This window comes from Cannabis sativa, chromosome 3, assembly GCF_029168945.1.
Source record: "Cannabis sativa cultivar Pink pepper isolate KNU-18-1 chromosome 3, ASM2916894v1, whole genome shotgun sequence".
Taxonomy (NCBI): Eukaryota; Viridiplantae; Streptophyta; class Magnoliopsida; order Rosales; family Cannabaceae; genus Cannabis; species Cannabis sativa.
The window spans coordinates 66,631,235-66,703,323 of NC_083603.1; the positions used below are offsets into that span (position 1 = coordinate 66,631,235).

The 72,089-nt window shown below is 36.3% G+C and overlaps 2 protein-coding genes across 6 annotated transcripts; both read right to left on the reverse strand.

The window, feature by feature from the left end:
• Positions 1–21,616: 21,616 nt before the first annotated feature.
• Positions 21,617–30,997, reverse strand: LOC115720306 (uncharacterized). Of its 5 annotated transcripts, none has more exons than XM_061112222.1 (14): positions 30,894–30,997; positions 30,696–30,765; positions 30,171–30,252; positions 29,044–29,116; positions 24,709–25,006; positions 24,194–24,634; positions 23,560–24,105; positions 23,215–23,460; positions 22,785–23,140; positions 22,521–22,700; positions 22,329–22,433; positions 22,153–22,228; positions 21,960–22,061; positions 21,617–21,860 (listed from the first exon to the last, which is right to left on the reverse strand). In XM_061112222.1, the coding sequence occupies exons 5-14, from the start codon at positions 25,000–25,002 to the stop codon at positions 21,774–21,776; spliced, it is 2,433 nt and encodes an 810-aa protein (XP_060968205.1). In that variant the 5' UTR covers positions 25,003–25,006; positions 29,044–29,116; positions 30,171–30,252; positions 30,696–30,765; positions 30,894–30,997; the 3' UTR covers positions 21,617–21,773. The 5 variants fall into 5 exon arrangements, with proteins under 5 accessions (XP_060968205.1, XP_060968203.1, XP_060968207.1 ...); XM_061112220.1 differs by having other exon boundaries at positions 30,167–30,252; XM_061112224.1 differs by lacking the exon at positions 30,171–30,252.
• Positions 25,144–28,533, reverse strand: LOC133036249 (uncharacterized). The gene is made up of 2 exons (XM_061112772.1): positions 25,979–28,533; positions 25,144–25,888 (listed from the first exon to the last, which is right to left on the reverse strand). Exons 1-2 carry the CDS (start codon positions 28,531–28,533, stop codon positions 25,144–25,146), a joined length of 3,300 nt encoding a protein of 1,099 aa, XP_060968755.1.
• Positions 30,998–72,089: the final 41,092 nt, after the last annotated feature.

Consider the following 72,089-nt stretch of genomic DNA (forward strand, 5'->3'; position numbering starts at 1 on the left):
AAATGTTTAAGTGTTTATTTGATGGCTGAAATAAAATGGGATAAGTGGCATTATGTGTATTTCCTTCATTCTTTTACAAACACTTAGAAAAAAATTAGAAAAACTCTCTCTTTCTTTCCTCTCATTTTCGGCCAAGCTTGGGAGCAGCTAGGGCTGGATTTTCTTGGTGAATTCAAGTTATTTTAGCAAGATCTAAGTAATCCTAGACAAGGTAAACCTTTCTCTAGCTTCTTTTCATGTTCTTTGAAATTTTGGATGAGTTTTAATGTGATGCATGCTTGATTATTTGTTATTGTTGCTGCTGAAATCTTGTTGTTGTTTCTGAATTGTAAGCATGTTAAATTGAGGTGATTTAAGCTGTTAGAAATGCATGTTTAGTACCTTGTTTAAAGCCATGATTTTTCTAAGCAAAATATGTGATTTTTGAAGAAATATAGTGAATCTGTTTCTGTGATGTTGCTGTTGTTTTTAATAGTTTTCAGAGGTGATTTTATGCTAGTTTAAGTAGAATTAAGCTAGTGGAATGCATGATTAGGTGGTTTTGCTCAAGTTTGAGTTTAGAACTCAAAGCTTGAGCTCCAATGGCATTTTTCGTGTTTGAGGTTTCTGGGTTGTTTTGATACCTTGGATATGTTCTAGGGAAGGTTTAGAACAGGTCTGGAAAGTTTGAATCAATTTGGGGTTGAATTGGTCGAGTTATGAAAATTTGATGTTGCTGCCTGCGAGGAACCGAAATTCCGGTTGTGCATCCGGATTCCGGATGGGGGTCCTGAATTTCCCAGAACCGGAATTCCGGTTGGGCAACCGGTCTACCGGTTGGGGAATTTTCAGAACCCGTGTTTTTCCTCGTTTTTATGTTTTAAGGGGTATTGCCATGCTTTTTATCGATAGGGAAACTTTTAGTTCCTAGTTTTAGTCCCCGGGAAGTGATTTAGCGTATCACTTATAGTGTTGTGATTTTTATGGTTTAGGAGCACATGTCCGTAATCCGCCGCTCAGCTAAAAGTTCCAGTCAGGTTGACCGGCACACCTGAATTCGGAATCCAGGTAAGATTAGTATAACAGTATGCATATGTAGATTACATGTTTATCGTGCATGTAGGAAGCCTATTAGATTACATTAGTTGTATGTTGGCTTCGAACCATCCAACCCTGTCACGTCGGTACAGGCTGGAATATGACCAGCAGCTGGAGTATGACCGGTTTGACCGATCAGGCTGACACTTGGTTGGTGGTTCCGTGCTATTGACGTATCCCGTCGGTACAGGCTGGAGTATGACCAAGAATGGAGTATGACCAAGAATGGAGTGTGACCGGTTCGACCGATCAGGAGGATATAGTAACACGTCGGTACGAGTGAGTATGACCAAGAAATGAGTATGACCGGTTGACCGATCAGGTTGTTACGTGTGAATAGTACCGTCCCTATGAACGTTCAGAACTCAGTACCATGTTGGACATGGCAGTAGTGGCTCAGTACCATGTTGGACATGGCAGTAGCGGGACTCAGTATCGTGTTGGACACGGCAGTTAGAATTATGTATGAGTATTATTATGCTTTTCTTACTGAGTCTGTCGACTCACAGTTCTACGTTATGTGTAGGTAAAGGCAAGGCTAAAGCTGATGGACCGTGAGCGAGCTTGTGAAGATTGTACATGTCGGGGCGGTTAGGCCTGGAGCGTACGATCATCGGGACAACGAGGCTGATTTTTGTAACTGGTCGTTAGACGACCTTTATTTTATGTATCAGTTATTCAGTTAAATCTTTTTATAAATGATTTTATAAATCGGGATCCCGAGTCTTTTGTAATATTATTTTACAAGTTTAATCAAAAAGCAAAATTTTAATTAATCACGTTTTTCCATAAACCTCGTTGATTAGCAACGAGCTGCACAGTATGTTTAAAAATCACGTAATACGCCTATGTTAGTTAGGGTGTTACAATTTGGTATCAGAGCCGCCAGGTTGTCTTCCGAAGATCGTCACGACATGTACAATCATCATCAGCAGTTAGCTCGTTTCACGGTTCAGTAAGCCTTTATTGCTTTAGTAGTTTATTTTATTCGGTTATGAAAAAGAAAAGCCTGTTAGGAAGCATGTTAGTAGCCTGATAGTAGAGTAGGCGCATGTTTCGTTTTTAATTTCCAAATTAAGCGGCATTAGTAAGCTCTCCTTGAATATGACCTGATATGCCAACTCTTGGTTTCGCAGGCGGTTCTAACTAGATGGACGCCAGGCGGACCACCAGGAGTCAGGGCAATTCAGTGGGGTCAAATCAAGGTCAGGGAGCTCAGTTTCCCCCACGTGTTAGGGGCCGAGGTAGAGGTCCCCGAGGCAGGGCTCGTGGTCGGGGTGATGAGAACCCGCCACAGGCTGCCCTGTGCTCCCCGGCCCGATCGGGGAGCCCGGGGACCGGGAGTTACGGTTTGCGGAGATGCAAGCCGGATCGAAGAGCAAGACCTCGAGATTCGTAGGTTGAGACGAGCAGGTGCTCCCGCAGTTCCGGTGCCGTAGTTCCGGTGGCACCGCCCCCCGCCGCCTGTGCCGAGATAGTAGTGGCGGCCCATAGATTGGAACCTCTGTATGAACGGTTCCGGAAGCAAGCACCTCCGGTTTTCCTGGGAGGTCCGGACGTGATGAAAGCCGAGCAATGGCTAACGGTGATTACCAAGATACTGAATTTCATTGTAATATCCCAGAAAATAAATAATATTTAAATGGACATATTTTATTAAATATGTAATTACTTGGAAAATGAAGTAGGATTATGATCTTACTTAGATGAATTTTTGAGAAATTATTTAATGAAATACGTTATTTTGGGCCCGGTAATTGTGGAAATTTAGCTATGTGGTTAGCAATGTCACGACATTAAATGAAAGAATTATTTTGAGAATATCCCGGATTAAGTTAGAATTTTATTAGAATGTCGGATTGGGGAATTAGTAAAATTACCAAAATGCCCCTAGGTTATAATTTAAGTTTAGGTTATTTTGAGGGATAGTTTAGTCATTTTATTTTTGGCAATCCCTTTTCTTTATTTATTTATTTTGTGGCTGCAAAGAAAAAAAAAAAAAAAAAAAAAAAACAAAGCAACAAAACCCTTATTTAAATAAGTTGCCTTCCAAGGCAAGAAATCACTTTTCTTTTCAAAAAAAAAACACAACTCCAAGTTTTCTCTTCTTCTCCTTCTGCCGATCACTGTAGGAGCTGGAACCAGGGAAAAATTCACTTCTTTCCCATCAAATTCTTGAGCTAATCCTAACCCTAGGAGCTAGCTAAGTGGAGGTAAGGTTTCTACTCTTTTCTTGGTTGATTTTCATGAGTTTAGATTAGGTTTTGGTGAGGGTTTTCATTTAATTCAGAGCTGGGGTATAAACTGAAGATAGGTTAGGTTCTTAGGGTGATTTGGAACTTGTGTGAATAAAGATTGAGGGAGATTAAGGGCTGTGCAACAAAGAGGTGTAAAAAGTGATGTTTTTAATGAAAATTGACAAGTGAGATGTTGATTTTGAGTTACATGATGAATTGTGATTGAATGATATGTTGAATGCATTGTATTTAGTATGTTGAACTATTCTGGAAGTGCAAATTAGGTATGATTTGGTTTTGGTTCGAGCTGGAGGAGAAAAACCAGAATTGTTCCGGCAAAGAACCTGGTCGGCCAGGTTGGTTCTCGTATCGTAACCGGCCGACCGGTTACGACAGGAACAATTCTCGGGTTTTTCTCTGATCCGTGTTTAGCTCGGGGTTGAACCTAGTACCTGCCTTTGAATAATTTTGAGTTATTTGAATTATTATATTGATGGTGAAGGCTAAGTCTAATCGGTTTAGAACTAGGGTTTTAATCCGGAATATTATGTTAAGGTATTTATTTGTGTTTCTCAATTGTCGTGACATAGGACCGGGATTGCCTAGCTTGTTTTTCCACCCAGGTCGGCCATATTCTTGACTTCTGAATTAAGGTAAGAAAAGTGGTAAGCACCGTATGTGGTTAAAAATCAATGAATGAATGGAGGTGATTTTGATTATTAACATGATGTTGATTAAAGCTTATTAAGCCTAGGTTATTACCTAGGGTTAGAAACGGTTATTACCGTTATGAGTAATTACTCTTGAGACCGCGGTTAGGTCTCTTACTTATCGTTTGCGTTATCGGGCAACGATAGTGACATATTCAGCTCGTATGTAACGAGTGGTAAAAGTGGTACTTTATTAAGTACCAGGAATGTATGATGTTTAAGGAAATGCTTATTATTATCGAATAGTGAGTAAACATAATGGCATGAGAATAAGTTGTTAATCATTTTCTTTCAATTATTGTTTTGGTCACTTTCTTGCTGAGTCTCTGTGACTCACTGGTGCTTTATGGTGCAGGTAAAGGAAAAGCTAAAGTCGAACAACCATGAGTTATGGTCACAGCAGCAATGTACATACCAGCCGCAGGCAGCCCAGTTTACAGGATGCTCTATTTTGATTGTATTTTGGAAAAATATAAAGTTTATGTTGTAAAATACTTTGAAACCAGTTTGTAAATATTTTGGAAACAGGGGAACCCCATAAATCATGTTACTTATCTTTTGTTAAATAGTTCAAAGGTTGAGTTTTAACTATCAAAATTTTTAATTACCCACACTTTTAGTACAATTACATCTTATATAATTATTGGTATTTTAAATAAAGTACACACACGTGGCGTCCCTGTTGGACAGGGCGTTACAACATGGTATCAGAGCGCCAAGGTTTTTAGATCCTGAAGACTGGTTTGATATGTACATTGGCTGCAAGGACCTGATCGACTCATGGTTTAGTAAGTTTTAAGTTAAAAGATAGTTTGCTAATTTTCTGATTACCTGATTACCTGAATTATGTCGATATCAGAATGTTGTGGGAAGGATTATAATATATGGAAATACTTATCAGTATTGTTATTACTTGGAATGTGATCGCAGGTGTATAGTTATGCACCCAAGGCGGACTGGTAGGGGTGCCCGCGAGCTAGTCGGGCTCGTGGCTGCGGTGAGGGAGTGAACCCTTTACCGCCACCTAATTGGGAACGGTTATATGCTTTGCTATGCAAGAAACTATTCGGCGGCGGGGTGAACAAATCGTAGAATTAAGAGAGCAGCGAGCTCACCGCTCTAAATTGAATCCCGATCCTCCGGCACCTTTAGTAGTGCCACGGATGCGGGAAATCGTTTGGAACCATTATATGAACGGTTCGCAGCGAACCCGCCAGTGTTTGAGGGTGGTGCTGATCCACTCAAAGCAGAGCAATGGATGAGTATGATAACATCCATTTTCGATTTTATGCGCGTTGAAGATAATGACCGGGTCAGGTGTGCTACCTATATGCTACGAGATGATGCCCATATTTGGTGGGAGATTGTATCTCAGGGCCATGATCTGAATAATATGACCTGGGAAACTTTTCGGGCCTTATTTTTTGAAAAGTATTATAATGAGTCTATTAAGGCAGCAAAGGCAGAAGAGTTTATACGGTTAACTCAGGGTAGTATGACTGTGACAGAGTATGCTACTAAGTTCGATCGACTGGCAAAGTTTGCCTCAGATGAGGTGGCTACTGAAGCTGCTAGAAAAGCCAAGTTTATTCGGGGTCGGATGAACACATCGCCCGGATGTGATTGTTGCTTCTAAACAACCGGGGTTGCCCGAACTTATGCTCGGATAGTTGAGTTGGCTTTAGTTTCGAGGGTGCGAGAGGCTCGGTATACGAAAGAAAAATATTGCCGAAGAGATTCATGGAAACAATCAGCGAGTGCCGGTTCGGGTAGGGTACCGATCTTGGTGACCGCAGAAAAGACCTAGTGAAACATCGCCAGCGGTGCCCAAACAAAAGATTCCAGGGTAACCAAGGTTTCCGTCGTAGTGGGAATGAAAACTGGCGGACTTTTCCTGAATGTCCAAGGTGTAAAAGGCATCACCTGGGCGAGTGTCAGGCTAGGGCCTGTTTCCACTGTGGAATGGTGGGTCATATGAAGAGAAATTGTCCACAATTGCTACGGTTAGAGCAAAAGAAGGATGATACACCCGCTCCTGCTCGAGTATTTGCCCTGACTCAAGCTGAGGCTGATGCTGGTCCATCTACTGTGACAGTCGGCCTTCGTTGCGGTACTTTATTGATCGTATTAATTGATTCGGTGCGACGCATTCTTATATTTCAAGTAGAATAATTGAGCGGTGAATAAACCTAGTGATGTGCTTTCTAGAGGTTTTGGAACCTTGTTGCCTACCGGGGAGTTGGTTATCTCCGGCAGTGGGTTCGATCCCTTCCGGTGTTTGTGGAAGGAAGAGAGTTATCGCTTGATCCGATAGAATTAAATGCGGGAGGATTTTGATGTTATTTTGGGGATGGATTGGCTTGCTAAATACAACGCCACCATTGATTGTAAAAGAAAGATGGTAACGTTTCAGCATGAGGGCGAGGACCCTTTTTTATTTGTGGGTAAGATGCAAGGATCTCGGATTCCCTTAATTTCAGCCCTTAAGGCAAGGGATTTGTTGTGTGAAGGGTGCATTGGTTTCTGGCAAGTGTTGTGGATATTTCCGGTGGAACCACTAGCGGACCGGAGCATGTCCCGATAGTTCGAGAATTTCGGATGTGTTCCCGTAAGAGTTACTGTGGTTGCCACCAAAACGTGAAATTGATTTTGAGATTGATTTAATACCGTGAGCCGAGCTCGTATCGAAAGCTCCCTACAGGATGGCACTGCAGAGCCGAAAGAGTTAAAAGTTCAATTACAGGGGATGATGGATTTAAAATTTACTAGACCTAGTACTTCACCTTGGGGTGCACCAGTTTTGTTTGTGAAAAAGAAAGATGGAACATTACGAATGTGTATAGATTATCGGGAGTTAAACAAATTAACAGTGAAGAACAAGTACCCTCTGCCAAGAATAGATGATTTATTTGATCAGTTGCAGGGTAAAACTGTCTTTTCTAAGATTGATCTTCGATCTGGTTATCACCAACTGAGGATTCGAGAGGAGGATATTCCCAAGACAGCTTTTCGGACCCGGTATGGTCATTATGAATTCTTGGTAATGTCCTTCGGATTAACAAATGCCCCTACATTTATGGATTTGATGAACCGAGTGTTCAAAGATTTTCTGGATGATTTTGTTATTGTCTTTATCGATGATATTCTAATTTATTCAGACTCGGAAGAGACTCACGAAAGACATCTTCGGATGGTATTACAACGTCTCAGGGAGCATAAGTTGTATGCCAAATTTAAAAAATGTGAATTTTGGTTACCTCAGGTGAGTTTCTTGGGGCATGTGGTGAGTAAAAATGGTATTTTAGTGGATCCAAGAAGATTGAAGCATGCGTGACCGGCCTCGACCTAAGTCAAGAATCGAAGTTAGAAGTTTCTGGGGTTAGCGAGGGTATTACCGAAGATTTGTTGAGGGCTTTGCAAAGATTTCTACGCCTTTAACCGAGTTGACCCGAAAGAATTGTAAGTTTGTTTGACCGACAAGTGTGAAGGTAGTTTCCAGGAATTGAAGCACAGGTTGATTACCGCTCCTGTGCTAACCTTACCAAAAGGTGACGAAAAGTTTGTGATTTATTGTGATGCGTCCAAACAAGGGTTAGGTTGTGTTCTTATGCAATCAGGGAAAGTGATTGCTTATGCATCCAGGCAATTGAAGGAGTATGAGCAACGATATCCTACCCATGATATTGAATTAGCAGCGGTTGTCTTTGCACTAAAAGTTTGGCGTCACTATCCGTACGGTGAGAAGTGTGAAATTTATACGGCATCACAAAAGCCTCAAGTACTTTTTCACTCAGAAGGATTTAAATATGAGACAACGACGATGGTTAGAACTGGTCAAGGATTATGACTGCGAGATTCTCTACCACCCTGGTAAAGCAAATGTGGTAGCGGATGCTCTAAGTCGGAAAGGACCAGGGCAAGTTTGTGAACTAAAGGAAATCTCAGCCAAGTTGGCTGAGGATATGACGAGAGCGGGAATTGAATTTGTAATTGGAAAACTTGCTAATATCACCATACAATCTAATCTATTGGAAAGAATTAGAGTAGCCCAACAAGGTGACCTTGAGCTACAGGGACATAAGGAGAGGTTAGAGGCTGGATTGGCAAGAGATTTTTCATGCTTATCTGATGGGTTGTTGCGATACAAAAACGAGATACGTAATGCGGTTGACAAAGAAATCGTACAAGAGATTCTTGATGAATCTCATACTACACCGTACTCCTTACACCCGAGAACAACCAAGATGTATCATGATGTGAAAGCTTTATACTGGTGGCCGGGTATGAAGAGGGATATTGTTGAATATGTGTCAAAATGCTTAACCTGTCAACAAATTAAAGCAGAACACCAAAGGCCGGCAGGTTTGCTTCAACCTCTAAAGATTCCTGAATGGAAATGGGAAGACATCACCATGGATTTTGTGGTGGGATTACCCAGAACAGTAGGGTATTATGATTCTATTTGGGTGATAGTGGATCGATATACGAAGTCTGCTCACTTTCTCCCGGTGAGGACAACGTATACAGTGGATCAATATGCTGATTTGTATATTAAGGAGATAGTTCGACTTCATGGTGCCCCAAAGTCGATAGTTTCAGATCGAGATCCAAAATTTACATCCAAATTCTGGGAAAGTTTACAGCAAGCAATGGGTACTAAGTTGAAATTCAGTACAGCTTTTCATCCTCAAACCGATGGTCAATCTGAAAGGACTATCCAGATACTTGAGGATATGTTGAGGGCATGTATAATGGACTTTGAGGGTTCTTGGAACAAGTACCTACCTCTGATTGAATTTTCTTATAACAATAGTTATCAGAGTACCATTGGCATGGCTCCGTATGAGATGCTTTATGGAAGGAAATGTCGATCACCTATTCACTGGGATGAGGCTGGTGAACGTAGGTATCTTGGACCTGAAGCTGTCCAAAGAACGAGCGAGGCTATTGAGAAGATTCGAGCTCGTATGCTTGCTTCCCAAAGTAGACAGAAAAGCTATGCGGATCCAAAGCGTAGAGATGTTGAATTCCAAGTTGGGGATTTTGTTTTTCTTCGGGTGTCCCCAATGAAGGGAATTCGAAGGTTCGGGAAGAAGGGAAAGTTGAGTCCCAGATTTATTGGTCCATTTGAGATTCTTGAGAAAGTAGGTCAGGTAGCTTATCGGTTAGCTCTACCTCCTGCCTTATCTGGGGTTCATAATGTGTTTCATGTCTCGATGCTTCGGAAATATGTATCTGATACAACTCATATATTAAGTTATGAAAACATTGAGCTTCAAACCGACCTGTCATATGAAGAACAACCACTACAGATCTTAGACAGGAAAGAAAAGGTGTTGCGAAACAAGACTATTCCACTAGTCAAAGTGTTGTGGCGGAATAGCAAAATTGAAGAAGCGACTTGGGAATTAGAGTCGCAGATGCGGGAGTTGTATCCCGAGCTTTTCAGGTAAATTTCGAGGACGAAATTCCTATAAGTGGGGGATAGTTGTAATATCCCAGAAAATAAATAATATTTAAATGGACATATTTTATTAAATATGTAATTACTTGGAAAATGAAGTAGGATTATGATCTTACTTAGATGAATTTTTGAGAAATTATTTAATGAAATACGTTATTTTGGGCCCGGTAATTGTGGAAATTTAGCTATGTGGTTAGCAATGTCACGACATTAAATGAAAGAATTATTTTGAGAATATCCCGGATTAAGTTAGAATTTTATTAGAATGTCGGATTGGGGAATTAGTAAAATTACCAAAATGCCCCTAGGTTATAATTTAAGTTTAGGTTATTTTGAGGGATAGTTTAGTCATTTTATTTTTGGCAATCCCTTTTCTTTATTTATTTATTTTGTGGCTGCAAAGAAAAAAAAAAAAAAAAAAAACAAAGCAACAAAACCCTTATTTAAATAAGTTGCCTTCCAAGGCAAGAAATCACTTTTCTTTTCAAAAAAAAAAACACAACTCCAAGTTTTCTCTTCTTCTCCTTCTGCCGATCACTGTAGGAGCTGGAACCAGGGAAAAATTCACTTCTTTCCCATCAAATTCTTGAGCTAATCCTAACCCTAGGAGCTAGCTAAGTGGAGGTAAGGTTTCTACTCTTTTATTGGTTGATTTTCATGAGTTTAGATTAGGTTTTGGTGAGGGTTTTCATTTAATTCGTAGCCGGGGTATAAACTGAAGATAGGTTAGGTTCTTAGGGTGATTTGGAACTTGTGTGAATAAAGATTGAGGGAGATTAAGGGCTGTGCAACAAAGAGGTGTAAAAAGTGATGTTTTTAATGAAAATTGACAAGTGAGATGTTGATTTTGAGTTACATGATGAATTGTGATTGAATGATATGTTGAATGCATTGTATTTAGTATGTTGAACTGTTCTGGAAGTGCAAATTAGGTATGATTTGGTTTTGGTTCGAGCTGGAGGAGAAAAACCAGAATTGTTACAGTTCGGCAAAGAACCGGTCGGCCAGGTTGGTTCTGTCAGACGAACCGGTCGGCCGGTTACGACGGGGAACAATTCTCGGGTTTTTCTCTGATCCGTGTTTAGCTCGGGGTTGAACCTAGTACCTGCCTTTGAATAATTTTGAGTTATTTGAATTATTATATTGATGGTGAAGGCTAAGTCTAATCGGTTTAGAACTAGGGTTTTAATCCGGAATATTATGTTAAGGTATTTATTTGTGTTTCTCAATTGTCGTGACATAGGACCGGGATTGCCTAGCTTGTTTTTCCACCCAGGTCGGCCATATTCTTGACTTCTGAATTAAGGTAAGAAAAGTGGTAAGCACCGTATGTGGTTAAAAATCAATGAATGAATGGAGGTGATTTTGATTATTAACATGATGTTGATTAAAGCTTATTAAGCCTAGGTTATTACCTAGGGTTAGAAACGGTTATTACCGTTATGAGTAATTACTCTTGAGACCGCGGTTAGGTCTCTTACTTATCGTTTGCGTTATCGGGCAACGATAGTGACATATTCAGCTCGTATGTAACGAGTGGTAAAAGTGGTACTTTATTAAGTACCAGGAATGTATGATGTTTAAGGAAATGCTTATTATTATCGAATAGTGAGTAAACATAATGGCATGAGAATAAGTTGTTAATCATTTTCTTTCAATTATTGTTTTGGTCACTTTCTTGCTGAGTCTCTGTGACTCACTGGTGCTTTATGGTGCAGGTAAAGGAAAAGCTAAAGTCGAACAACCATGAGTTATGGTCACAGCAGCAATGTACATACCACTAGCGTGCAGTTTACAGGATGCTCTATTTTGATTGTATTTTGGAAAAATATAAAGTTTATGTTGTAAAATACTTTGAAACCAGTTTGTAAATATTTTGGAAACAGGGGAACCCCATAAATCATGTTACTTATCTTTTGTTAAATAGTTCAAAGGTTGAGTTTTAACTATCAAAATTTTTAATTACCCACACTTTTAGTACAATTACATCTTATATAATTATTGGTATTTTAAATAAAGTACACACACGTGGCGTCCCTGTTGGACAGGGCGTTACATTCATGGTTGTCAGCGGTAACAACAGAGTGGTGTGCGCCACATTCCAGTTCCAAGAGGACGCTTTGGTATGGTGGGACATGGTGTCTCAGATCCATGACGTCACCACCATGACCTGGGAAAGGTTCCAGGAACTCTTTAATGCGAAATACTACAATGAGGCGGTCAGAAGCGCCAAGAGGAAAGAGTTCGCTCACCTGACCCAGCGGGAGAACATGAGCGTCACTGAGTATACTACTCAGTTTGATCGGTTGGCGAGGTTAGCCTCGGGAATTGTGCCAACCGACTTCAGCAAGAAGGAGAAGTATCTTGACGGGTTGAATGCCAAGATCAGGCATGATCTGATGATTACCACAGACGACAGCACCACCTATGCTCAGATGGTGGAGAAGGCACTGCGAGCTGAGGGCGCAGTTGGGTGTATGTCAGAATCAGCCAGTACTCCGGTGAGTGGCGGGGCTCCTACCCCTCCTGCATCAGGCTATAGCAGGGGGAGTAGTGGTTCGGCCATTGATCAGAGGAAGAGAGCACCCACTGCTTCCGGTGGCTCGAGTCAGAACAAAAGGTTCCGGGGGAACCAGAACAGAGGGAGTCGTCCTGGTGGTACTGAGACCCGATTCTCCTATCCCGAGTGCCCTAGCTGCAAGAGGCACCATCGGGGTGATTGCAAAGGTCAGGGATGCTTTCACTGTGGCATGCCCGGACACTTCAAGAGGGACTGTCCCCAGCTCCGAACAGAGGCACCGCGAGCTCCAGCGATACCCACTCCAGCCAGGGTGTTTGCTATCACGCAGGCTGATGCAGATGCCAGCCCATCAGTTGTCACAGGTCAGCTTTCTATTAACAACTCGCTATATTCAGTGCTGTTTGATTCTGGGGCTACACATTCTTATGTGGCGGCCAGAGTCTTTAGTAAATTGGGTAGACCCTATGATAGATATGAATCAGGGTTTGGAACCCTGTTACCTGGCGGAGAATTGGTTATCTCCAATAGGTGGATTAGGTCTATGCCAATCAAGATAGATGGTAGAGAGTTAAGTGCTGATTTGATAGAGATGAGTTTAGTCGAATTCGATATTATTTTAGGAATGGATTTCCTATCTAAATATTCGGCGAGCATTGACTGTAAAAGGAAGATGGTGGTCTTCCAACCGGAAAGTGAAGAACCGTTTGTATTTGTTGGGTCAGTTCAGGGATCTCGGATCCCGGTGATCTCGGCTATGTCAGCGAGAGAATTGTTGCACGGCGGTTGCTTAGGGTTTCTGGCCGTGGTGGTGGACACCACTCGGCTAGATACCATTCGGCCAGAGGACATCAGAGTGGTTCGGGAATTTTTGGATGTTTTTCCCGAAGAACTTCCAGGGTTACCACCTCAGCGGGAGATTGATTTCGTGATTGACTTGGCACCAGGGGTGGAACCGATTTCCAAAGCCCTGTACAGAATGGCTCCAGCTGAACTTAAGGAATTAAAGATTCAGCTTCAAGGGTTGCTTGACATAGGGTTCATTCGGCCCAGTGTGTCACCCTGGGGAGCCCCGGTTTTATTCGTCAAGAAGAAGGATGGATCTATGAGGATGTGCATCGACTACAGGGAGTTGAACAAGCTGACGGTGAAGAATAAATATCCATTACCTAGGATCGATGATTTGTTCGATCAGCTTCAGGGGAAGACGGTCTTTTCTAAGATTGATCTCCGTTCGGGTTATCATCAGTTGAGAATCCGAGAGGAGGACATTCCAAAGACGGCTTTCCGCACTAGGTATGGACATTACGAATTTCTGGTTATGTCATTCGGACTAACCAATGCTCCTGCAGCATTCATGGACCTGATGAATAGAGTATTCAAGGATTTCCTCGATACCTGTGTGATTGTGTTTATCGACGACATCCTTGTGTACTCTCAGTCAGAAGAGGAGCATGAGTTACATCTTCAGATGGTACTACAACGGCTTCGAGAACATAAGCTTTATGCCAAGTTCAAGAAATGTGAGTTCTGGCTATCTCAGGTGTCCTTCCTAGGGCACATTGTGAGTAAAGATGGGATCAAGGTGGATCCCGGGAAGATTGAATCCGTCAGGGATTGGCCGAGACTGAAGACAGTGACAGAGATCAGAAGCTTCTTGGGTTTAGCTGGGTACTACCGTAGGTTCGTCGAAGGGTTCTCTAAAATTTCAATGCCCCTAACCGAGCTTACAAAGAAGAATCAGCGGTTTATCTGGTCAGATAAATGCGAAGCTAGTTTTCAGGAGCTGAAACAGAGGTTGATTACCGCTCCAGTGCTAGCTTTGCCTTCGGACAAGGAGAAGTTCGTAGTATATTGCGACGCATCCAAACAGGGTTTGGGGTGTGTATTGATGCAAGCCGATCGGGTCATCGCTTATGCCTCCCGTCAGTTAAAGGATTATGAACAGCGATACCCAATTCATGATCTAGAATTGGCCGCAGTGGTTTTTGCACTGAAGATTTGGTGACATTACCTTTACGGGGAGAAATGTGAGATCTATACCGACCATAAAAGTCTCAAGTATTTCTTTACTCAGAAAGATTTGAACATGAGACAAAGGCGTTGGTTGGAATTAGTGAAGGATTACGATTGTGAGATCCTCTATCATCCCGGAAAAGCCAATGTAGTGGCCGATGCCCTGAGCAGAAAGGGTCCCGGGCAAGTAGCTAGTATGATTCAAATCTCGCCTCAGCTAGCGGAGGATATGGTTAGATCCAGCATTGAGTTTGTGGTAGGTCAGCTTCACAACTTAACGCTGCAATCTGATCTGTTGGAAAGAATAAAAGTCGCTCAGATGACAGATCCGGAGTTAGTGAAAATCCGAGATGAGGTGTTGGCTGGTCAAGCCAAGGACTTTTCAGTGTCAGATAGTGGGATGCTTTTGTATAAAGCCAGGGTTTGTGTTCCGAACAGTGTGGAACTTAGAAATGAGATCTTTGAGGAGGCTCATTCTACCCCGTATTCTCTGCATCCCGGCAGCACAAAGATGTACCAAGATTTGAAACCGTATTTCTGGTGGAGCGGTATGAAGAAGAATTTGGTAGAATTCGTATCGAGATGCCTCACTTGTCAGCAGATTAAGGCTGAACATCAGAGACCAGCAGGGTTGTTGCAGCCTCTAACCCTACCAGAATGGAAATGGGAAGATATTACGATGGATTTTGTGGTCGGGTTACCTAGGACCACGGGTTTATTTGATTCCATCTGGGTAGTGGTGGATCGATTTACGAAATCTGCTCATTTTCTGCCGGTTAAACATTTTCAGTGGATCGGTTGGCAGAACTGTATGTCAGAGAGATAGTGAGACTTCACGGAGTACCGAAGTCTATAGTTTCGGACAGGGATCCGAAGTTTACCTCCAAATTTTGGCAAAGTTTGCAACGGGCAATGGGTACAAAGCTGAAATTCAGTACAGCATTCCATCCTCAGACAGATGGTCAGTCCGAAAGGACAATTCAGATATTGGAGGATATGTTGAGAGCCTGTGTTATGGACTTTGAAGGCTCATGGAATAAGTATCTACCGTTGATAGAATTTTCTTACAACAACAGTTATCAGAGTACGATAGGGATGGCTCCCTATGAACTGTTATACGGTAGAAAATGTAGATCCCCTATCCACTGGGATGAGACAGGGGAGAGGAAATACCTAGGTCCTGAGTCAGTACAGCGGACCAATGAGGCGATAGAAAAGATAAAAGCTAGAATGCTTGCCTCACAGAGCAGACAGAAGAGTTACGCAGATCCGAAACACAGAGATGTCGAGTTCCAAGTAGGGGAACATGTGTTTTTACGGGTATCTCCGATGAAGGGGATTAAACGTTTCGGGAAAAGAGGCAAGTTATGCCCTAGATTTACAGGACCTTTCGAGATTCTCGAAAAGATAGGTCAAGTGGCATATCGGTTAGCATTGCCTCCAGCCTTATCAGCAGTTCACAACGTATTCCATGTCTCAATGTTGAGAAAATACGTTTCAGACCCCTCTCATATACTCAGTTATGAGAGTCTTCAGCTACGACGAGACATGACTTATGAGGAACAGCCAGTGCAGATCCTGGATAGAAAGGATAAAGTCCTTCGGAATAAGACCATAGCATTGGTCAAAGTTCTCGGAGAAACAAGAAGGTGGAGGAAGCCACCTGGGAGCTTGAGTCAGATATGAGAGCTCAATATCCAGAGTTATTCAGGTTAGATTTCGGGGACGAAATCCTTTTAAGGGGGGGATAGTTGTAAAGCCCGCTTAGTTAATTTGGAAATTAGCAGCTGTTTATGATTAATTATGAAATTATTTATAGCTATTTAAATTATTTATTATACTGTTATTTATGGAATTCAGAAATGCATGGTTATGTTATTCAGTAGTTTTCATATTTTGCATTTCCGGTGCCCGGTATTTTGGAACTCGGCGTTTGGCTCAGTAGAAATCACAACTTAGTATGTTAGTAGTTTGGGGACGGGTTTTAGACATTGGGAATGTCGGGAATGGCCGGGAATTTAGAATTTCCCAAAAATACCCCTTTTGTATGATTTATGTGATTTTAGTGTGGAGGGGCAAAATGGTCTTTTTGCCCCAATGACTTTTGTCTTTTAGTGACTTGATTAAATTGAAAAATAAATGTTTAAGTGTTTATTTGATGGCTGAAATAAAATGGGATAAGTGGCATTATGTGCATTTCCTTCATTCTTTTACAAACACTTAGAAAAAAATTAGAAAAACTCTCTCTTTCTTTCCTCTCATTTTCGGCCAAGCTTGGGAGCAGCTAGGGCTGGATTTTCTTGGTGAATTCAAGTTATTTTAGCAAGATCTAAGTAATCCTAGACAAGGTAAACCTTGCTCTAGCTTCTTTTCATGTTCTTTGAAATTTTGGATGAGTTTTAATGTGATGCATGCTTGATTATTTGTTATTGTTCTTTCTTTGAAATCTTGTTGTTGTTTCTGAATTGTAAGCATGTTAAATTGAGGTGATTTAAGCTGTTAGAAATGCATGTTTAGTACCTTGTTTAAAGCCATGATTTTTCTAAGCAAAATATGTGATTTTTGAAGAAATATAGTGAATCTGTTTCTGTGATGTTGCTGTTAATAGTTTTCAGAGGTGATTTTATGCTAGTTTAAGTAGAATTAAGCTAGTAGAATGCATGATTAGGTGGTTTTGCTCAAGTTTGAGTTTAGAACTCAAAGCTTGAGCTCCAATGGCATTTTTCGTGTTTGAGGTTTCTGGGTTGTTTTGATGCCTTGGATATGTTCTAGGGAAGGTTTAGAACAGGTCTGGAAAGTTTGAATCAATTTAGGGTTGAATTGGTCGAGTTATGAAAATTTGATGTTGCTGCCTGCGAGGAACCGGAATTCCGGTTGTGCATCCGGAATTCCGGATGGGGGTCCTGAATTTCCCAGAACCGGAATTCCGGTTGGGCAACCGGTCTACCGGTTGGGGAATTTTCAGAACCCGTGTTTTTCCTCATTTTTATGTTTTAAGGGGTATTGCCATGCTTTTTATCGATAGGGAAACTTTTAGTTCCTAGTTTTAGTCCCCGGGAAGTGATTTAGCGTATCACTTATAGTGTTGTGATTTTTATGGTTTAGGAGCCTGTAATCCGCCGCTCAGCTAAAAGTTCCAGTCAGGTTGACCGGCACACCTGAATTCGGAATCCAGGTAAGATTAGTATAACAGTATGCATATGTAGATTACATGTTTAGCGTGCATGTAGGAAGCCTATTAGATTACATTAGTTGTATGTTGGCTTCGAACCATCCAACCCTGTCACGTCGGTACAGGCTGGAGTATGACCAGCAGCCGGAGTATGACCGGTTTGACCGATCAGGCTGACACTTGGTTGGTGGTTCCGTGCTATTGACGTATCCCGTCGGTACAGGCTGGAGTATGACCAAGAATGAGTATGACCGGTTCGACCGATCAGTGGATATAGTAACACGTCGGTACAGCCGGAGTATGACCAAGAATGGAGTATGACCGGTTCGACCGATCGAGTTGTTACGTGTCAATAGTACCGTCCCTATGAACGTTCGTAACTCGGTACCATGTTGGACATGGCAAGTGGCTCGGCACCATGTTGGACATGGCAGTAGCGGGACTCAGTATCGTGTTGGACACGGCAGTTAGAATTATGTATGAGTATTATTATGCTTTTCTTACTGAGTCTGTCGACTCACAGTTCTACGTTATGTGTAGGTAAAGGCAAGGCTAAAGCTGATGGACCGTGAGCGAGCTTGTGAAGATTGTAAATGTCGGGGCGGTTAGGCCTGGAGCGTACGATCATCGGGACAGCGAGGCTGATTTTTTTAACTGGTCGTTAGACGACCTTTATTTTATGTATCAGTTATTCAGTTAAATCTTTTTGTAAATGATTTTATAAATCGGGATCCCGAGTCTTTTGTAATATTATTTTACAAGTTTAATCAAAAAGCAAAATTTTAATTAATCACGTTTTTCCATAAACCTCGTTGATTAGCAACGAGCTGCACAGTATGTTTAAAAATCACGTAATACGCCTATGTTAGTTAGGGTGTTACATATATGATAATCTACAACAGAGTTTACTTGCATTTGGAGAAGTGCTATGTTCTTTCCAGAGCATTGGTTAAAGTAAAGCTCAGGTTGGATGCATGGAGTATGCATCGGAAGGGACCGATATTGAACTTTGACTTAGATTTATTAAACTTACCGTAAAATCTATTCAAGTCAATATCGCCTAGTTGATCCTAGATCAAATGTTCTTAATCCTGTTATGATTAGGCTCAATCTCGAGAGGCTATTCGTGTTCTTTGATTTGTTAGTTAAGCCTACTTTTAGGTCAGGGTGATACGTACATTTTGGGAACACGGTAGTGCAATTGAGTGGGAGCGCTAGCATAAACATGGAATCTATAGCTTCTATCTGGCGAATAGTAAGCAAAGGATGATCTCCTTCGAGCTTGACCAAACGAAAAATAAATGGTGGAGATCTCATTTCACATAAGCTGAAATATCATTTATACGGGGTCAAGTGTTTTAAGGAATAAATACATTATAGGGTGTAACGGTAATTTAATCCCTTTACAGTGTAGATCATTCATATAGAGGATCATTGATCACATTAGGATTATAACAATGGATAACTAATGATGTGTCTATATGGTGGAACATATAGAGCATTCTATATACTGAGAGTGCAATTCTAAGTTCTATGTGTGGATTCAACGAAGAATTAATAAGTTAGTGAATTTTAGTGCTAAATTCTTGATCTACTTATTGGAAGCTCGGTTATATAGACCCATGGTCCCCCCACTAGTTGAGATAATATTGCTTGTAAGACTCATGTAATTGATTTTGATTAATCAATTAATATTCACAAATTAGACTATGTCTATTTGTGAAATTTTCACTAAGTAAGGGCGAAATTATAAAGAAAGAGTTTATAGGGGCATATTTGTTAATTATGATACTTTGTATGGTTCAATTAATAAATATGATAAATGACAATATTATTTAATAATTATTTATAGTTATTAAATAGTTAGAATTGGCATTTAAATTGTTGAATTAGAAAATTGGCGTTTTTGAGAAAATCAGATGCAGAAAAGATAAAACTGCAAAATTGCAAAAAAGTGAGGCCCAAATCCACTTGTATAGGGCCAGCCACTTTTGTAGGAAATTTAAACTGATTTTTTCATTATTTTAATGCCAAATAATTCAAACCTAACCCTAGTGGAATGCTATAAATAGATAGTGAAGGCTTCAGGAAATTTACACTTAAATTTCTACACTTCTTCTGATTCAGAAAAACTGAGCCTCTCTCTCTCCCTATCTTTAGCTACCACTTCTTCTTTCTCTTCCTTTGAATTTCGAACTACCTTAGTGTATGAGTAGTGCCCACACACATCAAGTGATACCTCAATCATAGTGAGGAAGATCGTGAAGAAAGATCATCAGCAAAGGAGATTCATCATCAAAGATTCAGAGAAAGAGATCCAGGTTCAGATATTGATAATGCTCTGCTACAGAAAGGAATCAAGGGCTAGATATCTGAACGGAAGGAGTCATTATATTCCGATTCACCCAATGTAAGATTTCTTAAACTTTATATGTGTTTAATTTATCGTTTTAGAAAGTTCTTATTTAGGATGTTAATAAACACACTTGTGAGTAGATCTAAGATCCTGGTAAAATAATTTCCAACATATGCATTGCATCCTGTCCGTACAGCTCGCAATTTTTTCGTTTTTCTTCGTTTTTTCATGCTTTTTCATGGATTTAACTTTCAATTTTTTGTGTAGTTCTGTATTTATACATTTACTATTCCTAATTCAATTCTAATTATCATAATTAATTTATTGAATATTTTTTAAATTTAATTCATGATATTAGTGTAATTTGAATTTAAAAATAGTAAATATCTATCTTTTTTGCTTAATTAACTATCTTATTTTTAAATTTGATTATATCTTATCTTATTTTTAAATTTAAGGTCAGATATTAAATTTTTTAAATTAAATCTTTTTTTTTTAAATAATTTGACCTTATTTAAATTTAAAATAAGATAACTATAATCATGTAATTTTAAATAGATGTAAGATATTTTGCTAACTTTTAAATTTTGTTATTTTATTTATTTAAATTATATTTAAAATCTGAAAAAGATATTCATTTATCTTTTTTAATTTTTTATTTATAAAATAACATTAAATTTTTAAAAGTAGTTAGCAAATTTTTGAAATGATATTTAGGTTGGTTGAAACCTAATTTTTCAAAATTGTAGGTTTAATTTTAAATATTTTATATATTTTAATTTCGAAATTTTTTTTAAATCTTAAATTTTCGAAAATATTTTTTTGTTTATTTAATTAATTATTTTTCAAAATTATTTATTTAAAATTAAATAAATCCTACATCCAACTATTCAGCTAACCTTGTTGCAGGAGTATGTGTTTTAGCTTGTTTGTAAGTTTTTCAAAACCTATTATTGCTTGATTGCAAATAGCCATGGTTAACTTGTTGATAGATCCAATGATCTGATTTTAACTCATGACTCCCTTGGTCAAGTAAATAATTTGTAACAGGTATATTTACAATCTTCTTTCATCTGTGTATGACCTAGCAACATGATAGGACCCCTCCAAAGTGTGCCTGTGTGAGCCTATGTGTTTAATTTCATTATAGATGCATATAGGTTGTTGTTGCTAAATAAAATGTCATAGTTCTTGATAGATATTATTTAGCCCATTTAGTTTTTGGGCCTATTCAATTAATAACAATTGTTCATTTTAAGGTTAAATTCCTCTCTTTTGGGCCTTGTGTGAGAGTTGGGAGCCATAGAAGTGGGTACGACATACAGAACCCAGCACCCCCTCACATGAGCCACCCCAATTGTGAAGGCCCATTTGCCTGATTTGAATAACTGTACTAGGTTAATTAAATTAGTTTAACCTAATAAAATTGATTAGCAACATAATTAATTTCATTTATTTTGAAATTAATTTTAGAAAACCATAGTTTAAAGAATTTTATATTCTAAGCTAAACTATATGAATTTTCTTGTATTTAATTAAATATAGAATTATAACCATCTAGATTCTTTCTAAAGCTTAATTTAAATTTTTCATTAAATATTCCTATTTAAGTTAATATTTAGTTATCTACAACTAACCAACTTAAATCTGAATAACTTTTGGATTTAAAATTTCAAAATTAAGTTGACACTACAAAAAAATAGGTCTATGTCGGCGGGTCCAGCCCCCCGTTATTGATCTATCTCGGCGGGTCTGGCCCGCCGTAAATTTCAATGCCGAGATTGGTGGGGAATCTATCTCGGCGGTCCCAGCCCTTCGTTATTGGGGTCATTCTCGGCGGGCAAAGCCCGCCGTTATTGGGGTCATTCTCGGCAGTCTATGCCCGTCGAGATAGGTATATTTTTATTCTAATTTACTATTTTTTGACACCTATCTCGACGGGCCTGGCCCCCCGTTATTGGTCAATATTGGCTGTTTAAAGAGCCCGCCGAGATCGTGTACTGGTGGGAAAAAAAATAATTCACCTTTCCATTACATTAATTGCATACAAAAATTTACAATTCAAAAAGAATATGCAAAATAATCTTTCAATACTTTAAATAGATGTATGTAATTCATCTTTTAATATAATAAAGTATTACATAATAATATATATTGTAATTAGTTTAAAAGTTTGACAATGAGTATAATTAGTCATATATACTTAATAAAGTTTAAACTAAATCATGGCATATACTCAGTTAAGTAGGAGACCCATTCTTCACGCACTTCGTTGATCTCATCCGTTGAGTATGTTTTCTGACCATAACACTACAATATAAAAGTGCGTCAAATTTTATATATATACTAGTTTCTTTATGATTCAAAATTTAAATTATATTATAAAGATACGATAGCTCAAACACTTACATGCTTCTCTAGATAATCTCTTGGATCGTTCGACATAGTTAAGTCTCTCATTAGTCGCATGATGTAAAAACCACAGACTTTATCGTCAGGTTGTTTAGGACCCTGAAAATATTTATATATATATGTCATAATTCTTCAATAGAAAAATAATTCAAATATTAAAAGTTTTAAAATTCAATTTAAGTACTCATACCTGAACTGTATACCAAGTTACGCCTTGGACTTTTCTTCTTAAATTATTATTTCGGGTATTATATAAGTCAAATGCACTTCATAAAAATAAAATAAATTTTCAATTAGGTAATATATTTCATAATTTATTATAAATTTTATAAGATTTATATGAATTTTTTTTTGAATTAATCTAACCTTTTGACTACACTCACGGCATCTTCTTTTGGATGATTACCAACTGGATCGAAAAAATATGCATCTTGGCTATGAGCATATATGATTATCACCATCCAATGTCGTCTGTAATCAATATTATTAAGTCATCCTTTATTATTTAAAAATATGACATTATAAATAATAATAAAAAAAAAAAGATGAATCACATACCCCAAGTTATAAGGTGTCAATAGAAACATCCCCTTTTCTACTGAATTTAAGCGTTCCGCAAGTAATCTTGCTCGTTCAACAATATTGTTTGTTTTACCAATGCTCGGTGCAAATTGAGAAGCCTCCATAAATGATACATATTGAGCAATTCTCATTTTTAAAAGAGTTTCATATAGACCTCTACACAATACAATAATACATTTATCAATAATAATAAAAAATAATAACAATTTATCCAAATTTATATTTATATATATAAATTACCTCATATACAATGAGATGACAGCTGCACTGATTTTTTCAAGATGTAAAACTTGTGAAACATCATCCTTGTCAATATATATGTTATGTTCAATTGATCCAAATATATTTTGAGGAGCTGTAATCGTGCACATAAAAGATCCCTTACTCTTCAAAAAGTTTTTTGTGTACAAAACCAAACTTGGTGGTATGTGATCCGGAATTGTACTTTTTTTCGTTGTCAAACTTGATGTTTTGACACTAGATGATGAGAATGGACGTGACTCTTTTTGTTGTGGCTGAGTTGTAGGTTGTATGTGTTGACTTGGATTATTCTTTCTTGTAACTTTCAACTTCTTTGGTCTTGGTTCTATTAAGGCCTGCAAATGACCAATTATGTTAACAAGTAAGAAAAGTAGAGGTAAAAGATAGCATAATTAAGAAAAATATGTACCTCAAATCCTCTTAGTACTAAGTGTGAAGGCCATGGTACAAATGTATTAATCGCATCTTTTACTTTTACAACCTCATCTGAGATCGCTTTTGGTAAATCTGCATCTCCCACAATAACTTCAGTTATGCGAACTCGAAGATTATCCGTAATGTCATCGCAATGAATTTTATCATCTCCAGTATGGACTATATAACCTTTTGCAACTGTTTCCAATGACGACTCTATTATCAATCTACAAGGTTCATCCTGATCAATAAAGTAATTTTTATTTTAGTTAGCCTATTATCGAGTAAAAAAAACTTATAAATGTCAAGTGTAGTAGTACTCGGAAATAATAAAATCAACCTTTGAATTAGTAGATTGATGAATCTCAAGTCCATTTCCAAGTTGAGCCTCAACTCTAGTTCCAGATTGAGCCTCAACTCCATTTCCAAGTTGAGCCTCAACTCTAGTTCCAGATTGAGCCTCAACTCCATTTCCTGATTGAGCCTCAACTCTATTTCCAGATTGACCCTCAACTCCATTTCCAGATTGACCCTCAACTCCATTTCCAGATTGAACCTCAGGCTGAGTTGCATTATTCGGTTGAGATTGTGATTGGTGGCTCATCATCATCTTCATCTGGCTCTCTATGGTGCTAAAACGCTCATTCATGATCTTTAATTGTCGTAAGAGTTCTTGTTTTTCTTGTTGCTGAAATTGGAGTTGTTGTTTTTGTAATTGTGCGAAAGTGGTCCGTGGAGGCTTTATGAACACCTCCCGTTGACACACGGACAACCCTTTACCACGAACACGACCACGGTGTTCTGGTTTACCCAAAGCTTGAGTGAGGACATCATTTGAGCCAATCTCCACCACCTCACCTTTGCCCTTCTTCTCCAAAAGTTCATCCTACACAAATATACATGATTATTAGTTTATATATATAAAACATTACTAGATTGTTAGTTATAAAAGATTGAAGTTAGTGAATACTTACAATCCTTTCAGCCACTTCTTTAGTTGACTCATCTAAGAATTGTCCTTTATTATTCATTCGTGATTTCTTCCAAATTAAAGCTCGATCAATTTGTTCTGATGTACCATGTTCTTTTTGTAAGTTTGCCTCTATTTGCGCTAATGACGTTCTTGCAGATCGATGGTTGTATTCGAGCTTAGCACGTCGCTCTTGTGCCCCCTTTCGTATGGCCTTAAACTCAGGATTGTCTCGAGAAGCAACAAAAGTTTTCCACTGTTCCTTTGTGATATTTGACTTTTTTGGCGGGTCTGTTAATGTTGTTGGATTATCCTTTGCAAACTCAGGGTCCTCTAAATAAGAAAATATGATCTTTGTCAATTGTGACTTTCTATCCCTCCATTTCTTTGAAATAGATTCCATAATGTAGCGTTTATCATAATTTGGATCAACTTCAAATGTGGCCTACAAAAAAATAAAACAAATTTTAACAATTCATATATTTAAATTAAATGAATCAACTTGGAAGTATGATTTACCTCAACATCATCCCATAGATGAACTAACAATGTATATGGAACACTAGGCCAATCAACGATATCTATAGGTACTTGTGTGCGTGCAAGATAACCAAGATAAGTTTGAAGCATAGCACAATGCTTTCCAATTGGTTGGCCATAATCATTCCATTCAAGAGGAACTTTTAATCCCTTACTTTTCCACTTCCAAATTTCTTTACAAATTGATTGACCTCTAAATCTTTTTTCTTTAGTTGTGTTATCTTCTGAAGGTGTCTCGTTCTCTACAAGTGTGTTATCATCGTCATCTTCCATGTCTCTGCATAAGGTAATCCAATACATAAGTGTTATATATAGTTATATATGCATTTTTAATTCATCTACCATAACAAAACAAAACTATAATTAAATTAAAAGAAAATCGAATATAAATCAAACATATATTACATTAATTAGTTATGTAGTTTCAATCCATATGCCATCCATATCATTTCGATAATAAGATCCTATTGTTGCTTCTCTTGAATCGAAGCCATCAAGATCAATTAATGATTTGTCAGTTAATTGAAGTTCCTCAACATCTTCAACCTCTACAATTAAATCATTATTTGTTCTCATGTTTCTAGGTTCAGCAGAGACTACAACAGACCAACTAGCGTCTATGGGGTCATTTATGTAAAACACTTGTTTTGCTTGAGATGCTAAAATGAAAGGATCTTCTTTATGGCCTATTTTCTTCAAATTCACAAGTTTAAAACCCATTTTGTCTTCTTTGAATCCGTTGTTGCTGTCAACCCAATCACACTTAAAAACTGCCACTCGAAATCTAGTGTAATCAAGCTCCCAAATTTCATTGATTGTTCCATAAAAAGACATATCTCCGTAAATGGGTCTTTTGTCTTTAGAACTAGAAACCATCATTGTTTGTGCAACAATAGACACTCCACTATTCTGATTAACTCGAACATCATCTCGAGTCTTAGTGTTAAAACGACGCCCATTAACCACATAGCCCTCATACTTTATTGGCATATTTTTCGGCCCTCTAGCGATCCATTTTAATTCTTCTGAAACTGTTCCGCATGATAGCTCTCCTTCTACTTTCTGTTTTAACCAATGCCCAAAAGTTTTATGATGTTCATCTTGTATCCACTTATCCCGTCTTGATGTGTTTACACTTCTCAAGTGTTCAAGATGTTCACTGTCGATCAAATGTTAAAATAATTATTATCTTCAGTTATTTAACGATAAAAGATATTCAAAATTTAAGTACTAGTAATATAGTACTCACTTGATATAAGGTTGCACCACTGATGTGTTCTCCAACACATTTATGTGAGCCAAACTTATTTCTTCGTTGGTTGTAAATGTAGCAATTCCAGCACCAACTCCTTCACTAGATACATTGTTTATATCAAATAGTGATTTTGGGATACCAATTGGCTCAACATTACCAACATATTCAGAGCAAAACTCTATAGCTTCTTCTGCAATGTAGCATTCAACAATACAACCTTCAGGTTTACTTCGATTTCGAACATATCCCTTTAATATCTTCATGTATCTTTCAAATCCATACATCCACCTCATATACACAGGCCCACCTAACTCAACTTCCCTAACTAAATGAACAGTTAAGTGAACCATTACATCAAAAAATGATGGAGGAAAAAATTGTTCAAGCAAACACAGTGTTAACTCAATTTCTTTCTGCAATGGCTTTAGAGACGATACATCAATAGTTTTTGAACAAATTGCATTAAAAAACATACAAAGCCTGATGATTGCAGATTTAACATGAGTTTGAGAAATTCCTCGAATAGCAATAGGGAGCAATTGTTGCATTAAAGCATGACAATCATGCGATTTAAGCCCAATAAGTCTTAAATCTTTCATTGAAACCAAGTTGCGAATATTTGATGAATAACCATATGGGACTTTCACATTGGCCAACGACTCACAAACTTGATGTTTTTCTTCCTTTGTAAGGTTGTAACAAGCTGCTGGTAATAACTTTCTCTTTTCTCCCACTTTAACACGAGGAGCTAAATCTGTTCTAATTCCCATTTCTAACAGATCTAGTCGTGATGAAAAACTATCTTTTGTCTTTCCTGGAATATTAAGTAAGGTTCCAATTATACTTTCACAAATATTTTTCTCAATGTGCATGACATTAAGATTGTGTCGCAATAAGAGATGTTTCCAGTACTCCAACTCAAAAAAAATAGATCTCTTCTTCCAACAAGCATCTTCAATCTTGTTCTTAGCTTTTGAAACTCTTTTGACTTTTACAACTTTCTTCTTTTTGCCTTTGCCTTTGCCTTTCCCTTTATTTCCTTTTCCTTTTTGTTTCACTTTTTCTTTATCTTTTGTATTTGGGGGAATCTTCCCAAATCGATTCACCAACTGACTAACTTTGTCAAAAACTTCTATACCAGTCATGGGAGTGGGAGCAATTCTATCTTCAATTGTACCATCAAATTCCTTTGAGTACCTACGAAATGGATGAGTAGGTTGTAGAAATCGTCTATGGCCCATGTACACAACTTTTTTACAGTGTGTTAATCTAACACCATATGTCTGTTCTGAGCAAATAGGACATGCTTTATATCCCTTGACACAATGCCCAGACAGATTACCATATGCTGGAAAATCATTGATTGTCCACAATAAAACTCCTCGCAAAGTAAAAGTTTCATCTTTTCTTACATCATAGCATTCAATTCCTTCCCATAATTGTTTTAAATCATCCACCAGTGGTGCCAAATACACGTCAATATCATTTCCAGGTTGCTTAGGCCCAGAAATTAATAATGACAACATGACAAATTTACGTTTCATGCATAACCAAGGAGGAAGATTATAAATAACAAGATTGACTGGCCAACAACTGTAGTTGCTACTCATGGAACTATGAGGATTGATACCATCCGCAGAAAGGCCTAGTCGAAGATTTCTAGGGTCTGAAGCTATTTTGGGATACATGTCATCAATATTTTTCCAAGATGGAGAATCAGCCGGATGACGCATTTTTCCATCCTTAATTCTCTTATCGTCATGCCATACCAAACTTTTTGCATGTTCAGTATTGCGAAATAAACGCTTAAACCTAGGAATTGGTGGTATATACCACAATAATTTGGCAGGAATCCCCTCCTTCTCCTTGCCATTATCATTCAACTTCCATCTAGAGCACTTACAAACAGGGCAATGCTTAGCCAACACAAACTCATTCCTAAATAATATGCAATCATTAGGACATGCATGTATCTTTTCATACTCCATGCCTAATGACCGCAAAATCTTCTTTGCCTCATAAGTACTACTTGGGATATTATTTCCTTCAGGAAAAATATCGCTTAAGTAAGAAAGTAATTGTGAAAATCCATTATCACTCAATCCATTCCTAGCCTTTATATTATACATCTTAACCAAAAATGACATTTTGCTAACCTTGGACCCAGTATAAATGGATTTTTCTGATTCTTCAATTATTCTTACGAATTCATCCGGGCGATCTGCAAACTCTTCTTCTAGATCGTTAACCATATCAATGTGAAAATTCCTATCTGATACATCCTCTTTGCGAGCTCTTTTTGGAAATGATGGTTGAGACACACTCTCACCATGCCATATCCATTTTTGGTAAGTTTGGTCGATACCATTTATGTATAAGTGTCCTCTTACATCTACAACCTTCAATTTTTTTAAATTTCCACACTTCATACATGGGCAAGATATCATAGTAGGATCCTTTTCATTTTGCATGGCGAAATTCATGAAATAGTTAACTCCATCTTCATACTCTTTTGACAATCTATTCTTTTTCATCCAATCTCTATCCATATTAATCTATAATTACCTAAAATAATTTAATGCTATTACAAGTTAAAAATTATATCAAAGCAATTTTTAAGCAAGTTTAATTATTTTGATACTTATAAATCTTCAATGTTATTAAAAATTGGGCAGAGTTTTCTTTGTTTCTATAACATTTTCTAATTTTATAAGTATCTATATCAACAAATAACAAACTCGATAAACAACACAGAATAAACATAATTAAAAATTGGACAGAGTTTCCTCTGTTTCTATAACATTTTCTACTTTCATAAGTAACTATTATATCTACAAATAACAAATATCACACAATAAGTTTCTTCCTTATATCTCCGCAGCACACAAATTTCCCAGAACCTACTTCACTACAACACATAAGTTTCAACCTTCCATTATCATCGCAACACACTTAATCTCAAAACCTACTTCACTATGGATGAATATTTAAGATATTCAAACTCTTCTAAGATGAACAATATTATGGCGTTAAGCAAAGAAATGAGTGATTGTACATACCTCTTTTAATGAACCACCAAACTTCACTTCACTTCAATTTATAAAATGAATCCTTACTAATTAAATCCACAACCTACAATATTAAAATTTTACAATATTATATCCAATATGTCCAAAATAATAATAATACCACATACATATTATAAATGATATGTAATTTTTTGATACTAAGAAATAACCAAATCAAAATAAAAGTCCAAACAAACAGTAGAAAAGAAAATCTAAAAAGTGAAACATAAAGTCTAAGAAAAAAAAACTAATAGGATATTGGCTATATGGCCAAAGACTTCCATCCATGAGTGAATAGCTTGGACTACATCATGGGTTGTTGCAGAGTATAGCAGCAGCTGCACTTGTTGCTACAATTTATAGCATATGGCTCAATAGAAATACTTGTTTTTTCAATTGTTGCTATTACTCAATAATAGGATTGATAAAATGATTAAAGCAAATATTAAAGTCTAGCAAGTAAGTAGTCTTCAAAGAGAGTAAGTGTTATGTTAGATTTCATTAACAATTTGTAGAGTGTAGCTTATTGTTGCTCAGTTTGAGCAATTGTTTGATAGTGGTTAGTGATTAATAAAAAGTTTCTTTTTCTTTTCTGGTAAAAGAATGAAAAAAAAAAAAGGAGCTTAGGAACAAACAAACATGTAGGATCAATTCAGTATACCAGGAAGAAGACAAATAGGGAGTTAAATGAAATGGAGAAACCACGTCTAACATCCTCCCACCATTACAATATCTTTATACTTATTTCAAAATATAACATGAAAAATTCTATGAGAATTGCTTATTGTGGTTCTTACCTTAAGTGAATCTGTATCCTTGAATGTGGTATAGAACAAAGAGTTTTTCAAGTTTGTGACTCTCCAGTAAACTATTTCTATACTATGTTCTTAAACTAAAGCTTTAAAACATTCATTATGAAATTACATGAAAATAGCAAACTAGCACCTTGGCCTATGTTCAGTATTTAGAATTAAAATCATAAACAGAACATACCATAGAAAATTGTTATAAAACACTCAGAACAAACGACAACAATGGAAGGACATTTTTTGCAGACACTAAAAGAAAAAGAAAAAACTCTAATACTGCAGAACAGTTATTCTATCAAACTTACCTACATCTTCCCATAGGATCTGGTACTTAGAGCAGTGCACTCAACATCTCGTTCCAGATGATAGGATCCCCAAAAAGCACCAGTGGCTGCATTCAAATGAAAATTAGTTCATTGAAATGGAGAAGGATAACAATCAATTTTTTAGAAGATGATTAATCAAATTGATCAATTTTCTTTTTCGTTCTATTTCCTTTTTTTCTCGCAAAGTCTTAATCTATTTCCTCTTCCATTCTATTTCCTTTAATCTAAGAGCAGTGTACTACTAGAGTTGTTTATATACTCAAGAACCCAAATTGTGAACTAGAGAAAAAGACCGAGAAAATAAGAAGAAATTTGGATTTACTAATCAAAATGGACAAAGAGAATAATAAGAAATTTTGATTTACAGAAATCAAAGCAAGCCCTAAAATGGAGATCTCCCTAAGTGTAGTTCACAAAAAATGTGCTCTGGCCTCTGTGAGTTTGGGCCAATAAAAAAAACCATTTTCGGCCAAAAAAAAAAGTAAAGAAAAAAAAAATCAAAACTCACCAAAATGAAGCTTCAATCAATTCTCAAGCTTTCTTTATGTTGTATGAAGCTTACCCAAACATATTTCAATCTAAAATATTCAAATACAAACTAACAATTCAATATTTTACTAACTTTTTAGACTAAAATAAATTAACCACTATTAGGATATAAATATCAAAAAAATAAAATAAATCAATAGTATATATTTAAGCTTACATTTTTTTTGAAATGGTTGTGATGAAATAGAAGAAGAGAACATTGATGTTTTCTTGAAATTTTGGATTAGAGGAAAATGGTGGGAAAGAAAATAGGGTTTTTTTTTTTGGAAGATGTAATGAAGAAGAAGAAAAGAGATGTTAAAGGACATTTGGCGGGCTGGGCTTTTTTTTTCACAAATCTTGACGGGCCAATATAGGCCCGCCGTTATTGGTACAGTAGCGGTTACCAATAACGGCGGGCCTATATTGGCCCGTCGAGATTGGTCAAATTTTATGTTAAATAATTATTTTTTTTAAAAAAATTAGGTCTATCTCGACACGCACACGCGAGCCCGCCGAGATTGCTCAAATTTAAAGTTTTAAAAAATAGCAATAACGACGGGCCTATATAGGCCTGCCGTTATTGCTATGCTCAGAATTTTTTTTAAAAAAATCAGGCCTATCTCGACACGCACACGCGAGCCCGCCGAGATAGGGCTGCCGAGAAAAGCCTTGTTTTTTTGTAGTGTGAGGAATTTTAGGCATTGGTTATTATGATTCTTTAGATATTTTTTAAGTTAATATCTTTTCGAATATTAACTTAAAATAGAATACTTTAGATATTTTTTAAGTTAATATCTTTTCGAATATTAACTTAAAATGGAATATTTTCAAATTAACTGGTTACAACTTAATTTTAATTTAATTAAATCTGATTTGAAAGATATTTAAGTTGATTTTTTTTTAGATTCTTCTAAAACAACTTAAACAAGATATTTTCAAATTTGTTCCATTTTATTCGAATTTATTTTTCGAATTTAAATAATAATTGAAATTTAATTAAAGTTTATTTTTTTATTTAAACCAACTTTAATTTGTTATTTTTCATTATTATATGGAACATATTCCCTTTTTTTTGAATTTATTTTTCGAAATTAAATAATAATTGAAAATTAATTGAAGTTGATTTTTTATTTAAACCAACTTTAATTTGTAATTTTTCATTATTATAATATGGAATAGATGATTAAATAAAATACATTTTTTTTTTTAAAAAAATAATGAGCTTTAATCAAAAGATATTCGATCTCCATTGTTGGTCTTACAAAAGTTAAATTTTTTCAATATAACCTTGAGACGCTAGACTTCGTCTATGGATGGTTATTCATTGAAAACTTTTAACACCGTAAGATTTCATTTGATAAGTGTTTTATGAGTTTTCGTCTCTATTAGACTCTCCCCTACGGTGACTACTTAGAGATAAACTCATAAAACATGAAACAATGGTGGAAGCTCATAAAATGAGAATAACCTTGACTCTCTCCTATCGGCACAACGTTGGATTCTCATTTTGATCGAATAAAAGGTTGCTAAAATGTTTAATTTTAGATGAGCTGACTACTCTATTCAACTAATGTCATCTTTGACTCTCGCCTACCGGGACACTGTATTTCATTATGTTGGAAACCTTGGAAAATAAACTATGTTAGATTTAGTATTTTTATAACATATGTGATTATTTGTTATTTTCTGAACTTGTGTATGAATTTGAACCAAAACCTTACTTCTGTTTTATTGATGTGTTGTAGTGCCAATAACCCTCTTCCCATTCCACTCCTAGTTAATATCTTAGCAATTGAACTTGAAGTTATAAACTCCTTGTCAGAGTAATACTTCACATATGCTCATGATGGACTTTAAATTCCAGAAAGCAGGTAAGCTGGGAATTGTTCACTCTGAAGAGCAAAGAGTTCATAACTCCATAAATCCTACTACTTCAAGCTTAGTTGAGAAGATAAGAGAAAGTGATTCCATTTCCTCAAGTTATACTTCACAACAAATTGTACAATCAAGAACAACAAATCACAAACGAATAAGCAGTAATGCTTTAGTCTTCGAACCATGTGTGTTAGAGAATGATAAATCCATTTGGATTCTTGATTCTGGGTCTACAAACCATGTAAGTTGTTCATTGCAATTGCTTGAGAATTGGAATTATTTGAAATCCGGAGAGTTGAAACTTAAAGTTGGTAATGGCAAAATCGTTTCGGTTAGAGCTAGAGGAAAAGCCAAACTCAAGTTTCAAAACAGAATTTTGGAATTAGAAAATGTCTTATACATTCCAAATTTCAGCAGAAACTTGGTTTCTGTTTCATGCTTATAATTGCAACAATACAAATTAGATTTTTCGAGTTCTGGTTCTACTATTTCTCGAAATGACATTCATATTTGTGTTGCATCCATGGAACAGGGGCTTTATGTTCTTAGACCAAAAACACCATTTGCCCTACATAACGAACTTTTCAAAGTAGCTAAACCTAAAAACCACAAAAAGCAAAAGATCGTTGATGATAATGAAACATATCTATGGCATTTACGTTTAGGTCATATAGGCTTTGGTAGACTCAATAGGCTAACCAAAGACGTTCCATTGAAAAATGTCGTCTTAGGTGAACTTCCAGTATGCGAGTCCTGCCTAGAAGGAAAAATGACTAAACGTTCTTTCTCTGCAAAGGGAGAGCGTGCCAAACAACCCCTAGGGTTAGTGCATTCCGATGTCTGCGGACCTTTGAATGTAAAAGCCCGAGGTGGCTATGAGTACTTTGTCACTTTCATTGACGATTACTCTAGATATGGACATATTTACCTTATGCATAAGAAATCTGAAACATTTGCAAAGTTTCAAGAATTTCACGCATTGGCTCAAAACCAATTAGGTAAAACATTAAAGATCTTGCGAACTGATAGGGGTGGAGAATATATGGATATGCAGTTCAAAGATCATTTAATTGAACTTGGAATTGAATCCCAATTAACTGCCCCTAGCACTCCACAGCAAAATGGAGTTGCAGAAAGACGGAATCGCACGCTTTTGGAAATGGTTAGGTCCATGCTTAGTTTTTCAACTCTACCTACGTCCTTCTGGCGATATGAAATTCAGATGGCAACCGACATTTTAAATGTTGTTCCATCTAAATAAATCCATAAGACACCTTTGGAACTATGGATTGGTCGTACACCTAGTTTACGCCATTACAGGGGGTGCCCTGCTCATGTCTAAAAAAAGAAAGACGGCAAACTTTAGTCACGAACTGAAGTTTGCATGTTTGTCAAAAATTGTAAAGAGACTAGGGGTGGACTATTTTATAGCGCAAGGATGATAAAGTGTTTGTTTCAACAAACGCCACTTTCCTTGAAGATGACTATATTAAGAATTTCAAATCACAAAGTAAAGTAGTGTTGGAGGAAATGCTTTCAAATATAAGTCCTTCCAATGTTCCGTCCTCTTCCACTCGTGAAGAGGACAATCCCACTGCCTCAGTCGAACCAACTGAGAAATCTACTACTAAAGTTTCTGTTCAGAAGATCACCGCACCTCGTCGTAGTGGGAGGGTTTCAACAAAACCAGCTCGTTATGGCTTGGATGGTGAAATCAATATGGTCGTTGGTGACGGTATTGAAGACGATCCATTAACCTATAAACATGCAATGGCTAGTCCGCAACGGAAACGATGGTCGGCCAGCATGGATTCCATGAAAAAGAACAAAGTCTGGGAATATGTAGACGCACCTGACGACTATCATCCGATAGGATGCAAGTGGGTTTACAAGAAGAAAAGAGGAGCTGGAGGCGAAGTCGAAACTTTTAAAGCTAGACTTGTAGCCAAGGGTTACACCCAAAGAGAAGGCGTGGACTATGAGGAAACTTTTAGTCCTGTTGCCATGCTCAAATCCATCTGAATTCTTCTCTCCATAGCTGCTGCTTTCGATTACGAAATCTGGCAAATGGATGTCAAGACTGCCTTCCTTAATGGGGTACTTGAAGAAACCATCTATATGGAGAAACCAGAAGGCTATGTTTTCCAGGGCAGGAAAAGAAAGTTTGCAAATTAAATAGGTCTATCTATGGACTTAAGCAAGATTCTCGCTCATGGAACAAAAGGTTTGATGAAATCATCAAGACCTACGACTTTCTTCAGAATGAAGATGAACCTTGTGTTTACCAACTCAAGGAAGACCAAGTAGTAGTATTCCTGGTTCTTTATGTTGATGACATTTTGATTATTGGAAACAACGTCAAGAAAATGACTCACATCAAGGAATGGCTCAACACTCAATTCGATATGAAAGATTTGGGTGAAGCAGCCTATGTTCTTGGTATTCAGATTATCAAAAACTGGAAGAACAGATCTCTTGCTCTCTCTCAAACAACCTACATTGACAAAGTTTTAGAGAGATTCTCCATGAACAACACCAATGGGGCAAACATGCCTTCTAGATATGGTATTCGTCTATCTAAGGAACAGTCTCCGACTGATCCTCAAGAGATAGAGAACATGGCGAAAATTCCCTATGCTTCTGCAGTTGGAAGTCTAATGTATGCAATGTTATGCACTAGACCTGACATCTGCTATGCAGTGGGAATCGTGAGCAGGTATCAGTCAAATTCAGGACAACAACATTGGAATGCAGTTAAGTATATTCTAAAATACTTAAAGAGTACAAGGAATCTTGTGTTAGTCTAATAGGGTGGTGCTTTAAATCCCATAGGCTACACTTATTCAGATTTCCAGGCAAGTCTTGAAGACAGGAAATCTACATATGGGATGGTGTTTACTCTTGGGGGTGGAGCAGTGGTTTGGAGAAGTGCAAAACAAACCGCGATATCGGACTCGACTATGGAAGCTGAATACAAGCTGCAGCCGAAGCTGCTAAAGAACTTGTCTGGCTAAGAAAGTTCTTCACCAGTATAGGTGTCGTTCCTAGAATGGAAAAGCCTCTGGTCCTACTTTGTGATAATAATGGAGCGATTTCTAATAGTAAGGAACCTTGAAGACACAAGAGAAGCAAACATATGGAAAGGAAGTATCACATTATCAGAGAATACGTGGCAAGAGGGGATGTACTATTTGAGGAAGTTGACACAGAGGACAACCTAGCTGATCCATTTACCAAAGTCTTGGTCGTGACAACTTTTGAAAAGCACCATCAGAATTTAGGATTAATTGATATGTACTGATTAGTTTTATATTAGGGCAAGTGGGATTTTGTTGGGTTTTATGCCCTAAATAAAACTCCATTTCAATGTAATCTATTTTATTCATCATCAATAAAGAAACAGAAGTATTTTTCATTCATTTGTGTATGTTTTGGTTCACTCAATCAATTGCTTGTCTATTTGATTTATAAATTCATCTTAAACCCTTTTCACATACTCGATCCTGTTTATTGTGTTGTCATCACTTTGGAAAGTAAACATGACTATGTGAATAAAGTTTCCTAGCTTTATCAGACACAGGGTTTTACTGATATGATAATCTACAACAAGAGTTTACTTGCATTTGGAGAAATGCTATGTTCTTTCCAGAACATTGGTTAAAGTAAAGCTCAGGTTGGATGCATGGAGTATGCATCGAAAGGGACCGATATTGAACTTTGACTTAGATTTATTAAACTTACCGTAAAATCTATTCAAGTCAATATTGGCTAGTTGATCCTAGATCAAATGTTCTTAATCCTGTTATATTAGGCTCAATCTTAAGAGGCTATTCATGTTCTTTGATTTGTTAGTTAAGCCTACTTTTAGGTCAGGGTGATACGTACATTTTGGGAGCACGGTAGTGCAATTGAGTGGGAGCGCTAACATAAACATGGAATCTATAGCTTCTATCTGGCGAATAGTAAGCAAAGGATGATCTCCTTCGAGCTTGACCAAACGAACATAAATGGTGGAGTACTCATTTCACATAAGCTGAAATATCATTTATACGGGGTCAAGTGTTTTAAGGATAAAATACATTGTAGGGTGCAACGGTAATCTAATCCCTTTACAGTGTAGATCATTCATATAGAGGATCATTGATCAAATTAGGATTATAACAATGGATAACTAATGATGTGTCTATATGGTGGAACATATAGAGCATTCTATATACTGAGAGTGCAATTCTAAGTTCTATGCGTGGATTCAACGAAGAATTAATAAGTTAGTGAATTTTAGTAATAAATTCTTAATCTACTTATTGGAAGCTCAGTTATATAGACCCATGGTCCCCGCACTAGTTGAGATAATATTGCTTGTAAGACTCATGTAATTGCTTTTGATTAATCAATTATAATTCTCAAATTAGACTATGTCTATTTGTGAATTTTTCACTAAGTAAGGGCGAAATTGTAAAGAAAGAGTTTTAGGGGCATATTTGGTAATTATGATACTTTGTATGGTTCAATTAATAAATATGATAAATGACAATATTATTTAATAATTATTTATAGTTATTAAATAGTTAGAATTGGCATTTAAATGGTTGAATTAGAAAATTGGCGTTTTTGAGAAAATCAGATGCAGAAAAGATAAAACTGCAAAATTGCAAAAAGTGAGGCCCAAATCCAATAAGCCATGGCCAGCCACTTTTTTAGCTATTATCCTCTGATATTTTCATTATTTTAATGCCAAATAATTCAAACCTAACCCTAGTGGAATGCTATAAATAGGTAGTGAAGGGTTCAGGAAAATTACACTTTTCATTCAGAAAAACATGAGCCTCTCTCTCTACCTTTCGCCGCCACTCTCTCTCTCTCTCTCTCTCTTCTTCCTTAGTATTTCAAAACCCCTTAGTGATTAGAGTAGTGCCCACACACAGCAAGCAATACCTCAATCATAGTGAGGAAGATCGTGAAGAAAGATTTTCAGGAAAAGGAGTTTTAGCATCAAAGATTCAGAGAAAGAGATCCAGGTTCAGATCTTGATAATACTCTGCGACAGAAAGGATACAAGGGTTAGAGATCTGAACGGAAGGAGTCATTTAATTCCGCTGCACCCAATGTAAGGTTTCCTAAACTTTATATGTGTTTATTTCATCATTTTAGAAAGTTCAGATTTAGGGTGTTAATCAACATACTTGTGAGTAGATCTAAGATCCTGGTAAAATAATTTCCAACAAGCAAAGCATCTTATTTGGAAATAAGATGGGCTCACGAGTGGAAGCTATAGGACTGTATGATTTAGTTTTAAGTAGTGGTTTTATTTTAAAGTTAGAAAATACTTTCTATGTACCAAGTTTCTCTAGAAACTTTATTTCAGTTTCAAGACTTATACCCTTTGGTTTTTCCTTTACATTTTCAGACAAATATTTTAATTTATATAATAAATCTGAATGTTTTGGAAATGGTATTTTGTCTAATGGTCTTTACTGTATTAATTTACAAAATAATACCACTAATAATGTTATGCATGTTCACGCTGGCACTAAAAGATGTGTTATGAAAGAGGATTCCTGTACATTATGGCATCAGAGATTCGGACATATCTCCATTGATAGAATTTAAAGGTTTGTAAAAGATGGGGTACTCAATACCTTAGATTTTACTGACTTTGATACTTGTGTGGATTGCATTAAGGGAAAGAAAACCTCCAAGTCTGTCAAAACTGATGTCCATAGGAGTTCTGAAATATTAGAAATCATACATACTGATATATGTAGTCCAGACATGGACTCACATGGTCAAAAATACTTCATCTCATTCATAGATGATTACTCACGCTACATGTATTTCTACTTACTTCAAAATAAAAGTGAAGCATTAGATGTCTTTAAGATATTTAAAGCTGAAGTAGAGAAACAATGCATCAAGAAAATTAAGATAGTGAGATCAGATAGAGGAGGTGAGTATTATGGTAGATACAGAGAAGATGGACAAGCACCTGGTCCATTTACAAAGTTTCTTGAAGAAAATGGGATTGTTGCCTATTACACCTTGCTCAGTACACCCGAGCAAAATGGTGTTGCAGAAAGGAGAAACTTAACATTAATGGACATGGTGCGGAGTATACTTAGTAGCAACTCTAACCTTCCTAAATCCTTGTGGGCTGAAGCTTTAAATACATCCGTGTACATATTAAACCGAGTTCTAACAAAGGTAGTCTCAAAAACTCCTTTTGAATTAAGGAAAGGTTGGAAACCAAGTTTAAATCATGTACGCATTTGGGATGTCCATCTGAAGTCAAAATATATAATCCACAAGAGAAGAAATTGGACCCAAGGACCATAAGCGGATTCTTTATAGGGTACGCTGAAAAGTCTAAAGGTTACAAGTTTTATTGTCGATCTCATAGCACAAGAATTGTGGAATCAAGGAATGAAAAATTTCTTGAAAATGCCTTGATCAGTGGGAGTGATCAATCAAAGGACTTAGATCCTGAGAAAGATCCTTCAGAAGCTTCCACTTCAAAATCAAGATTGATAATGGTCAACACTCCTGTAATTCAAACGAATGTTGAACAACCATTACCAATCATTGAAGATCCACAAGTTGGTAATGATAATCTAGTAGATCAAGATGTTCAAGAGTTGCCTACAACTATTGATGAACCTGCTGAACCAGCTGCTCCTCCCCAAGAGCATGTTGGTGAAGTCTTAAGAGGATCTACTAGACGTGTCAAACCAAAGATTTATAAAGGCTATGTTGTGTATTTATTAGAATTTGATATTAGAGTTGGAAATGATCCAGAAACATTTTTGCAAGCTATGAACAGTAGAGAATCAAAATTGTGGTACAATGCCATGGATGATGAAATGAATTCTATGAAGTGCAACAAAGTCTGGGAACTTGTAAAATTTCCTAATGGGGCGAGAGCCATTGGATGTAAATGGGTCTATAAAACTAATAAAGACTCATTAGGTAACACTGAGAGATACAAAGCGAGACTTGTTGCTAAAGGATTCACTCAAGAAGAAGGAATTGACTATATGAAGACTTTTTCTCCTGTATCAAAGAAAGATTCCCTCAGAGTCATCTTGGGATTAGTTACTCATTTTGATTTAGAGCTGGAGCAGATGGATGTAAAAACTGCTTTTTTCTGAATGGTGATCTGGAGGAGGAGGTATACATGAAACAATCAGAAGGATTCTCCTCTAGTGAAGGTTAGGATTTGGTATGCAAGCTCAAGAAGTCCATCTATGGATTAAAAAAAGCATCCCGCCAATGGTATTTAAAATTTCATGATGTCATCTCTTCCTTTGGATTTGTAGAGAATGTCATGGATCAATGCATATACCTGAAGGAAAGTGGGAGTAAGATCTGATTTCTTGTTTTATATGTGGACAATATTCTTTTCCCATCCAATGATAAAGGGTTGCTACGTGAAGTGAAATAATTTCTTTCAAAGAACTTTGAGATGAAAGACATGGGTGAAGCATCCTATGTCATAGACATTAAGATTCATAGAGATAGATACCGAGGTATCTTAGGTTTATCTCAAGAAGCCTACATCAACAGAGTTTTAGAAAGATTTCATATGAAAGATTGTTCACCGAGCGTTGCTCCAATTGTGAAGGGTGATAAATTGAATTTGAAACAGTGTCCAAAGAATGATTTTGAAAGAGAATAAATGAAGAACATTCCTTATGCTTCTGTTGTCGGAAGCTTAATGTATGCTCAGGTGTGCACAAGACCTGGCATTGCTTATTCTGTTGGAGTGTTAGGAAAATTTCAGAGTAACTCAAGGATAGACCATTAGAAAGATGCAAAAAAGGTAATGGGGTATCTTCAGGGTACTAAGGATTACAAACTAATGTTCAAACAAACCGACAATCTAGAAGTAGTTGGCAACTCAGACCCAGATTTTGCTGGTTGTACTGATTCACGTAAATCAACATCTGGTTACATGTTTATGTTTTCTGGTGGAGCTGTGTCCTGGAGGAGTAACAAACAAACTTTGACTGCTACTTCTACAATGGAGGCTGAGTTCGTTTCTTGTTTTGAGGCTACATCACATGGTGTATGACTAAAGAGTTTCATTTCAGGCCTTAGAGTTATTGATTCCATAGCAAGGCCGTTAAAGATGTTCTGTGACAATTCAGCTGCTATTTTCATGGCTAAGAACAACAAAAGTAGAAGTCAAAGCAAGCACATTGACATTAAGTACTTAGCTATTAGATTACGTGTTAAAGAAAATAAACTGGTCATTTAACACATTAGCACTGGATTGATGATTGCCGATCCTATGACAAAAGACTTTCCACCTCATAAATTCAAGGATCATGTAGAGAATATGGGACTTGGTTCCATTATGTAATTTGTACAAATAAAGTTATCATTAATGAAACTCTTCTTTTGTTATTTTCTCATATTTATGCGCATCTTAATTTTACATTTAAGAAAATTTTAGAGGACCTGAATAAGCATAAAGTTTAGGGTTTGTTCGCTTAAGTACATTGCCACATAAAGTACATTGTTATATAGTAAATATATTGTAACACATGGAAGGTAATACTCGACTCATAATGAGGACATATCACTATGATTCGTATGTTTATTATATAATGAGGAACATTGAGTTTGAATATTTTAGTCTAAATACTGACCAAGTGGGAGAATATTAGAATATTTCTATTTATGAAATAAAATAAATAATGGATTTTGTGATAAATAAATATGTTATATTCATTGAATTTGGACAATTATGTAATATTCTATATATAGTTAGATTTCGATATTCATTACCCGATTTGATTTCCTAAATTAATTGTCAAAATATTCTAACAATTAATGTAGCGCAGATACTGATGGAGTATCTCACCTATAAATATAGGATCTCGGTCCCCGAGCTCCTTACTCATTTTGTTTATACAGTAAATTCCATCTAAAGAGAGTTGAGAGAGTGAGAAAGCCCGAACTCCAATACCGAAGCTATCGCAGGGATTGAAGCTCAAAGATCAATGGCTGAAGGTATTTGATCTTTCATTGCATATACATTACGATATGTTAATAGTTTATTTCCCATTACATATCGTTCATATATGTTGTACTTTCATATTATATATTATAGTCTAACATATGTAACATGGTTTTGCTTTGTTTCGTTATTGGTTCTTTTTTGTTCTTCTTTGTATTTTGATGGCTCCCCATCAAATTGTTGTTAGTGGTTGGGAATAACAGGTTCTCTGCAATTGAATGGGTTGTTAGTAGTTCAATGGCGAACCTTACACAATAGTTGAGTGCTCAAGTTACGAGATTAAATGAACCTGCTGCAATAGTTTCTATTGTTGTCTCTTCTAACTGATAGATGAAACTAAATATAGGTGCTCTTAAGGTTAACTATGATGCTACAATCTTTTTAATCTGATTTTATTTTTAGTTTTTTTGTCAAACGATATGGGAATCAGGCAACTGATTATTTAGCTCGTTTTTTTTTAATTCTAATCTTGGTTGTGTCTCGAATGGGAGAGGTCCAATTAGATTGCAAGTTGTTATTTTAGATGATTATTATTAAAAAAAAAATCATGCTTTATTAAAAAAAATTATATATTATAATTTCTTTAAATTTTAGAAAGAAAAAAATTCAAAAATAAAAAAAAAATTATTATTTTTGTGGTTTAAAAATTTCAAAAACAAAAGGCTGCATTCTATAATTATTGTTTAAATTTAAAGTATTTTTTTTGTTTTATTAATTGGACAGGTAAATTTATTTTTAAAAAATATGTTTATTCAAGTTTCTTTTTATTTTTTAAAATGAGAATCAAAATTTCAAAAATAAAAATAATTCATGTTTGACTCATAATTGTATCAACTAAATGAGAACTTTAAATCTATTAAAAGAAAGTGAATGAGAGCTCTAAATGGTGTAGAAATACTATAAAGGATGTTTAGTATGAGGAGTTTAAAATAATTTAATTTATTGGAATATTTTAGCGATGAATATAATTGTCTGTAAACATAAAACTGTATTTATTATGAATGAGAATAGTTAGTTAGTGTTATACTTAATTTTTAGAGCAATAAATTATTAGCTCGAGTTATATAACATGTATCGTATATTTGTCTATTAAATAATAACTAAGAGTCGATGTGTACGTTTAGGTAGTCAACTCGTACTTCGTGCACCAACTTGAGGCCAGTGATTGGGACTTCATATTCAACCTCATTGTTAGAGACCTTGAAGTCAAATTTGATTGCCCTATGCAGTTGTTGCCCCTAGGTTTAATGAGGGCAATGCCTGCAATGAATAGTTGATTAGTGCAATTTCCATCAACATGTAATTTTCATGTCGATTCTTCAGGTTTCTGTTGCTGCTCTTGCTCTTGCTTCTTCTTTGGCTCTTGCTTTTCTCCCAAATCTTGAGAGATTTCAAGAGATATGCTTGTACATTCAGCCATGAAGTCTCCAAGAGCTTGGCCTTTTATGGCCACTCTCGGTTGATATGTGATCTCAATTGGTCGAGCTCAATGGCCCACTAGAGTAGTCAACTAGATTCTTTAGGTTTTTACAAAACCTGTCGTAATGGTTGGTTAGTGTACACCCTTATCGGGTGAGCTTGGAAGTACAACCTTAGCTTTCTTGATTGTAAGAGTAAGTTGTATGTCAGCTTCTCCATGAGTGGGTATCGACTTTCACCATCAATTAGTCTTTTGCTGATGTAGTATACTGGATATTGTATACCATTTTCTTCTCTTATCAAGACTGCACTCACAACATGTTCTGTGATAGTCAGGTACACATCCAGCTCTTCATTGTCCAAAGGTTTTGATAGGACAGGAAATTAAGCCAATTGTTTCTTCAGCTCTTGGAATGCTTTTCACACTCCCTTGTCCACTCAAATTTTTGTTGCCTCTGAGTATGTTGTAGAAGGGAATGCATTTTTTCGTGGATTTGGACACAAATCTGCTTAGTATAGTAGTACGTCTCGTCAAGCTTTGTACTTCTTTGATTGTTGTGGGTGACTTCATGTCCAAAAGGCTTAGGTTTGCTTCTATTCTACTGGCATTGACTATGAAGCTAAGGAATTTACTTGAGCCTACTCTAAATGAACATTTGAGGGGGTTAAGTTTCATGTTGTACTCTTGGAGGATCTTGAAGCATTCATCTAGACCCTCCACATGTCCCCCAACCTTTTTAGACTTGACTAGCATGTCATCCACGTACACCTCCATATTGTGGTCAATGAGATCTTTGAACATTTTGTTTACAAGTCTCTGATAGGTGGCCCTTATATTTTTCAGCCCAAAGGGCATGACCTTGTGGCAGTATAGGCCTAGGTTTGTCATGAAACTTGTGTGTTCTTGATCTAGTGGGTGCATCTTGATTTAGTTGTAACCTAAATAAGCATATATGAAGCTTAGAATTTCATGTCCAGCTGTAGCATCTACTAGCTGGTCGATCCTTGGAATCAAAAGCAGTCCTTTGGAAATGCTTTATTCAGGTAGGTGAAATCTATGCACACCCTCCACTTGCTGTTAGGTTTGGATACCAATACAGGGTTGGATACCCAAAGCGAATTGAATGCTTTAGTGATGATGTCATTGGCACTCAACCTTTTGACTTCATCTTTCAGCGCTTGGGCATGCTCTTTATCCAGCAACCTCCTTTTCTATTACACAGGTTGAAAGTTTGGATCAATATTTAGTGCATGGGTTATCTCGTAGGAATTTATTTCGACCATGTCTCCATGTACCAAGTAAAGAGGTCAAGGTTTACCCTTAGAAATTTTATCAATACAAATTTTATTTCCACTGCTAAACCTTTCCCAATCTTCAGCTTTTTGGCTAGAAGAGTGGGATCTGTTGGGTTTTATGCCCTAAATAAAACTTATTTCAATATAATCAGATTTACTTATTAATATAGATCAGAAATAACATTTAATGTTGCATGGTTCACATGATTTATTTCATGATTATATGTACATAATGTATGAATTCATCTGAAACCCTTTTCACATACTTGATCCTGTTTATTGTGTTGTCAACATATTGGAAAGTAAACATGACTATGTGAATAAAGTTTCCTAGATTTATCAGACACGGGGTTTTACTGATATGATAATCTACAAAAGAGTTTACTTGCATTTGGAGAAATGCTATGTTCTTTCCAGAGCATTGGTTAAAGTAAAGCTCAGGTTGGATGCATGGAGCATGCATCGGAAGGGACCGATATTGGACTTTGACTTAGATTTATTAAACTTACCGTAATATCTATTCAAGTCAATATCGCCTAGTTGATCCTAGATCAAATGATCTCAATCCTATTATGATTAGGCTCAATCTCAAGAGGCTATTCGTGTTCTTTGATTTGTTAGTTAAGCCTACTTTTGGGTCAGGGTGATACGTACATTTTGGGAACACGGTAGTGCAATTGAGTGGGAGCGCTAACATAAACATGGAATCTATAGCTTCTATCTGGCGAATAGTAAGTAAAGGATGATCTCCTTCGAGCTTGACCAAACGAAAATAAATGGTGGAGTACTCATTTCACATAAGCTGAAATTTCATTTATACGAGGTTAAGTGTTTTAAGGATAAAATACATTAGGGTGTAACGGTAATCTAATCCCTTTACAGTGTAGATCATTCATATAGAGGATCATTGATCAAATTAGGATTATAACAATGGATAACTAATGATGTGTCTATATGGTGGAACATATAGAGCATTCTATATACTGAGAGTGCAATTCTAAGTTCTATGCGTGGATTCAACGAAGAATTAATAAGTCAGTGAATTTAGGTTATAAATTCTTGATCTGCATATTGGAAGCTCGGTTATATAGACCCATGGTCCCCCTACTAGTTGAGATAATATTTCTTGTAAGACTCATATAATTGGTTTTGATTAATCAATTATAATTCTCAAATTAGACTATGTCTATTTGTGAATTTTTCACTAAGTAAGGGCGAAATTGTAAAGAAAGAGTTTTAGGGGCATATTTGTTAATTATGATACTTTGTATGGTTCAATTAATAAATATGATAAATGACAATATTATTTAATAATTATTTATAGTTATTAAATAGTTAGAATTGGCATTTAAATGGTTGAATTAGGAAATTGGCATTTTTGAGAAAATCAGATACAAAAGGTGTTAAAATTGCAAAATAAACGATATCTAACCCTTGTATCCTTATAGTTATTTATATTATTTTACCAGGATCTTAGATCTACTCACAAGTATGTTGATTAACACCCTAAATATGAACTTTCTAAAACGATAAAATAAACACATATAAAGTTAAGAAAACCTTACATTGGTGCAGCGGAATTAATGTCTCCTTCCACTCAGATATCTAACCCTTGTATCCTTTCTGTCCGAGAGTATTATCAAGATCTGAGCCCGAATGTCCTTCTCTTTGAGTTTGATCCTTCACAGTCTTCCAATCTATGATTGAGTTATTGCTTGCTGTGTGTGGACACTAACTCTTTCACTAGGGTCGAAATTTAGGAAGAGAAAGGAGAAGAGAGGGGTTCGGCCAAGGTATAGAAAAAGGGAAGGCTCAGTTTTTCTAAAGAGAGAAATTTCTGTCAAATAACTAATGAAAGTGTGTGTTATTTTGACTGAGCCATCACTTTCTATTTATAGGCAACTACTAGGTTTAGGTTAGGAATTATTTGGCATTTAAAATAATGAAAATATCAATTTGAATTTCCACAATAAGTGGCCGGCCATGGTGTGATAATGGGCCCCACTTGATTTGGCAGTTTTAACAAATTTTATTTCTATTTTCTCAAAAACGCCAATTTTCCAATTCTAACCTTTTAAATGCCAAAACTAATTATTTAATAACTAAAATAGATTATTAAATAATATTGTCATTTAATTTAATTATTAACTAGACATATAAAGTCCATTAATAAATAAATAAACCTAGAATCTCTTTTCTTTACAATTTCACCCCTGCTTAGTGAAAATTCACAAATTAGACATAGTCTAACTTTAGAATTATAATTGACCAATCACAAATCAATTATTGAGTCTTACAAGCAGAATGTTCTCAACTAGAATGGGGACCATGGATCTATATGCTGAGCTTCCAATAAGTGAACCGAATTTACCAAGTAAATTCCTACTTATTAATTCATCGTTGAATCCACTCTTAGAACTTAGAATTGCACTCTCAGACTTATATAGAGCATATTATATGTTCCACAATATCAATATGCTATCTCATTTAACCATTGTTATAATCTTATTGTGATTTAAAGATCCTCTATATAGATGATCTACATCGAGATGGGATAATTTTTCCGTTCTTACCCCTCAATGTATTTTGCCCCTTAAAACACTTAGCTACCTGTAAATGGTGTTTAGTGATCTAATAATTAGTTAGTTAAACAAGAGCTCATCCATTTACTTCTATATGCTAAGCTCGAAGGGAATCATCACTTGACTTCTATACACCAGTAGAAGCTATAGATTCCGTATTTATGTTCAGCACTCCCACTCAATCATACTATCATGTTCCCAAAATATACGTATCACCCTGACCCAAAAGTAGGCTTAACTAATAAATCAAAGAACATGAATAACACTCCTAAGTTGAGCCCAAGCATATCAGGATTTAGATTCTTTTAATCTTAAGATCAACTACTGATATTGACTTGGAAAGATATATAACGGTAAGTTTGTAATATCTTAACTAAGTTGCAATATCGGTCCAGTCCAATGTATACTCCATACATTCGAAACTAGTATACTTTGCTAATGTCCTGGAAAGAACATAACACTTACTCCAAGTGTAAGTATACATCATCGCTGATTATCACATTAGTGTAAATCCAATAACACTGATGAAACAGGGACTTAGTCTTTTGATTCATATGATCACAATCGCATTCCACTGTGTTGACGATACTGTAATTGTGAATAAACATATGATCTGGATTTAACTGATTTTGTGTGTAAAAGTAATAAACATATTAAACCATTAGCATGTGAAATTCATGCAAACATAAATCACTTCAAATTTCTTATATTGATAACTAATCAGATTGTAAAGAGTTTTATTTACGGCATAAAACCCAACAGTTTCAACACTAAAGAAGGAGAGAAAGAGATCCAGGTTCAGATATTGATAATGCTCTGCTACAGAAAGGAATCGAGGGCTAGATATCTGAACGGAAGGAGTCATTATTATTTCGCTGCACCCAATGTAAGGTTTCTAATACTTTATATGTGTTTATTTCATAATCGTTTTAGAAGTTCATATTTAGGGTGTTAATCAACATACTTGTGAGTAGATCTAAGATCCTAGTAAAATAATTTCCAACAGGATCAATCTCCACTTCTTCCAGTTCTTCCACATGACCAAAGCTGTTTGCAAGATCCCCAAACTGAGGATCTATGTCTGCCTCCCGACTTTGGGCTGGACTTCATTGCCTTTTGTCAAGCTCTTATTCAGAGCTCTTGGTGGGCATCTTCTCTTTCTTGGCTTTAGACAAAGCCAGGTTGTAACAGTGACAGACAGACTGTTGGTCTCCCTTGAAACATCCTAGCCCATTCCTTGTTGGGAACTTTAGGCATATGTGGTAGATGGATGTTACCGCATTTGGTACGTACAGGGCTGGTTGACCTATCATAGCATTGAAGGTTGATGGCACGTCGATTACTAAGAATTGTGCCATTAGAGTTCTTGTCGTTGAATTTTCTACAACTATCAAGGGTAGCCGAATGTACCCCATGGGTGCAATGTCTTGACCAAAGAAGTCATACATTACATAGGTGCAAGGTGCAAAGTTTGTCAGTTGGAGCCCCATCTTTTCATAGGTTGATTTGAAAAAGAATGTTGGAGGAGGCTCCATTGTCCACCATGCACCAAGCAATCGTCATGTTCCTGATCTGTGTAGTAACGACCAAAGGGTCATTGTGTGGGAAATTGACTTGGGCAACATCTCCCTCTGTAAAGGAGATGGTAGGCTCCCCAAGCTTGAGTTGCTTGGAGCCCCTTTCTTTGACGACCAAGATGTCACTTTTAGGCTCGTGAAGGAAAGTCTAAGCATAGCGTTCCCTAGCCTTATTGGCCTCACCTTCAATGCGAGGGCCACATTTTATGACCCCCAAGTGACCCTGAGGAATTCAATCTCCCTCTTTAAATTCTAACATGCGTTGGTGTCATGGCCAAAATCATTGTGAAATCAGCAGAATTTTGACATATCCCTCTTGCTCATCTCCCTTTTGATAAGAGGGGCTTCTTGTATAGGACAGTAGATTGAGTGGGCATGTAAATTGTATTAGGTTTCTCGGTTAGGAGGTGAAGCACGTATACTTCTCCTCTTTCTCTTTCTAGTTTTGTGGCATGGGAGAAGTATTGTACTCCCCTTTTCTTCCACCGTTCTGACCGGAACTGTTGTTAATGCACTTGCTTCCAGTGTTCTTGCCATTAGAGATTTGGCTGGCACTACTAGTGCTGGCCTGCACATTTGGCAAGTCTTGGGGTTGTACAGCACCCTAAGACAGCCTATTATTTACTTTCCCTATTTGGGCTTATTTGACAGCTTCCTCTAGCTTTATAAAACCGTTTGCTCGTTCAAGGAACTTCTTCATATTGTTGGTTGAGATCCTCCAGATACCTTTCCAAAAGTCACTCAATGGAAGGATACCCCCAGTATGGCCATGTAATGACCTTTTTCTGTTAGGCCTTTGACCTTGGTGGCCTCGACAATCAACCTTTGGATATAATCCTTCAAAGGTTTGCCTTGTCGTTGTTTGACCTCGACAAGGTCTTCCAGCTACGATGGTATTAGTCTTGAGGACAAGAATTGAGTGTAGAATTCTCAAGAAAATTCACTCCAAGAATTGAATCTTCTTGGACCTAGCTTGAAGTACCATTGCTGAGCTATTTCCAACAAAGTTGTCAGAAAGATCCAACACCGCACATCACTAGTAATTTTCTAGAGATCTGTCTGCATCTCGAAGTACTTGATATGTGCCAAAGGATCTTCTCAACCGATATATATTTTCCATACCGACATCTTAAACTTGGGCAAGGGCAAGGCATTGATATATGCCAAGAATGGAGAGCCCCTTGACCTGTCTAGTTCAAGGTCTGATGGTTTTAGGCCAATTAAGCCCTTTATCATGTCTCTTATTTGATCCAGTATTGCTTGCACAAAAGCATATGATGCTGTAGGAGCCTAGTTAATTGGCCTTTCTTAATTGGATTGTAGCCTTGGATTGGACAAGACCTGGCCGACCATACCTTAAGAAAGGATATGTTCAACGCTGGCCAGCCCCAAGCTTGGCATCTGGCTCTGGCTGACCAGCCCTAGGTTCGGTAACTGGCCATGGCCGGAGCCCTACCTGAGCAGTTTTGCATGGTCGACCAGCTCTATGCTGGGCAATGTCTTGTCACCCATTCTCGCCTGATGGGCTGGTGCGCCCTGTGTGTTGACAAGGGGTAGATCACACTAATTGTTGGGGTTTGGTGGATCGAACTGCCTGAAATGATTGTTCTCATTTCTCAAGTTAATGTTGTCTTGGGTGTTTCCACCTTTTCCCAGACCAAGCAGATTAAAGATTGGCCTTAGAACGACTTGCTCCTGAATGTTTTAAAGAGGAAGCTCACTCTATTTGCTAGCCAGAGGTGCACCACTAAGGGGCTGGTTGGCCAAAGGTTGTCTAAGTGGGGTGTTGTTGAGTCAGAGATCCCTGGCTGGCCCCCCATTCCATTGGTTGTAAGAGTTTGGTCACTCTTGCCACTAGATCTGTGTGGCAGAACTTGTCCACCTTTGGGCACCCAAAAGTTTTTCCTTGTTCTTGAAGAACCTAGTTGGATTGTTTGTTTGTAGACCCTGCCTGATTTATCGACTAGTCTCCCTTGGAGAGGATCTTTGATCAGATCCTGACCTCTCCCGACAGTTATTTCATTGAACTGTCTTATCAGGTCAGTAGCTTCTCTATTAAAGTGATCTAGCTCCACTTGATGAGATTAGAGAATGTACTCCTAACCATCTATCCATCTCAAAAATTCGTGTCTCTATTATGCGAATGCATTACAACCAACACTGCATGATTCTTCAGCTTGTCCAACTTGGCATACAGCCGCTCTAAGTCTCGCCAATTTTAAATCTTCTCCCAAGTCCAGATTAGACTCACCAATTGTTGGTTCGCCAATTCTTGGCCCTGTTTCCCCAACATAATACTGGGGTCCAGAGTCAGTAGTGGGTGCCTGAGGGTTGCTCCACATTGACAAAACCCTCTGTACGAGGCTCTAATCGCGTATCTGTTGGGTTTTATGCCCTAAATAAAACTCATTTCAATATAATCAGATTTACTTATTAATAAAGATCAGAAATAACATTTAATGTTGCATGGTTCACATGATTTATTTCATGATTATATATTTATAATGTATGAATTCTATTTAAGTCCAGAAGATATGAATTTGTTAATGATTATAGTTTTGTCAACACAGTGGAATATAATCTTAATTATATCTTCGAAAGTTTATTCCCTGATTTGTCAGTTCACTGGATTTAGACTGACATGATAATCAGCGATAGGTATTCTTGCACCTTGGATAAGTGTTATGTCCTTTCCAGGGCATTGGCAAAGTTTACCAGCATCGAATGTATGGAGTATACATCGGAAGGGACCGATATTGAACTTTGATAAGATATATTAAAATTTATCGTAATATCTATTCAATTCAATATCATCCGTTGATCCTAGATCAAATGATCTTAATCCTGATATGTTTAGGTTCGATCTCAAGAGTATTATACATGTTCTTTGATTTGTTAGTTAAGCCTACTTTTGGGTCAGGGTGATACGTACATTTTGGGAACATGATAGTATAATTGAGTGGGAGCGCTAACATAAATATGGAATCTATAACTTCTATAGGAATTTAGAAGTGAAACGATGATATCCTTTGAGCTTGGCTAAACAGAGATAAATGGTGGAGATCTCATTTCACTTTGCTGAAATATCATTTATACGGAGCTAAGTGTTTTAAGGATAAAATACATTGAAGGTGTAATGGAAACTTAGTGCCTTTTCAATGTAGATCATCTATTAGAGGGTCATTGATCACATTAGGATTATAACAATGGATAACTAATGACGTATCTATATCGTGGAACATATAGAGCGTTCTATATACTGAGAGTGCAATTCTAAGTTCTATGCGTGGATTCAACGAAGAATTAATAAGTCAGTGAATTTAAGATATAAATTCTTGATCTGCTTATTGGAAGCTCGGATATATAGACCCATGGTCGCCATACTAGTTGAGACCATACTTCTTGTAAGACTGAGTTAATTTATTTTGATTAATCAATTATAATTTTAAAGTTAGACTATGTCTAGTTTATGAATTTTCACTAAGCAAGGGCAAAATTGTAAAGAAAAGAGATTCTAGGTTTATTTGTTAATTATGAGACTTTATATGTCTAATTAATAAATATATCAAATGACAATATTATTTAATAATTAATTTTTAGTTATTAAATAATTAGAATTAGCATTTAAATGGTTAAATTGGAAAATTGGCGTTTTTGAGAAAATGGGATGGAAAAATGACAAAATGGCAAAATTGCAAAGTGGGCCTAATCCACAATCCATGGCCGGCCACACTTAGTGTATTTTACCATTTATTTTTTCATTATTTTAATGCCAAATAATTCTAAACCTAAACCTAGGTGGTTACCTATAAATAGATGGTGATGACTCTCATTCACACTTAACTTTTGTGAACTTTGTCAGATGAAATTGAGCCTCCTATTCTCTATAGCCGAAACCACTTCCCTCTTCTTCTCTTCTTTAATTTCGAACCTTGAGTGAATGAGTGAGTGCCCACACACATCAAGTGGTATCTCAATCATAGTGCGTAAGACTAGGAGAATTCCAAACAGCAAGAAGGAGATTCAGCATCAAAGAAAGGAGAGAAAGAGATCCAGGTTCAGATCTTGGTGATGCTCTGCTACAGAAAGGAATCAAGGGCTAGAGATCTGAATGGAAGGAGTCATTATATTCCGCTGCACCCAATGTAAGATTTTCTTAAACTCTTATGTGTTTATTTCATTGTTTTAGAATTCATATTAGGATGTTAATGAAACATACATGGTAGTAAATAAATCCAACAACTGGTATCAGAGCCATGGTAAATATTTACTTTCATGAAATATGAATTAAAACGATGTTATGCATTTATTTGGATGGTTTCATGTGGTTTATGTGCTTATTTGATGATAGTTTAGAAATCACAATATATGTTACTGGAATAATTTTTATTTCGATCTGGAATTATTTTGTCTAGAAAGTAGACGAAACATTAATAAATTTAGGCTTTTACAGAACCTAATTTGGATTTTTTATGAATTAGTTATGATTTTTTGAAGTTGAACGAAAATATCAGGTTTTGAGTGTCACACGCGCGCGCACGCACTTTGGCTCGCTCGGACAAACACGCTTCAGACAACATGCGTGTCGGAGCATGCTGGGTCAAATGAGGCTGCTTGCAGCCTCTGTCCTCGCTCACGTCTTGCTTTCCGCATGTGCAGGGGTATGGAATGCATACCCCTGTGCCTCAAACTTATTTTCGTCATAACTTTTGATTCAAAAATCGTTTTTCATTGAAACAAAAGCCAATTTTTGGTAGAATATTGTGTAAAATATGAATTTTTAATTAAAAATCTAATTGTCAGAATAAAATTAATTTTTATTATTTTTTTAATTAATTAAAATTAGTTTCTGATATTAGTAGGCTTTGAATTTTGAAAAATTGATTTCTCACAAAAGAGCCTTATGGTTAATTTTGAAATTTTAGATTATTTTATTTATTTTAATTATAAGATATTATTTTTTTTATTAAATTTGAAATGATCTTACTTTGATATTAAAATATTATCTTTTAAAAATAATCTTGTACTAATTTTAAAATTTGCTAACCATATCATATCTTTTTCAAATTTGTTATTTTCAAAATATATTTTATTAATTAAAATTATAAGATTAGGAATATGTTAGGTTTAACATTTTATCTTATTAGATTTTTTTTTATTATTAAAATTAGATTTTGGGAAAAATAACATGAAGATTTAAAAAATTGGTTAGTTTAGTTTGAATAGATATTTTAGCGTTTCAAACCATAATTTTTTCAAACTTATTTTTTTTTAATATTCTAACCATATAAAATATCTTATTTTTCAATAAGTTTATTTATGTAATACTTAAATTTATTAAATTATAAGACTTAGAATATAATAATGAAATATCTAAATTTTAAAATTTAAGATATTTTATTATATTATCTTATTAGAAATTTCAAATAAATTTAAATTTTGAATAAACTTGATATTTGAAAAATTAGTAAGATATTTTTGATTTTTTATTAGAATTTAAGAAATTTAGGAGTTTGTTGTATTTTGAATTTTTTTAAATATTCTCTAACAACCTAAATTTAAATTCTAGTTAAGATATTTATTTTAAAGTTTAATTTTATTTTAAATTTTAAAATTGAGATATTTTAGCTTACTTTCCAGATATTCCAGATCAGTTATTTGTTTGTATTGTTTGATTATATTATTATATATACAATTTTTTTTTACAAACCTATTATTTATTTGAACTAAATTGTTATGATTAACTTGTTGACAGATTCAATGACCTGATTTTAATCATAGTCCAATTGTCAATAGATCTTATAAATAATTTGTAACAGGTAAGTTTTGCTATTTCTTTCATCTGTGTAAACCTAGTAACATGATAGAGCCCATCCAAATCATTTGACCTGTGTAAGCCTATATGTTTGCTATTGGGCTTAGATGCATATAGGAAGCCCATTTAAGTTTTACTAAGTAAATGGACTAGGTTGCTAAAATAAATTTTGACATAAGTAAATTTATTTAGGCCGAATTAGATTTGGGCTTATTCAATGAATAACAATTATTTATTTAAAGGTTAAATTTCTCTCTTTTGGGCCTTGTGTGAGAGTTGGGGGCCAATAGAAGTGGGTACGACATACTGAACCCAGCTCCCCCTCACATGAACTACCCCAATTGTGAAGGCCCATTTGCCTTATTTAAATAATTGTATTAAGTTAATTATATTAGTATAACCTAATTAAAATTGAATTAGCAACATAATTAACTTTTAAAATATATGAAATTTAATTTTTCATTTAATATTTTAAAGTTAATTTTAGAAAAACACTTAGTAAATGAAATTATTCTAGATAGTTATTTCTAGAACTAGTAATTTTTTTTAATATTTAATTAGGAAAATATCATAGATTGTGAAATTAATTGTTTAATAATTAATTTTGGTACAATCTAAGTTAAGTATATTTTTCCTAGTATTAAACTAGAATTAATAATTAAGTCTCCTCTATACTTAATTATTTATTTCTTGAATTTAATACATTTAATTAAATTGAAAATTTAAATATTTAAGTTGATTTTCATCATGATACTTAAATATTATTATTTTCATGTTATTTAATTAAAATTGAAAATTATTTTAATTTGGAAATTTTCTTTAAAATTTCATAACAGCTTAAATTTGAAATATTTTCAAAATATATTTTATTTTATTTTATTAATCTTTTCCCCACAATTTTGAAATTGCATTTCTTAAATGCAAAGATTTCGAATTTATTTGAAAAATAGATTAAAGTTGATAATTATTTATTTTAATTTTGGACCAACTTAAATCAATAATTTTTTCATTTAATGATTAATTAAAATAAATGAATTAAAATATATTATAATTAGAAAATGAATTAATTAGTTAATGAAATTTAGATAGATATTATCTGTTTTACGTGAAGTATTTTTCTAGTGATATTTAATTAAATAGAAAATTAATATTTAAGTTGATTTTAATCATGATACTTAAATATTTGAAATTTTTCTTTAATATTTAATTAAATAGGAAAATTATATTTTTGTTGTAAATTATTTATTAATTAATTTTGGGCCAACATAAAATTGGAATAATTTTTTCTAGGATTTATTTTTATTTTATTTTGACAAGCAATTTCGAAAATTGTATTCTTAAATACTTTAATTTTTCGAAATGCAATATATATTTATAGAAAATTAAATTTGAGTTGTAAGTTAATTTAAATTAATTTTGAAACAACTTAAATTGAATATTTTTCTAAATATTTGTTGGATATTATTACTAAGATGGAAATAATTCATTTTATTTTCATATCCATCTAAGTATAATATATAAATATTAAATTAAAATTTATATTTAGAATTCTTCATTCTAAATCGGAAATTTTAATTGAATAAATATATATTTAAAATAAATTGATTAAAATAAATATTAAAAGAAAATACACTTTAAATAATGAGCTTTATTATTAGGACATTCGATCTCCATTGTTGGTTCTACATAGCTTTTGTTTTAGTGAGTAATCCTCCCTAATGGAGGAACGTTCATTAGCAAGTTAGCACCATTTAATCTCGAAAGATAAGTATATTTGTAAGTGTTTTATATGGTATTGATCACCCTAATGGTGGCGACTGTATTTGACTTACAAAATATGAAATAATGGTGGAAGCTCTTAAGATAGAATAGCTTTGACTCTCGCCTAAGCGGGACAACGCTGGATTCCAATCTTGATCGAATAAAAGGTTGCTAGAATGTTTAACATTTTAGATGAGCTGACAACTCTATTCAATGGTTGGTAGCTTTGACTCTCACCTAAACGGGACACTGATATCAGTTTGTTGAAGACCTTGGAAATTATTTAGGATTGTATGTTTTAGTATTTTCACTTGTCATTCCTACTTGCTATGTTTTTAATAATTTCTGAATAGTGTATGAATTTATATTGAACCATGTTATTTTCTGTTATTAAATTGTAGTTTAATTTCGAATCTTCATTGTTGGTCTAACTTGGTTTATTTTTCTAATGAGATAAATCCCTAATAGATTTTCACCATTAGACATACATAATAGTGTTAGATCTCGAAAGATAAATATTGTATATGCAACATCTAGCTATTCATCAATTGATGACACCTTAGACTAGTATTTTACAATATGAAACAAGAAGATTGTATAAATAAGATTACTTTGACTCTCGTAATCGAATCATCGTTGGATTCTTATTTAAAACAACGAAATTATCCTAATTCCTCTTAGCTTATTCATTTCGAATTAGCTCAATGACATATCATTGGATGAATGGTCTATAAATCATTTCATGTCATTCTATTTTCTCTTAAGAAATTAAATGACGAATATTATTATAATCCCAAAATTCTATCCCAAAATGATATAAATCCTCAATCTTAGAAATCTCCTACTTGTATGGGCAAATCAAACTTAGAGTAAAATTAGTAGTGGTGGTCCAAGAAAGAATTACTCATTATATTTGGTATAAATTTAAGTCTTTGACTTTAATTTTAGATTCCAAACAGAAATTTTCTTATATTTCTATTTCCAGAATACAATACAGTTACACTTTCACAAGTGTTTAATATCCATCTTCTATTAATGGATTCAAAAAAAAAAAAAAAAAAACTGTATGTTAAAGTATGGATATGAGTTTAGTATTCTGTGACTAGGATCCACTTAGACTATTCTAAGAACTTTTTAATGTAACTATACATAAGTCATCAAAAGACACAACCATATTTTATAAATCTATGACATTTGTATCTTGTTCATAGTGGTTTTGACAAGATCATTCTCTGCAAAGAGCTAACATGCCTATATCCACTGAAAGTAAGTTCATCTCATTCGCAGATGGATGTATATTCAGGGATGGATATGATTTTTTCGTTGTATTCTAAAATCGATCACTCTAGATTTTACCTTATGCAAAAGAAATTTGAAATGTTTGAAATTTCATGAATTTCTAGCAATGGTGATAAACCATTAAGGTAAGTGGTTAAAGCTCTTGCGAACTGATAGGGGTGGAGAAATAGTTAGTAGATATGCAGTTCAAAGATCATTAATTTGATTTTTGAATTATATCCAAACTTACCACCCCAGAAATTTAGATTTGCATATTGATGATTAGTTACTAGTCGTTGCCTAAATCCTTCTATGGTAATACAATTTCAGAATGATGCAATGGTTGGGTACTTAGTGTAAATCATTACTAGATTCATGGATGACCTAATCAAAATCTTAAGAAAAGCTAGAACTGTTAACCATGGTTTGTTAGCTATTCTAAGTGATTAGGGGTGGACCATCCCATAGTCATTAGATAAGAAAGTGTTTGTTTAAACAAATACCATTTTTCTAAGAAAATGACTAACTCTGAAAAGTAGCAAATAAAGGAGATATTTTTTCTTGATTCCAAAAGTGTTCTATCATCTTATTCCATATGATGATCCCACTGTCTCTGTTGTTTTGACACAACCGAAGAGGTCAATACCATTTAGTTTTCTTAGACATAATTCACGGTACCTTGTCGTAGTGGGAGAGTTTCTAGGAACTCACCTTCTTATGACTTGGAAGACACTAGTGATTAAAATCCATTGTGAGTTTAAACAAGTAATGGATTGTCAAGATAAGAAACTAAGAAGAAAAGCCAATAGAATTATGGTTTAATCCATTCACATGGAGTAACCTAAATTTTTCTATTACAAGGACATAAAAGGAAATTTTCGTTAATAAGTCTATTCAATGGACTTAACAAAACTTCCTGTTCCTAGTATTATAGGTTTGAGTTTATCTAAATCTATGGCTTGTGGTATACCTGGTAATTACTTACTCTAGTGCAAGCAGCTTACTTTAGTAAGATGCTGAAGCATTTTCTTTCTAATAGCAATCTATAGAAGCTTCTCGACTTCTAGGCATAGATTTTATTTATCTAAGGAAAAATCTCAACTATTCCAGAAAAGATAAGGCCATGAAAGAATTCCTTAAATCAACAGTGAGAGGTCTCAGATATGCTTTAGTATGCCTTAGACAAGACACCTGCTGTTGAGTGGGAGTAAAGGGTGTGTTTAAAACTCTTAGACAACACCCCATCAGATTTCAAGACTTGCTTTTGTGCTAGAAAGTCTGCTGATAAGAAGGTGATTACTCTACGGGTGGAGTAGTGATTTTGGAGAAGTGTAAGAACCTATCTGAAGTCTCTTGGTCTACCAGAGAGAGACTGAATGTTAAAGTTGCAGGAAAGGTACTTATTCAGTCTAAGGAAAATTCTATACATTTGTGGCACCGTTCCAACTTGTCTTAACTACTAGTGTTATTTCCTGATTAACCAAAAAGTAGTTGCCAAAAGTATAGAATCCAGTATCCCAAGAGAGTAGACATATAGAAAGGAATTTCACATTATCTATGGTTTTGTGATTAAGGAAGAGTAATGGTGGAGGAAAGGTTGTGGTTAATTCAACCTGTCAGATCGTATTACGAGGAGTTTACTACTACTACACTTGATTTGTATATCAAGGTATTGAGATTATTTGAAATGCACATTTTGTTTTATATTAGTGCAAGTGGGAGTTTGTTGGGTTTTATGCCCTAAATAAAAATAATTTCAATAGAATCAGATTTACTTATTAATAAAGATCAGAAATAACATTTAAGGTTGCATGGTTCACATGATTTATTTCATGATTATATATTTATAATGTATGAATTCTATTTAAGTCCAGAACATATGAATTTGTCCATGATTATAGTGTTTTCAACAGAGTGGAATATAATCTTAATTATATGTTCGAAAGTTTATTCCCTGATTTGTTAGTTCACTGGATTTAGACTGACATGATAATCAGCGATAGGTATTCTTGCACCTTGGATAAGTGTTATGTCCTTTCCAGGGCATTGGCAAAGTTTACCAGCATCGAATGTATGGAATATACATCGGAAGGGACCGATATTGAACTTTGATTAGATATATTAAAATTTACCGTAACATCTATTCAATTCAATATCACCCGTTGATCCTAGATCAAATGATCTTAATCCTAATATGTTTAGGTTCGATCTCAAGAGTATTATACATGTTCTTTGATTTGTTAGTTAAGCCTACTTTTGGGTCAGGGTGATACGTATATTTTGGGAACATGATAGTATAATGGAGTGGGAGCGCTAACATAAATATGGAATCTATAACTTCTATAGGAATTTAGAAGTGAAACGATGATATCCTTCAAGCTTGGCTAAACAGAGATAAATGGTGGAGATCTCATTTCACTTTGCTGAAATATCATTTATACGGAGCTAAGTGTTTTAAGGATAAAATACATTGAAGGTGTAACGGTAACTTAGTGCCTTTTCAATGTAGATAATCTATTAGAGGGTCATTGATCACATTAGGATTATAACAATGGATAACTAATGACGTATCAATATCGTGGAACATATAGAGCGTTCTATATACTGAGAGTGCAATTCTAAGTTCTATGCGTGGATTCAACGAAGAATTAATAAGTCAGTGAATCTAAGATATAAATTCTTGATCTGCTTATTGGAAGCTCGGATATATAGACCTATGGTCCCCATACTAGTTGAGACCGTACTGCTTGTAAGACTCAGTTAATTGATTTTGATTAATCAATTATAATTCTAAAGTTAGACTATGTCTAGGGCAAAATTGTAAAGAAAAAAGATTCTAGGTTTATTTATTGATTAAGAGACTTTATATGTCTAATTAATAAATATATTAAATGACAATATTATTTAATAATTAATTTTTAGTTATTAAATAATTAGAATTGACATTTAAATGGTTAAATTGGAAAATTGGCGTTTTTGAGAAAATGGGATGGAAAATGACAAAATGGCAAAATTGCAAAGTGGGCCTAATCCAAAATCCATGGCCGGCCACACTTAGTGTATTTTACCATTTATTTTTTCATTATATTAATACCAAATAATTCTAAACCTAAACCTAGGCGGTTATCTATAAATAGATAGTGATGGCTCTCATTCACACTTAACTTTTGTGAACTTTGTCAGATGAAATTGAGCCTCCTATTCTCTATAGCCGAAACCACTTCCCTCTTCTTCTCTTCTTTAATTTCGAACCTTGAGTGAATGAGTGAGTGCCCACACACATCAAGTGGTATCTCAATCATAGTGTGTAAGACTGTAGGAGAATTCCAAACATCAAGAAGGAGATTCAGCATCAAAGGAAGGAGAGAAAGAGATCCAGGTTCAGATCTTGGTGATGCTCTGCTACAGAAAGGAATCAAGGGCTAGAGATCTGAACGGAAGGAGTCATTATATTCCGCTGCACCCAATGTAAGGTTTTCTTAAACTCTTATGTGTTTATTTCATTGTTTTAGAATTCATATTAGGATGTTAATGAAACATACATGGTAGTAAATCTAGATCCTGGTAAAATAAATCCAACAGTATCTACCCTGGGTGACAGACACTCGTCATTAGGATCAATTACGTTGGCAAGGTTGACCTGACCAATTGTGTTGGTCAAGTTTGTTATGCCTTCCAGGTTGGCAAGGTTGGCCACATCCGTTGAGCTTGTGGAGATTCCAATGGTGGCTAAAACACAAACCTCATAATTAGCAATCATAGGGTCTTGAGGAAGACCCAATGAGGCAGGAGTTGTAGCCGGAGTTCTCCTTGTAATAGCCATGGTGATAAATTAGAATAATCGACAACACTCTCAAATAAAAGCACCGAATTGTTGACCTCAAGTTTGGCCAACTGACAGTGGAGTTGTATTTATGACTGAAATCACCACATTTACACAATAAGAACAAGCAAATGAAAAGGACACAATATTTTTATAGAGGTTCGACCCCCTTAGTTAGCGGGTAATGACCTACTTTCTTTTTGGCTGTATTGATATTAGAGATAATACCACTTAGTTTACAAGTATTGTGGATTCTAGAGTGGCTTTCTTAAGATTACAATAATGATAATCAAGTGATAAATCTTAAGTAGATGAGATGAGAGAGTCTTATTCCCTTCTACACTGCTATTGGCGTGTGGAAGAAAGGGTGCTAGGGTTTCAAAACTTAGAGCATGGAACTTAGCATGTAGCACTTAGAGCGTAAAGCCTTTAGGTTTAGTTTAGTACTCTTTATATAGGAGAGCTTACAAGAGATAGTAAGTTGATATCCCTTAAAATGAGGAGATATCACTTATTTGTTGCACATTAAAATAATAAGTAAATAGCATGTTAATTAGTCCCCAAGACTGGGTAAATAACTGAATTTAATTTCCTATATTCGTGGGTTGTTGAAGCCCAATTTGTAGCTGGAAGTGTTGTTCAAGCTTAAAGCTGCAAAGGCATAAAAAGTGCCTGCCAGAGGAGAGGCTGGTCAACCTTCTCTTTATTGAAGGCTGGCTAGCCTATGCTGGCAATAGGGCCGGCCAGGGGTGGTCCAGCCAGACCCCCTTGGTTGGCCAGTTTGTTGTCTCTTTGTCCCACTTGAATATTTTGGACTCCTCGTCAAGGGGTACGTTGGGCATGGTGACTTGGCCTTCTTGCTAACAAGGTGTACTCTACGTGGCATCAATCTTGGCTATGTGGACATATCGCGTCATGTGGGAAAAAATTAGAATAATAGGGTCTTTTGGTGTAATTTTCCCATAAAAAAAAATAATAATAATATTTTTTTTTCCTTTCTTCTTTCTTCTTCCTAAACTCATCTCTTTCTATCTCTTCTGATTTCTCTCACCACCATCCACGAACCACCATGCCCACCACTCACCACTCACCACGGCCACCGTCAAAACCACCACTATCCATCACCAAGCTCAAAACAAGACCTAGAACACCACAGACCATGGCTGGCCAAGAGCTCCACCAAAGCATCGTCGTGCAGGGTGGTTATTTCCGGTAAATGATTTTGTATGGGGAAAGGAACACGGGATCTAAATGTTCTAGAGAAGGGAAACATAAAATAGCAACTCACTTGGCCCAAAGAGGCCCGGAGTTGGTTGGATAGAATCTGAGAGCCTCCGCTCTGGCAAGCTCTTCACGTTGGCAAAACAACAATGACCCCCGAGAACCACGGGTCTTGGGGTTTTGGGGCATGGCATGGCTTGAGGTGGGACTGGGTCGGGTCATCGGTGATCAGAGGGGACTCATGTTGGAATATCTTTTACCAGGATCTAGATTTACTAACAAGTATGTTTTTAACATCCTAATATGAATTTCTAAAATGATGAAAATAAACACATAAAAGGTATGAGAAACCTTACATTGGTTGCAATGGAATTAAATGACTCATTCCGCTCAGATCTCTAACCCTTGTATCCTTTCTATCGCAGAGTATCACCAAGATCTGAGCCGGAAACTCCTTCAATTGTTTGGATTCTTCATAGTCTTACATACTATGATTAAGGACTAACTTGCAATGGGTGGGCACTGGGCACACACTCAATCACTAATGGTTGTTTTTTTTTTTTTTGTGAAGAACACTAAGGATTTGAAAATTTAGAGAAACAAAGAACAAGAAGAAGTCTCTAAAACCTAGAGAGAAAGAAAGCTAGGTTTATTGCATTTTTAGCATTAGTTGGATAATGAGAGTTTCTTTTCTTTTTATACTACTTCTCTTAGGGTTAGGGTTGATTTATTTGGAATCAAAAATGATAAAAATGGAGCAAAATAACCCGTAAGTGGCCGGCCAATAGTGGGCCCAACGCTAGTTAGATTTTTGCCATTTTCTCAACCATTTATCTATTTTTTACAAATACCACTTTTTGCAATTTTAACCCTATAAATGCCAAAACTATTTATTTAATAATTAAAATAATTATCAAATAAAATTGTCATTTATATAATTTATTAATTAGACTCCACAAAGTCTCTTAATTAATAAATACCCTAAAATCCTATTTCTTCATTATCAAGCCATAACATAGTGAAAATTCATAAACTAGACATAGTCTAATTTTAGAATTAAAATTGATTAACTAAAATTAAATAACTGAGTCTTACAAGCAGTTTGTCTCAACTAGTATGGAGATCATGAGCCTATATAACCGAGCTCCCAATAAGTAGATGTAAAATTTACCAAGTAAATTTTCTAAATTATTAATTCCTCATTGCACCACTATAGAACTTGGCATTGCACTCTCAGTTATATAGAATGCTCTATATGTTCCACGATATAGATACGCTATTAGTTATCCATTGTTATAATCCCAATAATCAATGATCCTCAATAGATCATGATTTACATTGCATAGGGATTAATTTACCGTTACACCCTTCAATGTGTTTTATCTTTAAAACACTTAGAACCCTATAAATGATATTTCAGTGAACTAATATAATCACTAAAATGAGCGCTCTATCATTTATCTCTATTTAGCCAAGCTCGAAGGAAATTAATCATCGTTTCATTTGTATGTCTGGATAAAAGCTATAGATTCCGTATCTATGATTAGCGCTCCCACTCAATTGAACTACCATGTTCTTAACCTATACGTCACGGGAAGAACCATTTGGTCGACTTTAACAAATAAATTAAAGAACACAAATAATGCAGCTGAACTAGAACCTAACCATCTCAAGATTGAGATCATTTGATATAGGATCAACTAGGTGATATTAAATTGAATACATATTACGGTAAGTTTGTCATATCTAATCCAAGTTCAATATCGGTCCCTTCCGATGCATACTCCATACATCCAACCCATGCTTACTTTAACCAATGCCTTGGAAAGGACATATCACTTATCCAAGGTGCAAGTAAACTACGTTGTAGATTATCATATCAGTTAAACCCTGGGTACTGATAAATCTAGGAATACATTTAATCACACATTCTTAATTACTTTCCACTGTTTTGACAACAAAATAAACAAGAATATCAGTGTGATAAGGATTTGGATGAATTTATCAATCAATTAAGTAAATAAATGATCACATGAACCAAATAACACATTAAGTAGTTAATGAAATTAAATCTGTTTCTTTAATGATAATTGAATAGAAAAAATTTCATTGAAATAGAGTTTTATTTAGGGCACAAATCCCAACAACTCAATAGCGTGGAGTTGATATATAAAGTTAGAGAGATCAAGAAGAGAGAAAAGGGGTCGAGTTTAGGGTTTCAATACCCGAGGAATCTAGATTTTTGGTCAATTTGGACCGTGGGTGACTAGAAGTGGCCCAACGAACCTGAAGCAGTAATCTTAGACGAAAAGAAAGATGAAATATGAATTCAAATTGCTATCTCAAAATGAAGAGAAAATGATAAACTTTCTATTGCTCTTAAGGTCAAGTTACAAGAATGATTTTCCAACCCCCTCTCACATCTTAGAAAAGGGTATTTATAGGCTCTAATGGTGTAAGGTACAAAGTGGTCCCAAGGGGACAAAGCATCACTTTCACGTTGCATACTATAAGTTCAGGAGGTGACCTTGCACCTCATACCCTTGTCTGGTGTCAGGTGGTCCCCGGTTGTAGGGGGGTGGTCCCCAGTTGCAGGCATGTGATCCCCAGTTATAGACATGTGGTCCCCATTTATATTTTGTAAGAGGGTGGTCCCCGGTTGCAGACAGGTGACCCCTAGTTATAGGCATGTGGTACTGGTTATAGGTTGTAGGAGGGTGGTCCCCAATTGTAGGCAGGTGATCCCCGATTATAGGCATGTGGTCCCTGATTACAAGTTGCTATAGGGTGATTGCAGCATACCCTTGGTTAGGTCCTCAAACCTCGTAGGTCCATTGTCACCGCTACTCGTACCTTCTCGCTTTTAGAGTCTTCAAGAGGCGTGGTTGTACGCTTTTCCCTTGTACGCCTTACCCTTTGATCCCTCTTCCAATGTCATTCTCGTTGGTATGCATTCACCTCTCACCTTACACTTACAACCCCTAAAACACAAACACACACACACACACACACACACACACACACACACACACACACACACACACACACACACAACGAATCGTATGCGAGGCCCCCACATGGGCTCGCATGCGAGCCCCCAATGCACAACACAACACACATATACCCATGGCTCCCATACAAGCCCCCCACTCTCACACACTTGCACTTGACACACCCGGCTCACATGCGAGCCTCCTAGGCTCGCATGCGAACCCTCGTCTCACCGTCTTGTAGCCTCGTAGCCTTGCATACAAGCCCCTCATTATCACACACATGCTCCACCACTTACATAAGGGCTCCACGGTTCACACAAATGCTCCACGACTCACCTAAATGCTCCCCAAATTGTCCAACGGCTGATGGGTTCTCACAACAGCTCATGGGTTCGCATAATGGCTCATGGGCTCGCATACCCATTGTCACAATTCAGTAATCGTAGTATTTTGGCCATAACTCTCTCGATATATGTCGAAATTGGACGATTCAAAATGCATTGGAAAGATGAGAAAGAGATCTATGGATTTTATGTTATGACAATATATAATTCTGAACGCATCATTATGAGAATCCTCCAACAATTTTAACTTAGTAAGTTGATCTTACTAGCTCTACTAATGACTTTAGGTTGACCTTTGAGTTGTGTGGATATACCCTGAGACTTGCAAGCATTGATCCTTTATATTAATGGCACTGGGACACTCATGTTGATTCTAAGTCATTCCTCGACTGACTCTTACAAGAGATGTATCTCGACTGCCGAGACTAATTATTGGCTAATCTCGAAAATCTACTCTATTGATTTTTGGGGTTAACACTTACCCCCCAGTCTACAAGGATTCTTTTAAGTGTTCTTGTTGAATAAGTGAATTGGGGTTTTTCTCAATTGGTGTGTGAGTCTTACCTTCTCCATGTTTTTCAAGGATGTGCCCACTATACATAGGGGGCCTCCCTCGCTTGACTTTCACTTCACAATCTGCACCCTGGAGCATCAACAAATTCTTCTCACCTTGTCTAAGAGGTCTCAGGTTTGAACCTCATCTAACCCCTTTTTCTCTTTTCTCCTGTTGGTAGCCAAGTGACCTAAGTCATCATGTGGTCAAATAACCTTGGTTATCATGAGGATGAGTAACTTTGAGTCGCTCTCGGGGCCAATTGAATATTTTTTACTCTTTGGTCGAGTGGCTCTAGTCGCTGCAAGTCCGAGTGACTTTGCTCGCTCTTTGATCGAGTAATTTTTGGTCACCACGAGGCTGAGTGACTTTGAGTTGCTCTTGGAGCTGAGCTACTCTAGTCACCGCGAGGTTGAGTGACTTTGAGTAGCTCTTGGGGTCGAGGGAATTCGGTCACTACGAGGCCGAGTGACTTTGAGTTGCTCTTTGGGGCCAAATGGCTCTGGTCGCTGCAAGGTCAAGTGACTTTGAGTCTCTCTTGGGGCTGAGTGAAATTTTTAACTAACGTTGGCCGAGTGACTCTGAGGGTTACTCTTTGGCTAAATAACTTTCATAACTAGTGTTCACCAAGTGACTCTGAGGGTTACTCTTTGGCCAAGTGACTTTCCCTGCTATGGTAAGTAGGTTTTCATTTTGAAGGAGTATGGCTCTTTGAGCAATCTCAGCCTCCTACTTATTTCTTCATCATTTTACCGGATGGAAGGAAGCTTATTATACTTGACTATGCTACCTTCTTGACTTGCAAGCGTTTTCTTACTCTTGAGAGGCGTCCCTCTCATTTCAGCATTAGGCCATGAGTGTCTTTCAAGACCTCTTTTGGCTAAGTAACTTTTGTAGGGAGAGATAGGTGCATTTCTCTTATTGACTAAGGGTAGCTAGTCCTTGTCGATTCGAAAAATTTCCTCTCTTTTTTTTTTATGTGCCCCCAATAGTGTAGCGTCATTCACTTTGACTCAGAGGCCCATATGAATGCCTTCTTTAATTTATTGCAGCACACTAAAAGCAAATTGGTTATGGCCAGGAACTTCTTCTCGCATAGTGTGACTTTAGTTAGAGGAATATCTTGGACATTTATTTTTATGGGTTGTGTTGTAACACCCTAACTAGACTAGGCGTGTTACGTGATTTTTAAACGTACTGTGCAGCTCGTTGCTAATCAACGAGGTTTATGGAAATCGTGATTAATTAAAATTTTGCCTTTTAATTAAAACTTAAAATATTTTATACAAAATACTCGGGATCTCGATTACAAAATACTTTACAAAAGTTTATTGTCCATTACAAAATAATTGTCGCCCAGTGACTAACTACAAAAGCACTGCTGTCCCGAGGATCGTACGCTCCAGGCCTAACCGCCCCGACATGTACAATCTTCATCGGCTCGTCCTCACGGTTCCTCAGCCTTGGCCTTGCCTTTGCCTACACATAAACATAGCACCGTGAGTCGATAGACTCAGTAAGAAAAGCATAAATCATAAAACATACATAATTCCCGGGTTATGATCAGACGCCCATACCCCTGATCACAACCCTAACTGCCATGTCCCACACGATACTGAGTCCCGAACGTTCGTACAATGGTACTTTTGACAAAGTAACAGCCTATACTCGGTACACTGGTCATACTCCAGCTGCTAGTCATACTCTAGCCTTACCAATGTGTTACAGTATCAGCCTATACTCGGTACACTGGTCATACTCCAGCTGCTAGTCATACTCTAGCCTTACCGATGTGATACAGTCAAACAGTACAATACCATCGACCATAATATCAGCCTATACTCGGTACACTGGTCATACTCCAGTTTCTAGTCATACTCTAGCGGTACCGATGTGATACTGTCAGATGGTACGAAGCCAACATACATATCTAATGTAATCTAACAGGCTTCCTAACATGCACGCTAAACATGTAATGCATATGCATACTGTTATACTAATCTTACCTCGATTCCGAATTCAAGTGTGTCGGTCAACCTGAGTGGAACGAACTCCACAACGATTTACAGGCTCCTAAACCATAACAATCACAACACTGATAAGTGATACGCTAAAAAACTTCTCGGGGACTTAAACTAGAAACTAGAAGTTTCCCTATCGATAGAAAGCATGGCAATACCCTAAACAACATAAAAATGGGAAGAACTAGGGTTCCAAATTTTTCCCCAACCGGTAGACCGGTAGTTGGAGGCTTCCCTGAACCGGAATTCTTGTTCAGTGCAGGAAACAACCAAAACTTCATAACTCATTCAAATCAACCCCAATTCACACCAAAACTTCCTGACCTGTTCTAAATACCCCACTAAACATTTCTAAAGCATCAAAACAACCCAGAAATCACAGAATCAAAAATCACCATGTGAGCTCCAAGCTTTGAGTTCAAAACTCAAACTTGGCTAAAGCTCACCGACAAGCATTAAAACCTGCTCAATTCACCATGTTTCACCATAAAGTAACCCCATAAAACAACATTAAACAATAACAACAACTACAGCAACGAAAATTATCATAATACCTTAAAAACTATAGTTTTTGAGCCAAAATTCCCAAACGTGAACAAGGGTAACGAGCATGCATCAAAACTTATCTTATCTCACTTAATTAAACATTTTTAATCACAGAAAACAACAACAAGAACTAACAGCAGCTACAACCACAATTCAACAAGCATGCATTAACTCATTTTTTTCTTAAACTTCAAGAACACAACAAGAAAAGTTTCAAGAACCATACCTTAGCTTAAGATCACTACCAACTAGCTTAATTAACAAGATTTACAAAGCAAAAAAATCCCAGCCCTAGCAACCCCAAGCAAACCGAAAGAGAGAGAGAGAGAGAACTTTGAGAGGAAATGCAATTTGCTCTTTTCTTTGATTTTTTGATAAAATAAGAGTTATAAAAATTGATTTTATCATAATACCACCAGCCAAGATTAATGAATAAAAACACATAATTAAGATAAAGGGTACTAAAGGGGTATTTTGGGAAATTCTAAATTCTCGACTAATCCCGACATTCCCAATGTCTAAATAACGGTCCCACTATACTAACATGCTAAGTTGTGATTCTACTGAGCCAAACACCGAGTTCCATGTTGCCGGGCACAGAAAATGCAAAAATATGAAATTTTACTATCTGACATAAAAATGCATTCTGGATTCAAAAGTATAACATAAATAATTATTTAAATATCTATAAATAATTTTCATAATTAACTGCTAATTTCCAAATTAAACTAAGCGATCTTTACAACTATCCCCCCTTAAAAGGATTTCGTCCCCAAAATCTAACCTGAATAACTCTGGATATTGAGCTCTCACGTCTGATTCAAGCTCCCAGGTGGCTTCCTCCACCTTGCTGTTTCTCCAAAGTACCTTGACCAATGCTATGGTCATATTCCGAAGGACTTTATCCTTCCTATCCAGGATCTGCACTGGCTGTTCCTCATAAGTCATGTCTGGCTGTAGTTCAAGACTCTCATAACTGAGTATATGAGTAGGATCTGAAACGTATTTTCTCAACATAGAGACATGGAATACGTTGTGAACTGCTGAAAGAGCTAGAGGCAATGCTAACCGGTATGCCACTTGACCAACCTTCTCAAGAATCTCGAAAGGTCCTGTAAACCTAGGGCATAACTTGCCTATTTTCTCGAAACGTTTGATCCCCTTCATTGGAGACACCCGTAAAAACACATGGTCCCCTACTTGGAACTCAACATCTCTGCGTTTCGGATCTGCATAACTTTTCTGTCTACTCTGTGAGGCAAGCATTCTAGCTTTAATTTTCTCAATTGCCTCATTGGTCCGCTGCACTGATTCTGGACCTAGGTATTTTCTGTCCCCTGTCTTATCCCAGTGGATGGGAGACCTACATTTCCTACCGTATAACAACTCATAGGGAGCCATCCCTATCGTACTTTGATAACTGTTGTTGTAAGAAAATTCTATCAACAGTAGATATTTACTCCAAGAGCCTTCAAAATCCATAACACATGCTCGTAACATGTCCTCCAATATATGAATTGTCCTTTCGGACTGCCCATCTGTCTGAGGATGGAATGTTGTACTGAATTTTAGTTTTGTACCCATTGCTCGTTGCAAACTCTGCCAAAACTTGGAGGTGAACTTTGGATCCCTATCCGAAACTATAGACTTCGGTACCCCGTGAAGCCTTACTATCTCTTTAACGTACAATTCTGCCAATTGGTCTACTGAATAGGTTGTTCTAACATGCAGAAAGTGAGCAGACTTCGTGAATCGATCCACCACAACCCAGATAGAATCGAACAAACATGTGGTTCTAGGTAACCCAACCACGAAGTCCATCGTGATATCCTCCCACTTCCATTCAGGTAGGGTTAAAGGCTGCAACAACCCTGCTGGTCTCTGATGTTCAGCCTTAATCTGCTGACAGGTTAGGCATCTCGATACGAATTCTACCAAATTCTTCTTCATACCGCTCCACCAGAAGTATGGTTTAAGATCCTAGTACATCTTGGTGGTGCCGGGATGTAGGGAATAAGTGGTAGAATGAGCCTCCTCAAAGATTTCATTCCTGAGTTCCACACTATCCGGAACACAAACCCTATCTTTATACAATAGCATCCCGTTGTCTGACACTAAAAAATCCCTGGCTTGACCAGCTGAAACCTCGTCTCTTATTTTTACTAACTCTGGATCAGTCATCTAAGCGACTTTAATTCTTTCTAATAGATCAGATTGCAGTGTTAAGTTGTGAAGCTGGCCTACCACAAACTCAATGCTGGATCTAACCATGTCCTCCACTAACTGAGGTGAGATTTGAATCATGCTAGCTACCTGCCCAGGACTTTTCCTGCTCAAGGCATCAGCCACTACATTGGCCTTCCTGGGGTGATAGAGAATCTCACAATCGTAATCTTTCACTAACTCCAACCAACGCCTCTGTCTCATATTCAAATCTTTCTGAGTAAAGAAATATTTGAGACTTTTGTGGTCGGTATAGATTTCACACCTTTCTCCGTAAAGGTAATGCCGCCAAATCTTCAATGCAAAAACTACCGCGGCCAACTCTAGGTCATGAGTCGGGTATCGCCGTTCATAATCCTTTAACTGACGGGAGGCATAAGCGATAACCCTGACCCTGTCTAGATGCATTGCAATAAACTACAAATTTCTCTTTGTCTGAAGGCAAAGCTAGCACTGGAGCTGTAATCAACCTCTGTTTCAGCTCCTGAAAACTAGCTTCGCATTTATCTGACAACACAAACTGCTGATTCTTCTTCGTAAGTTTGGTTAAGGGTGTTGAGATCTTAGAAAACCCTTCCACGAACCGACGATAATAACCGGCTAAACCCAAGAAGCTTCTAATTTCTGTCACTATCTTCGGTCTTGGCCAATCCCTGACGGATTCTACTTTCCTTAGATCCACCTTGATCCCATCTTTGCCAACAATGTGCCCTAAGAAAGACACCTGAGATAGCCAAAATTCACATTTCTTAAATTTGGCGTAAAGCTTGTGTTCCCGAAGCCACTGCAGACCATCTGAAGCTGTAACTCGTGTTCCTCTTCTGATTGAGAGTACACAAGGATGTCGTCGATAAACACAATTACACAAATATCGAGGAAATGCTTGAATACTCTATTCATCAAATGCATAAATGCTGCAAGAGCATTGGTTAGTCCAAACGACATAACCAAGAATTCGTAATGTCCATACCTAGTACGGAAAACCATCTTCGGAATGTCCTCCTCTCGGATTTTCAACTGATGAT

Coding starts and splice junctions, on each gene's coding strand:
- LOC115720306 (XM_061112224.1), bottom strand. CDS start 25,002: ATGGAAGATGACGATGATAACACACTTGTAGAGAACGAGACACCTTCA. Junction 23,461..23,559: donor ATCAATCTACTAATTCAAAG/GTTGATTTTATT, acceptor TTTATTGATCAG/GATGAACCTTGTAGATTGAT. Junction 22,062..22,152: donor TAACTTGGTATACAGTTCAG/GTATGAGTACTT, acceptor AAATATTTTCAG/GGTCCTAAACAACCTGACGA.
- LOC133036249 (XM_061112772.1), bottom strand. CDS start 28,533: ATGGATAGAGATTGGATGAAAAAGAATAGATTGTCAAAAGAGTATGAA. Junction 25,889..25,978: donor GTGGTGCAACCTTATATCAA/GTGAGTACTATA, acceptor TTTGATCGACAG/TGAACATCTTGAACACTTGA.